The sequence below is a fragment of the Cupressus sempervirens genome, chromosome 3 (assembly GCF_028749045.1).
Source record: "Cupressus sempervirens isolate cs-2001-9-10 chromosome 3, ASM2874904v1, whole genome shotgun sequence".
Classification (NCBI taxonomy): Eukaryota; Viridiplantae; Streptophyta; class Pinopsida; order Cupressales; family Cupressaceae; genus Cupressus; species Cupressus sempervirens.
In genome coordinates, this window is record NC_143120.1 from 376498366 (window position 1) to 376570454 (window position 72089).

General features: G+C 35.6%; 2 protein-coding genes and 1 long non-coding RNA gene across 3 annotated transcripts; 1 reads left to right on the top strand and 2 right to left on the bottom strand.

Annotated features, from left to right (window-relative positions):
• The first annotated feature begins 12349 nt into the window (after positions 1 to 12349).
• Positions 12350 to 42184, top strand: LOC149566564 (uncharacterized). The gene is made up of 3 exons (XR_016362220.1): positions 12350 to 12824; positions 13059 to 13131; positions 41571 to 42184. It is a non-coding gene; the product is annotated as an uncharacterized LOC149566564 (long non-coding RNA).
• Positions 40479 to 43052, bottom strand: LOC149566565 (putative pectinesterase 15). The gene is made up of 5 exons (XM_089819870.1): positions 42576 to 43052; positions 42314 to 42485; positions 41973 to 42179; positions 41078 to 41322; positions 40479 to 40954 (listed from the first exon to the last, which is right to left on the bottom strand). The coding sequence occupies exons 1-5, from the start codon at positions 42851 to 42853 to the stop codon at positions 40804 to 40806; spliced, it is 1053 nt and encodes a 350-aa protein (XP_089675996.1). The 5' UTR covers positions 42854 to 43052; the 3' UTR covers positions 40479 to 40803.
• Positions 43053 to 44572: 1520 nt separating this feature from the next.
• Positions 44573 to 45242, bottom strand: LOC149566566 (uncharacterized). The gene has a single exon (XM_089819871.1). The coding sequence runs from the start codon at positions 45132 to 45134 to the stop codon at positions 44649 to 44651; it is 486 nt and encodes a 161-aa protein (XP_089675997.1). The 5' UTR covers positions 45135 to 45242; the 3' UTR covers positions 44573 to 44648.
• Between the last annotated feature and the right edge of the window lie 26847 nt (positions 45243 to 72089).

A 72089-nucleotide genomic window follows, 5' to 3' on the forward strand; every position in this document is an offset into this window, starting at 1 on the left:
TCCTTTGGAAAACTTCACCAAGAGAAATTTCTCTCCTAGTCTCCCTTAATTTCCCATTGCCTCCAAATGACATCCTACCCCCCTTTTTATACAAAATAATTTACTTAAATTGGCTCAAAACCAATTAATTTAATAATAGGGAATAAAACAAAACACCCCCCCTCAAAAATATCCTTTTCCATTTTTACATTTTGGCATTTATATAATTTTAGGGTTTAATGTTGTTAAAAATAACAAATGAATCTATTTTAAGGGGGCTCCGCTATTTGATACAGGTTAAATAACACATCTGCCATGCATTTAGCAAGCCACATCAGTGGTGTATTGGCATGTAGCTATTTTAGGGGCCGCCAGGTCGAGGGTTCAACTCCCACCTATGCATCTTTTCAAATGGCTTTGGCGGCATTCATAGTTTAAATAGAAAATCTGTTACAAAGTTGCTAAATGCTCCATGTGGTCTAGTGGCAAGGAGGGAAAGTAGGGAATGAGAGGTTGAGGGTTCAAACCTCCTCAACAAATTTTTAAACCATCAAATTCGAGCTTGAGGTGCCATGTGGCACTATTTTATTTGCTCATATTTTTGACATGTGTCATCACTTGAGCTGTTGATATCATGATGACGGCATCACTATTACATTTTGCCTCCAAAATTCAAACGACCATAAATTTCACATATGAAGTCTGTTTTTGACGAAACAAACGCCATTGGAAAGCTCTCATCAGGCTCTTCATTTTGAAATCCATTGTTGACCACTTTCAAGATGGTTTGGTTTTTCCCCTTATCTAGTCCTCTGGTCTACCTGTTGACCAAAACTTTGACCGAGCATAACTTGCACAAACAGACTCTTTTTTGCTCCGTTCAAGTTGCATTGGAATCAGGACACTGAGATCTTTTTGATGATGCAAAAATCTAGAGATTTGAAGACACTTCAATTTTCACTGAAATTATCCACCGGATCATCATCTTAGTTAGCATATTCATCTTAGTTACCTTAACACACATAAGATCATATAAGATCATAATGGACTAATGCATATAATTTTTTATAGGGTAACTATTGGGTTCTTGCATTGATCCATATGAACTAATTATTTGGGATTGCAATCTAGTCCACCTAAAATCATGTGTGACCATCCATTGTTTAACTAGAGAACATTAAACCATAAGGACATATGTAAAACATTAGAAATAGTTTGATCATGACAAATAAACAAATATGTTAAGATCTAATGAACACAAGTTATGTATAAGTTAAGGTAATTAATAAAGTTCACCTATAATTTTGATATATAATTATGTATCATAAGGGTCCTGGTGGAATCTAATGTGTTCTAATAGGTCTTTAGTTGTCATAATGGGTCTTAATGTGTTGTAGTAGGTCTTAAGGGGTCATATGACTACTTAGGAACAATTACGAACCAATTGTGACCCCTTAGGACACTTTTATGTATTAGGACCTATTATGTATCATAAGAGTTGTAACATGTCCTAAGGGGTCATAGGACCCATTATGACTACTTACAATGTGTTAGGACTCATTAGTGCATTGTACGATAGTAAATTTGTTCTAGGGGGTCCTAATATGTTCTAATGGGACCTAATGTATCATAATGGATCTTTTTTTTCTCGTAATGGGACCTAATGTGTCCTAATACTTCCTAATGGTCCTACAACTCATTAATGGGTCATACGACCCCTAAGGACCTCTTATGATACATAATGAGTCTTAACATGTCCTAATTTGTGCGCTAAGGGTACCTAAGACACGTTACTTGTTCTTAAGGGGTCCTAAATGCTCACATGACACATTAATGGGTCCTACAACCTCTTATGATCCCTTATGAAAAATAATGGGTCTTAATATGTACTAGGGCATCTTAAGAAAAATTGATGAGTTTTAAGGGATCCTAAATAGTCTTAAGGGGTTATAATGTGTTCTAAGGGGTCATATAAGGTACATTTAATTTTATTTGGTAAGTCATATGAAACAAATTTTTATCCACCCATATTAGTACATCCATGTTGTTTTCATTACATATACATTAATATATATAGAAATGTCAATACATTTGATCTTATCAGGAGTCATATTTTTAAGCCTTCATAAACATTATAAGCATCCATTATAAACATCCATCATAGAAATCATATGTGTAACATAACATAACTCATTAGGTGCATCATACATCATAATACAAACTCATTATAGATATCATGCATGCATACATCACATAGATATAATAACCATCAATTGTCCATATAGAAACATGATGCATAACCATCATAATCATATATTACATCACATCTATTCTCCATCCTTACACATGTTAGCATATCATATCATAATAAATAATAAGCATGTCGCACATCCTGCATACACAAGTGTTAGAATCATCATAAATATTTTGTAATCCATCACAAAACATGTGATTCCATTTCCTATGGGTGATAACTTATCTCCTCCTTATCATAGTCTCTTATTGTCTTGTCTATATGAGAAAGGACATTTTAATAGTAAATCATTCTAGTTAAATCAATTTAGTCCATCAAATTATGGTATTGCAATTCAATTGATGTCGATTATCAATATAATCACTCTTGCAACTTGTTGCAATTGTCTTGCCAATCTCTTGTGGAATTTCTCTTGGTCTTTCATTTGTTCCTCAGGGAGTTGTAGAGTCACCTAAGAATCTAACAAGAATGGTCAAAACCCAATTTTCACAAAATCTAAGTCCATAGTGGTAGACCAAATTTGTGCATAGGACTGTGACCTTTAGTTATGCAAATTGCTTGTATAGTTATCAAAGTGACCAAGCCTATCAAAAAATAAATATTATTGATTTTATGCATTTTTCCAATATATTATATTCTATATAATTATTACTACTAAGTTTGATTATTATTTGGTATTTAATTTAATCAAATCATAATTTTGGTAAATGTTAGTTTTTGGTGACTGATTAGGGAAGTAATGTACATACTTCATAAAATTGTTTTTGGGCTACTATTCGCCAATTGGTTATTGTTTATATTCGTTAATTTATGGCTGACATGTTGTAACTAATTTTAACCCTAAAGTGGCAAAAATACTTGTATAAAAGGGCTTAGGGTTAGGGATTGTTTCATAAGGTGTGATGCAAAAATTGGTTCTTATGGCGATATTGAGCTCTAAGGAATTACAAATTGTAATTAGGTTGTAATCATTGGATCGTAATAATATTGGACTTGCTGTTTGGTGGACGTAGCCCAAGGATTAGGTGAACCACATTAAATCTTGGTGTCTTGTGTTCTTTTTTGTGTGACCTATTTTTTTTTTTAATTGTATATATTTGTATGTAATTGTTATTTCTATCTGAGGTTTAATCCTAAAAAGTGGTATTAGAGTGAGGTTTTTTTTAGTTATTCTTTGCAGGAAAGTCTCACGATTGAGTGAGAGTCTCACAGTTGAGTGAGAGCGATGGCAGATGAGAGTAAGCTGAGGGTCAACAAGTTTAATGGGCAGAACTTTCAGTTATGGAATATGCAAATGGAGAACTATCTCTATCAGAAGGATTTATGGAAGCCATTGGAAGGAAAAACAAAGAATTAGGGATTTATGACAAATGAGGACTAGGAGATTTTAGATAGAAAGGCACTTGGAAGCATTTGATTATGCTTGGCACCATTAGTGGCATTTAATATTAAAAAAGTAAAGACAATAGAAGAGTTGATGGAAACCCTAACAAAATTGTATGAAAAGCCCTCCACTTCAAATAAGGTACTTCTCATGAAGTGTTTATTTAATATGAAAATGACAGAAGGTGGGTCTGTTGTGAATCATTTAAATAAGTTTAATACTATTACTAGTTAGTCATCTTCTATGGGTATTAATTTTGATGAAGAAATTAGGGCTCTCTTGATTTTGTGTTCTTTGCCTAAAAGTTGGAATGGCTGTGAGTAATTCTATTTTTGGATCTAATACCCTAAAATATGATGATGTGATCGGTGCTATTTTGAGTGAGGAAACTCGTAGGAAATCCGCAGGTGGATCTACATAAGGAAGTGCTTTGAACGCACAAAGCAGAGATAGAATGACTGAGAGAGGAAACAATTCTCGAAATTGTGAGAAATCAAGAGGAAAATCAAAGGGGAAGAGGTCTCAATTGAGAGGACCGAACAACTACTAGTACTGTAGGAATCTAGGGCATAAAAAGAAAGATTGCTGGACTCAAAAGAAAAATGAAGGAGATAAACCAGATGGAGACAAGGAAGCAAATATGGCAAGTAACAAATCCAAAGAGGATGCTTTGCTTCTTTCTTTAGAAAGTGTTGATGATTTATGGGTTTTATATTCTAGTGCTTCATTTCATACTACACCTCATAGAGGTTATTTTATTGATTATGTCCAAGGGAATTTTGGACTTGTTTATTTGGGAGATAATGAACCCTGTCAGATTGTTGGAAAGGAAAGAAGTTAAGATTAAGTTGTAGATTGGAAATCATTGGCTACTACATGAGGTAAGACATGTTAAAAGGTTGAGTAGGAATTTAATTTCTGCAGGGCAACTTAGTGATGAGGGTTGTGTAGTTACTTTTAATGATGAAAATTGGAAGGTTTCAAAAGGCTCCCTTGTAGTAGCAAAAGGTGTGAAAGTAGGCACCTTATATCTTTGTATAGGTCATATTGTTCCTTCTACTTTGATTGTTTTAGAGAAAAATGAATGTTCAAGAACAGTTGTTGCAGTTGAGCAGGGAGAACAAATAGCTATTGTAGATTCTGATACATCACTACGGCACAACAGACTTGGGCACATGAGTGAGAAAGGTATGGTTTGAAATGTGTTAATATGGATTTTTGCAAAAATTATGTGTATGGAAAACAAAAGAGAGTGAGTTTTGTGAAGATTGGGAAGGAAAATAAAAGAGAGAAATTAGAGCTTGTGCATACAGATGTATGGGGACTGGCTCAGGTATCTTCCCTTGGTGGCTCTCATTATTATGTTACATTTATTGATGATTCAACTAGAAAAGCATGAGTTTATTTCCTTAGACAAAAATTTGATGTATTTCGAACTTTTAAGAAATGAAAATGCTTGGTTGAAAATGAGACTGGTAAGAAATTAAAATGTCTTAGATCTGATAATGGTGGTGACTATTGCAGCCATGAATTTGAAAATTATATCTCCACTAATGGTATTCATAGACAAACAACTATTCCAAGGAGTCCATAGAAAAATGGAGTGGCTGAACGCATGAACAAGACTATAATAGAGCGTGTAAGGAGCATGAGGTTGCATGATGGGTTGCCCTTACATGTGTGGGCAAAGGCTGTTAATACTGCTGTATATTTGATTAATAGAGGTCCCTCTACTCCTTTGGGTTGTGGTATTCCAGAGAAAGCATGGACTAGTAAGAAGGCGAGTTATGCTTTTCTCAAAATCTTTGGTTGTGAAGCATTTGCTCATATAGATCCTGAAAATAGAACCAAGTTGGAAGCGAAGTCAAAGAGATGTGTATTTGTTGGATATGGAATTAATGAATTTGGCTATAGGCTTTGGAATTTTGAAAATCGTAAAATTGTAAGAAGCAGTGATGTCATATTCAATGAGAAAGTGTTGTACAAAGATCTATTGCAGCAACATAAGAAGAAAGAAGATGATTATGTAGCGCTGGATGATACTCCAAAAGATGATGTTCTAGCAATTCCTAATGATGTGAAACAACCACAACAACAAATACTATACACACCAATTAATGTTAGATGGTCAACAAGGCTAATTAGACCTCCAGAAAGATTTTCTCCTTTGTTGTATCTTATTTTACTTACTAATGCTGGTGAACCTAAATGTTATGATGAAGCTGTGCAAGTGGATACTAAGATTCAGTGGAAGTCTACAATGAAAGACAAAATGGACTCTTTGCTAAAAAATAAGACATGGAATTTATGCAAGTTGCTTGCATGTAAAAGGGCTTTACAAAATAAGCAGGTTTATAGGTTGAAAGAAGAGGTTGGAGGTAAGCAAAGATTTAAAGCCAGGTTAGTGGTAAAAGGATTTGTATAGAAAAAAGGCATTGATTTTGATGAGATATTCTCTTATTTTCTTAAAATGACTTCTATTCGCACTGTTTTAAGCATTGTGGCTATTGAAGATTTGCATTTGGAGTAGCTTGATGTTAAAACAACCTTCCTTCATGGTGATTTGGATGAAGAGATATATATGGCATAGCCACAAGGATTTCAGGTCAAAGGTAAGGAGAACTTAGTGTGCAGTTTGAAGAAAATTTTATATGGCTTGAAGCAAGCACCTCAGTAATGGTATCTGAAATTTGATAGGTTTATGCGTGAGCATGGATATAGGAGGTGTCATTTAGATCATTGTGTTTATTTTAAGAGGTTGGATGATGATAGATACATTATTTTATGTTTATATGTTGATGATATGCTTGTAGTTGGGTCTAACATGGATCACATTAAAGGGTTGAAATGCCAGTTAACACATGCATTTTCTATGAAGGATTTGGAGGCAGCAAAACAAATCCTCGGTATGAAGATTTGCAGAGATGGGAAGAACATGAAATTGATGCTATCTTAGGTTGATTATGTTGAGAAGGTGTTGTAACATTTCTATACGAAGAATGCTAAAGCTATGAGCACACCTTTACTTGGTCATTTGAAGTTGACTAAGGAGATGTGTCCAAAGACATAAGAAGAGGATAAGATGTCCAAGGTACCCGATGCTTTAGCTGTAGGAAGCTTGATGTATGCTATGGTATGTATTAGGCCAAATATTGCACATGCAGTAGGAGTCATTAGTAGGTGTATGAGTCATCTAGGAATTGAGAATTGGAATGCAGTAAAATGGATTCTCAGATATTTGAGAGGAACATCCAATAAGTGTTTACATTTTGGAGGCTTTGCTACTGATTTACAGGTATATGTTGACTCTAATTTGGCATGGGATATTGATACCAAGCGAAGTACTATAGGTTATATATTTACTGTCAGTGGGGTAGCTATGAGTTGGGTTTCTAGGTTATAGAAGGTTAATGCTTTATCCACTGCAGAGGTAGACTATGTTGTTGCTACAAAGGCAACCAAGGAGATGATATGGCTATAGTTCTTCTTGGAAGAATTAGGACACCCTCAGAGGGATAATTATTTGTTTACAGACAGTCAGAGTGTCATTCATCTTGCGAAGAATTCTGCTCTGCATTCAAAGACAAAACACATCTAGTTGCGGTACCATTTCATTTGGTCAATTTTGGATGATGGACAGTTAAAGCTAGACAAGATACATACAGATGACAATCCAACATATATGTTTACAAAGGTAGTGACAAGGGAGAAGTTGCATTCCTCTTCAACTTCAGTTGGTCTTCTAGACTGAATAGGAATAAAAGAACACCAACATCCAGGGTGGTTTGATCTAGTGGGAGCCCCATGTGGTAACAATATTGCTACTGGATCAGTCCCCAAGTGGGAGCTTGTTGTCTAGTGTGGAGTTTGGTCAGTCCCCAAGTGGGAGATTGTTAGTTTGTGGCGACTGATCAGGGAAGTACTGTACATACTTCATAAATTCTTTCGATTTTTTTTTGGGCTACTATTTGCCAACGATAGGCTACTATTTGCCAATGGCTAATATTCGTCAATTGGCTATTGTTTATATTCGCCGATTTATGGCCAACATGTTGTAACTAATTTTAACCCGAAAGCGACAAAAATACTTGTATAAAAAGGCTTAGGGTTAGGGATTGTTTTATAAGGTGTGATGCGAAAATTGGTTCTTGCGGCGGTATTGAGTTGTAAGGGATTACATATTGTAATCAGGTTGTAATCATTGGATTGTAATAATATTGGACTTGTTGTTTGGTGGATGTAGCATAGGGATTGGGTGAAACACACTAAATCTTGGTGTCTTGTGTTCTTTTCTGTGCAATCTATTATTTTCAGATATTGTTTATATTTGTATATAATTGTTATGTTTGTTTGAGGTTTAATCCTAACATAGGGCTTTAACCTTAACTTTATACCTTATCTCAAAATTCTAAAATTAATCTATCTTATTTTTAATATTTATTTTATGATCTTTATATTTGATTTAAGAATATCATTATGAATATACTTTTTTACTTTCATTATTTCTTATAGTAATTCCACACACAACTATTGTTTTGTTTTTGCTCCACATATAATTGGTAACCTATTGATAAAATGATAACACACATTTTCTAAATTTATTTGAGTATGCCATATGCATTTCACATGTATACATTATGAGAATTCTCTTATGTTGATGTACACTATAGGATTCATTACAAACAAAAATGAACTATAGTAGACCCGCACATGCATACGAAAGAATCCAAAATAGCACAAAAACTATGCATTAAAATACTATGATGGGTCAATGAGTTTGATTAAAAAACTACACATTTAAATCCTAATAGCAATATCACAAGATCAATATGACCTAAAAAATGTTCAACATGTAAATTCCATTTTATTTTCCATTGTCAATAATGCTTCTAATAATTTTTTTAATAATAAAAACATCATTCACATCAGAAAAGAAGAAGTTCAAAATAACTTATTCTAGATATGGAACATTTATATCTATATTACTAGGGTCCTCAAAGCAAAATGAATAAATAAAGATTAAAATTATCCTTTATATATATATATATATATATATATATATATTCATTAGATATAGTGAACTATTCTATTAATTTTTTATGCTTCTACGTCATAATTCAAATAGTGCAATTTTCAAAAGACATGTGAACTCTCAAAATTCTAAATTTTAACCATTATGTATGACATGTTTAACTGATTGAGGAATCAAAGCTCAATGCTCTACAATCACAACATTGCATTTCTAACTCTTCAAAAATAAATTTCTAGGCTCATGATTGCAATTCTACCAAAGATGGCTTAAAAAACCTTGTTCACACATCTCCACTAACTAAGAGTCCTCAAATTTACCCTACATTTAAAAAACAAAACTTTCTGCTAAACCAACTAATATTTTCTACACCTCTAAAGATATTTAGGTATCATTACTCCTACTATATAATATTAATTTTAATGAACATACAAATTCCCTGTCTTTAACGATCCTTACCTTTTCTATCTATTCTCAAAGCACTTCAATCCAACTATTCTAAAGGCATGCCATTTAAATATCAATTTTAATAGATACCATTGTACTAATAAAAAGAGTTTTTCACAATTTATTACTAGTTAATAAATTTTGTAAATTGCTCTCGTGAACAACACTTGAAACATTTATTTCAAAAGAGTATATTATAATGGATCAATGAATCACTTCTACCATAACACTTTATACAATAAATTGTCACAAACCTATCACATCAAGGGAAATTTCAAATATCACTTGTTATTCGACTATGAACAAGAAAAAAGTAAGAACTACAATAGAGAAACAAAATGATTCGATAAGAAAAAATAAATAGACTAAGAAGGATGAGAATCACAAACAACACATGCTATAATATAAAGTGAGAAAATCAATAAAAAAATTACATTTAAAATTATGCAACAACATAAAATTATTATTAGATAAATTGTAACTATTGTCTAAATATAGCGATGAAGAGCGAGAAGTCTGTAGGAGGTCGTCACTAGAATTTGGGTAAGACGAGTTTGAGGATGAAGTAGATGGTGATAAGTGTTATGTTGGCGGTTCTTGGGTTGCTTTTGGAAACCTTGAAGGATCTTGTGGTTGGAAGGGGGTTTCAAAGGATTTTATATTGGCAGAGGGTCTTTTCCTTCAGATCCTTGCCAATCTTAGAATGACGTTCCTCTTGGATCAATTTGTGGAGCACCAGTTTGTGGTGCTGTTTGATGAAGGCTTTACTTTGTGGTGGAGGCATGGGTTCCTCTCTACTCACACCCCATCTTGGGGATTCCTATGGTGATCTGGGTTCAACATGCTGGGTAGTCTTCAACTTTCTAGGGGGCTCTGCCCATTCTCCTTGGGTCACGCCTCAAGGCGGGGAGTCTTCGACTCCTAGATGGCCTTTTCTTAGGGTCCTCGTTCCTACTGGTATGTTGAGAACCCTCTTTGTGTTGGTGGGAAGTGCAGTGAGACGATGCTAGTGGGAAATTTTGGTCCCTCCTTGTGTGGTCTCTCCTCCATGCGTGGTTGGGGTGGAAATGGGTGGCCCCCCTATGGAGATTGTGGAGCTGAATGTGGGTAAGCTTTATAGTGCTTTGTTTGTGCTTTGTGGTGGGGCTGTGAGTTTTCTTTTTGTGGATTCTTGTTAGCCTAAGTGGTTTTCTAGTCAGTCTTTGATCATCTATGACATCCTTGGATGCGTGGTTCACTCCCCTCAATTTACTTACTTGGTGGCCTTACAGAACCCTTTGGTTTTGTGTAAAATGTTACTTCCCAAGAGGCTGGCTTGGAACTTACTGTCTTCTTCTCCTTACATAGACTCTATGGAGGTGGAGTAGTCTCCTATTCAGGTGGGGATGTTCGTGATTTTGGGAGTAGAAGAGACTCCTATTGAGGATGCTAGTATTTGGGTTACCTTTTGTGCCAATGCTGATAGTTAGAGGTGCAACTACTCAAATCTTGTTTTGTTGACCTTTCCTCTCCCTGCTCCTATTGAGGTGGAAAGGGAGTTTGTTGTGGGGTGGATGTTCTTTGACAATGTTGGTCATTTTTGGACCTTTGCTCTTAAAACTAAGATGTGGACAGGTTATTTTTTGCTTGATTTTGTTTCTTCGATCATAGTATGATGAAAGTTTCTCTCTTTTTGTTTCTTTTCTCCCTATGACCAAGTGATTGTTGGCAATTTTAAAGGGCTCATTCTGGTCCCTTGCTTTTGTTTTTGGTAAAAGCTTGCAACTTTTGTGAGGGCTTGTCCTAAGTTGATCTTTCACAATGTGGACCATGATTGGTGGTTCACTCACACCCAAACCACCTTTGTTTTTGACATAAGTAGATCTTGGATGTGTTCATCTCGTCTTTGGTCACTAGTTGTTATTGTGCAGTTAATGCACTTTACTGGGGTCTAGTGACAATCCTTTGGGGTTTTTCTTTGATTGTACCACGAGCCAACACCGTCTTGCTAAAATTTTATTCAAAAACTATCATATATAAATATCAACCAAACTAGCACAAAATATATGCATTCAAATATGACAGTCATCTACATGATAGCAATGCAACAACAATTTTTACAATCCAAATCTCATTTCCATTTTCCTTGAAGTATTATGGGTATTGACCCCACATTATCAAATATTTGACCACCTTATTGCAAAATTTACAATGTATTCTACCCTTAAGTTCTTTCATTAAAATATTGAACAACAATCATATTATAAAATAGATACTAGATAACCAAACTTGACGACCACAACAATCAAACCATACATTGTACAATAAATTTTATCTAATTACAAACATTTTGCTCCATTCTACGAAGCGAACATTTTTCTCTCTTCTACCACGCGTTACTTACTCTCCTTCCCTTGTAAAGTAATAATGACTCCGAAGGCAGGAACTTGAAATGAAATGAAAGGCTTCTGATACTTTTGCTTCACGTTTACCTCACAGCTCCAATTGCAACGATTTCTGCCCTGCAATCGACTGAGAAAACAACTACAATGCTGCCTTTTCTGTGTACAAATTTCAAATTGAAGCTTAATTCGCACTCCATTGAGTCGTCACGAGACCATGCAAGTAGGAGTGAGCGAACACGCTTTGCATTTTAAATTACAAGAAGAATCCGAATTCTTGCAAGTATATATATTGCTAATCCTAATGCCTTGCCACAAGCCAATCACATCATTCTCACAGGATTAATTCATCTCACGTCAGCACGCCGTGTTACATTATGTACTAAGCGGTGGAGTTTGAGTTATGTTTGCAATGTGCTTGACAAAATGTCTTAGAGAGAAAGGTCTCCTGGATTGTAATGGACAGCAGCTTATTCTATACATGACCTGTGCAGCCTCAGATCTACATGCCATCAACAGATGCAGGGAGATATGATTAAACATGGGGTTCACTGCGATGTTTTCGTAATGATACCGCAATTGACGTGTCTGCGAGGTGAGCTTATGTACTATGCAGGCCAAGTGTTTGACAAATGCCTGAGCGTAATGGATAAACCCAGAATTGGCAAATTGTTGAGATATTTAGGATTTTTGAATGAACGGTTAAATTAAATGTTCATGGGAGAGGAACAGAGTGGGTATTCTTGACAATGCTATGAAGTTCTAGGATAACAATTTTGATGAAGTTTTGAGACTATTAAATATATACTTATGTCTTGAACAAAGATGAATTCTATCGCTTTTGCTGGAGTTGAACACGTCAACTGGTAAGGCTGTCCGTGGGGACATGGTTAAAAATGGTCTCCTGGAAGATATAATCATGTGTAATGCTCTTGTGGATACTCTTGCCAACTGCAAAGGCCTAGGGAAGCATGGAGTGTTCGGAAAAATGCATAAAGGTTAATTTATCCAATGGAATGTGAAGATTGTGGGATACACAAATAATGTATGTTGATGTGGCTAGGATAATTTTTTATGAAAATGCCTGATTGGAATGCGGTGACATGTAAATTGACGACCGCAGGATATGTACCGGATGGGTGTCTATATACGGCCGCAAAATTATCTGCGACAATGCAAAAACTCTAGTCTGATAGGATATGATGGCTGCTCCATAATACCAGGTCGAGTTTTCTAATTAAGGAGCTCTTTCAGCAAATCAAATTGTTAGGCATCAAGCCAACTTGGATTACCTTTTCTACCGTTCTTCCAGACTGTGCCAACTTGGTAGCTCCGCAACAGGCGGAGGAGGTCCATTACTGTAGCCCATAAACCTGTTACTATTATATTTTTCATTTTAGAATAGCCAATGATTGGATCAATTATTAGACTTGTCATAAGTGAAGAATTGTCTGATTATGTGGATAGTCTGAAATTGCCGCCCTTTAATGCTGTCTTGAAAAATTATGATTAAGTGTATCACTAACTTGACTAGTGTGATAGATTGTTACTAATATCTTATTTCTTTTTGGGTTTGTATGTTAGGTGCACGCTGTACTTAGACTAGAGAAAGGTTTTCATGCAAGAGGACGAGGTTCAAAAAGGCATGGCGAAAGAGGTAGAAAATTTACGAAAAACCATGTACACACATTGTTGGTGTTTTAAAACGTTAGGTTTCAAAAACCCAATGATGAGCACATAATACATCTAGGGGTAGCTAATTCCCATGTTCAACATACCTATTCAGACATTGGGGCCAACTATTAAGCTATACTCCTACTTCAAACTCTGCAAAACCTAGGCTGGTGAACTTCAAAACCCAATGATGAGAACATAATACATCTAGGGGTAGCTAATTCCCATGTTCAACATACCTATTCAGACACCGGGGCCAACTATAAGGCTATACTCCTCCTTCTACTTCAGACTTTGCAAAATCTAGGCGGGTGAACCTTAGATTCTTTCATATAGTACCAGATCCTAAAACATATATATCTGAATCTGGATAAAGCAGATTGAAACTCCAATTCTTTTATGCTTATGCAAACAACATAGACATGAAATAGTTAATGACATGACCTATGAACTTGATAAGTTAAGTGAGGGTAAATCCTTTCAGCTCTTCAACATAAAAGGGAAAAGACTTTGATTAATGTGTTGATTATCAACAAAACCAAGGTATGAACAACAAACATATAGATCCTGTAGCTGATCAGTGCCTTATCTATTGGGCAATTCCACAAATCACTAGCACACATCCTTAGATATCATTGATACATCTCATATATCAAGACTCTAGATCTATCCTATCAGTTTGTGAATCAGACATCTGCATCAAGACTAATCTTCATACTTGACCTATCCTTCCGTGAAATTTACAAGCCTGTCAAATATATCAAGCATTTACTTGGCTCTTTGTTCCAACAACAAAACATATTAAGACATACAATTTAAAAGGAGTTGTAACTAGGTTTAAGCTCTTTGTTCAGAAACCACAAAACATTACAGATAACACAGATAGGAGACAAGAATCAAACTGAAGATAAAACTAAATTGCTGCATTTTATTTATTTCTTTGAAACAAATACATAAAGGATATATGAAATAACTCATAAAACAACTGAATAGATCAGAACTGTACATTATACTTCATTAATACTGTTCAAATACATAGAGAAATGTTGAAGAAAGTTGGAAACCCAGCTGAGAACTTGCTCAGAAAAAATGGGAACCAACCAGGTGGTATCACAGATATGGAAAAAATTATCCAAGAACCTAGAACCCCCCAAAGAAAGAGAAGAGAAAAGAATATAAAGAATGGAAGAAATCTCGGATATGCTATGATGCTGCTATTTGTCCACTTGAAAAACCTCCATCTGCTGATGTAAAACTTCTCTCTACTCTCTTCCTGTAACTGAAAATCATATCTTCATCGTTTTTGTTGAAGAATGCTTGAAATATCTTCAAATGATGGAATCATTGACTGCAAGAGATGCCAGATCTGATACTAAAACAAGGGCTAAAATACCCACCAAATGGCTTTGAAGGCAAAATAACACTCTTAGGAACATTTTCCCCCAAATCTGAAGCCAACAAACTCCCCTGTTTGCTCTCTAATTGAATCTGAATCTGAATGATGAAAAACATCTCTTCTGCTGAGAATGCCTCCACTTTCACAAATCTGCTTATAACTTCTGCTTGAGTGAACCTACATATTCTCACTGCAAATTTGGAAAGTTCATCTTCTGCCCTTTCCAATAGTATATTGCACTCCATATTTTGGATAAAAGTGGCCCCTCTTGTGTTGATTTGAAAAATCAGGCCCTTGGTCATGGGAAAACTTTTTTTTCCTTCTATTTTTGCTTTCGGGTCAAACCCTTTTTACCTGGCTTTGCCACGTGTCACCATGGGATTGGTTTGTCTCTGCTCTGTCATTGCCACCCATGACATGTGTCACCTCGTCGCTTTCCCACTTTAGCTAGAATTCGAGCATCTTCAAAATGCAGGGAAGTGACGATCATCGATCTACTTTTGATCAACGATCCTGAAAGATCTTGGTTATAGCTGTATTTCCTTATGAATCGGGGCCCACTAGGACACGTGTTGAATGGTTGCATTCTCACTTTGGTTATTCTTCACACATCTTTAAAAAGTGAGAATGCGACAGAGGTCGATCTTCTATGATCTGACGTTTATGATCAAGAATTCTTTTCCTTATGCTTCACATCTGTAGCAAATTAAAACTCGCCACTTGGAGCCTCGTACTGATAGCAACCTTTGGCAACTCATAGCATGGGCTGACCTTACCATATTCCATGTGTCGTTATGTCGCTTTCTCGCTTTGGCTAATCTTCGAGCATCTTTATAAAGTGAGAAAGAGACAACCATTGATCTACTTTTGATCAGCGATCTCTATAAAACCGAAATTTTGTTGTCACAGTTAGGACCTTCGACCAACCAGAACTTGCCATATGTCATCCTTTTTGCAGCTTCGAAGCCATTTTCTCACTTGATCCATGTCAGAATGCCATGTGTCTTCTTTCCGTGGCTTTTGAGAAAGCAAGACTGCTTTAGCTAAAATCAGCCTGAAATTCATTTGGATGTTGACAAGTGTCATTATTTCGAAGATTTTCTCTAAAACTTGTTGTCCTTGAACATTTAGGCCTGAAATAGGATTTATACCGTCTGATTTACAATCATCTAACGGTTATTTTACTATGTTTTCTTATTTATGGGCTCCTTCTTACACCTTGCAAACGTGGACCAATCATTAGTCAAGTCCAGCTGATTCACTAGGTCCCACTATGTCCACGTGTCGAACACTCGCATTTTCGTTTTGGCTATCCTTCATGCAACTTTATAAAGTGAGAATGCGACAAGAGTTGATTTTCTAAGATCTGACGGTTTGGAAGATGCATTATTTTATATTGCTTGGAAAACAAAGAGGGGCTTGCAGGGGTAGGTGTCATATGGTCGCTTTCGCACTTTAGTTAATTGTCACGTGTCTTTGAAAAGCGAGAAAGCGACAATCGTTGATTTGCCTTTGATCGACGATCACAAAAGTGACTCTCCTTGGGTTAAGGACTTAACAATAAAATAACGGGCAGGCTAACCATAGGCAAACCTAGGGTTGAAAAGGAGTCAAGTGCTAGGGTAAAAAGATTTTCGTGAAACATTTAAAAGACTGCGCAACAATTATACAATAAAAGGATTTTCAAAGGTTTTAGGGCTTTATTTAAAAACCTTCACGCACATGTTCGAAAACACAAACATTGTGAACCAACCTTTTAGGAACGTAGGGCACAAAAGACATTCAGGCAACATTAATTAGGGACTTTTCTAGGGCATAATCAATTAAAAGATACACAATACCTGCTTGCAACTAGATTTTTTACTACAATTTTGCAGAGTTTTAACATGTAAAAAACCAGGCCAACACACACCACCTAGATTTATCCTTACATTCCTGATTTCTGTGCTAGTTTGTCATCCTTTCTTTCTTTGGTATATGTCGACAGACATAATGTTGGTAGTGTGCCCTTGATTGTGTAATCCCCAAAACGGGTAAATTAGGAAACATACAGAATTTTTTCACGGTAGTCACTTGCTCTCCCTACATATAGGAGTATGGAGGAGTCTCACATAAGAGAACACATGTAATATATAGAATTACATGTGAGGAAGTTGTAAGATAGAAAAGAACAAAATCTAGAGTTAAGTTTTCTTTGATGTACCATAAAAAACCACAATAGCTATGACACTAAATACAAGGACATAAAAGTGAGCACATGTTGGAGTTATAAGAGGGATATAATAAAAAAAATGAAAAATAATCATAACATACATGGTGTCATGGTCTACATAATAGAACCTTGCATAGATACTACAAATTAGCAATTCCTAAATGGGAATTAAACATTATTCTAGCACCTCAAACAGTGTTTAATTCACATATCTCTTGCATAAAGGAGTCTTCTAATAGTTTCAATTTCATCTTGCATAAATCTTTAGTTTAGATCTCAGCCATTTGATCTGCAGTTGGATCAATTGCTTTTCTCTACACCTGCTCTTTGATGAAATGTTGTGCACCTTCACATGCTTGGTCCTAGCTTGGAATATAGGGTTCTTCAAAAGCTGATTGACATTCTAATTGTCACAAAACTCTGTAGTAAAAGCATCTTGTACAAGCAAAGTTACACAGACTTGGACTAAGCTAGTGTCATTGAAGACAAGACATCTGCGTCAGAGGATGCATTCATTTTATAATTCTAGTGTGGTTTATTGGTGCATTAAGAAACAGTTATTCAAGGCATGTTGGTTTTGAAATCTAATGTGGTTTATTGGTCCGAGTCTGTGTAATTTTGATGTTTCAATTCAGAACATAAGTTAAGATAGTCCAAATTTCATGGTTTTTCTTTCCTTTCAAAATCCTTTTGTGTCCTTCCAATAGAACAATGGATGAAGAATTCATAAGCTGTTATACAACACTGAAAAAACTAGTACAGGCCTAGTGGTAGTTCAAATAAATGAGACTTCCCACAAGATGTCTATATGAAATACCTTTAAAAAGTATACAAGATTTGAACCTTTGATCTTGAACCAACGCTTACAATCTGATGGAGCCTTATTTTTAGTCTCCATTTTTTATTGCGGAGAGTGAGCAAAGGTGGAAGTATCTTCAAAGTATTCAACCGTAGATTTGATTGCCATCTTGTTAATGAGCTGTTTGGAAGTACTACAATGGTTTTCAGTCGTACATATGAATCTACAAGAGGACTTTCTTTGATCCTTTGTAATCTTGGACTTGATGCCATTCCTATAAGTGGTCAAATAAGTCAGCCAAAAGGAATTGGAGCTCTAAAGAAGTTCAAGGCAGTCAGCAAATTATAGTGCAGAGATAGAGGAATGTTGTTTTGGCACATAAATAAAGAGCAGATGATGACAATTATCTTCAAACAATATGGATAGCTATAAAAACTTGATGAAGCCAATCTTCAACACAAGGATTCATTAGAGATGACAAATACATGGCTACCTTTATTAGAAACTTCATCAGATTTTAATATGTTGAAATAAGTACTTCTGTCATGAACGTATTACAATTGTTTAAGCTTCACATAACATATAATCATCAAATGAATCACTGGTACAAAGTGCAGAATTAAAAATGAAGACTCCATCACAGAAGATAAAGAAACTAAGAGGGCTTGGCGGGTTTTCACAAGTCAATCCACAAGAATATGGCTACAGGTCTATATCTGAAATAAAGAATACCATAAAAGTGACATATCTGTTCCTACACGTGCACAGGAAGATTCAGATGAATCAGCGTGAGGATGGAAGACTATGTCAGTTGTATAATATGAGCAACATCAAGCAATTTAAATGAAATAAACTCTTTCCGTGAGCAAATACGTTTGCTAAAGGATAAGCAACAATCCAATCCCTAAATCCATATCATATATCCATGAGACAAAAAACGGCAAGAGCGTAATACATGGAGGATATGATTATCAGTAACAACAGGAGTTTTCAATTGAAGTTCATGTGCTAGATTTAATTCAGATATACACTGTGCCAGTTTTCATTGAAACCCTGGTGGAGAATACAACATATCTAAGTCTGATAAATATCGATGAAGATGAAACAGTGTGTGCAGCAGCAAGAAGGAATACTGCACTCAGTAAGAAAGGTCAAGAACTATTGTTAAATCTTTGAAGGAGCTGTCGAATATGAAGATAATTTCCATGACTTAGCAGATTCAGAATGACAAGGATGATTTGTTGTCAGAAAAATGTCAGAGTTAGAGGCATATCGAAGACCATAAACAATTGCGATGTTGTTGAATGCATAAACAAAAGCTTGCTCGATGGATGAACAATGTTCGAATAGCAATGACCAAATATCTTAAAAGAATATGGTGGTATAAAAAAGGGGAAGTCACGATAATATTAAGTGTGATGTGGCATCAAAACAAATTATTGAAGTTTATTATGCTATCACAATAAGGATAGTTTATTAATGAAGCGATGCAATTAAATAATATGACTTTTGAATTAAAAGGTCACATCCTATTGTATACACAATATAAATAGCTAGAGTTTCATTTCAAAAGATATATTTGACAAAAAAGCAATAAGAAAAAGAACATTTGTATGGAGAAATAAGGAGCTTAAAATGGCTTTGTAATATAAATTCATGTATTATATTTTAATGATAAATAAAAGTCCATTTCGTGTGTTATTTATTTAAAAAAGGCGCGGAGAATTAAATTGCAGTTGATTGGTCCTTTATAATCATTTAAAAAAATTCTGTGAACAATTTATGTCAGATAAGTGGACGAAGTTATTTGTGGCATTTTAAACCGAATCATTGCAAATATTGTGAAGTATTTAATTGTTCCCAAATCTGTGTTCAGTCTATCTCCCTGACCTTAGGAGTTAAAGCACACTCTGGACTAGTTTAGAATTGTGTATATATTTGATCTCTCGTGTCTTGATTATTAAACTATTTATAGTTTATGTGCATAGAACATTATAAAGTTGTATGTTATAATCTTCATTACAGTTGATTTTGTTGTCCAAAAAGGCACTAGTCTTTTAAATCATTGAGATACTATTATTGGATTTATATTTTAAGTCAGAAAATCTATAACTTCTATCTTACAAACCTCAAATCCATTGTTCAAAACCTCATACAAAAACATTCATTTCAAACTATCACATAACTTTATATTAATCAAGTTCAAAGACTTTGCCAGTTGGAGAACTCCAAAGCTTAAATTTGCTATAGAAAAGCCTTGAACCAAGCAGTCAACATTTGAGGTGAAGGTATACCCGCTTGGGTGTATCAGAGCCTAAAGTGCAGGGGAATCAAGGTGATTCTCGTTCATTGACTAGAACCGATTTGGAATCCTATTGGAGAATTGGCAACCTCCTGGATTTCCAATCTTCGGTTTTGGGGACCAACAGATTGGTGACTCTACTGGAGAGAGTTGCTCACAATATATATTGTGAAGTTACCCAGAGTTTCAGATTTCATAGACCAGAATCAGAGAGTAGTTGTATCAGTTTGAGTGGAAGCGTACTCTGTTGGAAGTGAGAACCTAGAAAGATCAACATTTTCCTCGAAAGAGGTGGTCACTCTATTTAAAAGGATTTTAGTTGGTAGCTCTGCTAAGGGAAAAGACTCAGAAGGAAATGATTTAATCATGTAATATGGAGAATATGTATAATGATCAGGAAACGGATCTATGTTACACCATGGAGGAAGCACACATACACCCCTTAGATGCATTTTTCAATTTCGAAAGATATGAAGGCGAATCCACAACACATTTGTTTATAAGGATGGTGAATATTTTTCAGGAAGTACCTTCAGACATCATGCCTCCACACAAGGAACTTATAAGAAAATTTCGTGAGTTGGGAATCTCACTGGATGACCTGGATTTGAAGCTTCTCTTTCAAATATTAGAAGAAGATGATGAAAGTCCTAGTTATATATCTCCTTTGGATGCATTTTTGAACATAGAAAAGCAAGACGAGGAATCTACAGTACAATTCTTTATGAGGATGTTTAATGCCTATCAAGAAATACCTTCAGAATGTAGACCATCCTCTAATCTTTTGAACAAAATGCGAGAACTAGGTCTCTTGTATGATCATCAGTTTCTTATCTTTCTCAAACTTGTGGATAATGAATTGGTTGCAGAGGAGAATGAATGCAAGACTGAAATAACATGAGTCAAATGATGTTTCGGACTTGAATGGAGAAGAAATTTGTGGACAGTTTGAGGAAGAATCCGATTATGATGATACTTGCATAACAACATATATTAGTGAATGTAAAAATGAGGAAGAGGAATGTCTCAACATGGAAGAAATCTCAGCCTTTTAAGATCTGGAATATCAGAAGTATGTTGAGAAAAATGGTCCAATTTTTTTTTCAATCCACCATGGTAAGGAGGTTGACAGATCAGCACATATTCAGGATGTACAACATGAAGGAGATTCAAATTGTGGAGATGAAATTGATCTTTGTGGTAGCTTCAGTTGACTTAAGTGTGAACTCTTTCAATAGATGTCTTCCATCCTCCCTCATAAACTCGATGTCCTCCTTCAAAGGTGCCCTATTATTATGCAAAGTATGATCTCTTTATATTCATTTCAGATTATCAATGCCTTTGTAATAGTAGACATTTTGAAACATTTAAATTGTGAAGGATCTCCATGTCCCAGAGGATTCTTTCTCCTTCCTTTTGGATTCATTTGGACATCACATATTCCATGACACTTCTAATGCTAGACAAATCATTTCCCGTTACAGCCTTACTAAGCATGGACCTATCTCTTGGGTGAATGATGTATTGTCCTTTATCAACACCATGCATAATATCTTTGGTAGCAGCAAAAAAAAAAAATCTCAAGCATCATCATCAATTTGATACCCCTAGATACCATACTCGTAGATAATTTCTCATGTTAGACGATAGCTTGAATCGAAATTTGTTATCACGGTTTTGGTTCCAAATTCAATAGCATCTTCGTATATTTTACTCACAAAGCATCTTGACGTTCAATATAGAAGACAATTGTATGTTCAACCTACAACTCCAAAGGCTCAAATTGAATCCCCCATCTTAGTATTTCCTCGCAGCCACTTGGTAACTCAATAATTTCCCACGCCAAACTCTTCAAATTAGACCTAGTCAGATTTGTAGATGCCTATAAATTATAAATCTCCAATCCACAACTCTTTAGCGGTTTTGCAAACAATTCTCTTCCACAATACATTTTTGGTGTATTGGGGCTACGTCCCAATGCTTCCTTAGAATTTACATCCTCTAACCACAACCTTCTGCAAATGATCGTTTGCAACTTTTAACTTCACACTAAAAGAAAAAAATGGATTTGATACCTAAATGGTTCTATCAAACTAATGTTATAAATGTTATATCTCTTTTAATTTCATTTTTCCGCACTGCAATCTCCAGTTTGATTGGAGGTAAGATGTGATTCTTCCTTACACGGATCTACTCACGGCAATAATTTTTAAAAAAATAAAATAAAAATAAATTATGTGTATATATATATATATATATATATATATATATATATTCAAGCATCCATTCATGGAGGGTTACTGAAATCAATAGTATTAATATGAAGCAATCCACATCATGATTAAAGAACTCCATGATCCTCATTAATGTGAATATGCCCCCAGATATTCGAACCTGGCTCTGATACCATATTAGATTTTCCGGATCTGCTGCAAATGTAATAGCACTGCCATTGAATCTAGTTTGAGTTTTTCAAGTGCAACATTCTCTCATATTTATATTGAGCATAGGTCATGAATAGACATGTCCCATGTCTATTCGATAATCAGATAATTAAAGAAATAAACATCATAGTTATACATAACAATAAACTCATATATGATGAACACACATGATAAAGACATCCGAATTGACTAAAACTTTAACAGAATTGAAGTTCGCGCACTAGTTTTCATTGAAATCCTGGTGGAGAATACAACATATCTAAGTTTGATAAATATTGATGAAGATGAAACATTGTGTGCAGCGGTGAGAAGGAATATTGCACTCAGTAACGAAGGTCAAGAACAATTGTTCAAATCTTTGAAGGAGCCATCGATTATGAAGTAATTTCCATGACTTGGCAGATTTAGAACGACAAGGATGATTTGTTGCTAGAAAACTGTCAAAGTTAGAGGCATATCAAAGACCATAGACAATTGTGATGGTGTTGAACGCATAAACAAAAGCTTGCTCGACGGATGAACAATGTTCAACGACAATGACGAATTATTTTAAAAGAATATGGTGGTATAAAAAAGGGGAAGTCACAATAATATTAAGTGTGATGTGGCGTCAAAACAAATTATTGAAGTTTATTATACTATCAAAACAAGGATAGTTTATTAATGAAGCAATGCAATTAAATAATATGACTTTTGAATTAAAAGGTCACATCCTATTGTATACACAATATAAATAGCTAGAGTTTCATTTCTAAAGATATATTCGACAAAAAAGCAATAAGAAAAAGAACATTTGTACGGAGGAATAAGGAGCTTAAAATGACTGTAATATAAATTCATGTATTATATTTTAATGATAAATGGAAGTCCTTTTTTCTTTTTATTTATTTGAAAAAGGCGTGGAGAATTATATTGCAGTTGATTGGTCCTTTATAATCATTTTTTAAAATTCTGTAAACAATTTATATTAGATAAGTGGACAAGGTCATCTATGCCATTTTAAACTTGATCATCGCAAATATTGTGAAATATTTAATTGTTTCTAAATCTGTGTCTAGTCTGTCTCCCTGACCTTAGGAGTTAAAGTGCAATCTGGACTAGTTTAGAATTGCGTATATATATTTGATCCATTGTGCCTTGATTATTAAACTGTTTATAGTTTATGTGCATAGAACATTATAAAGTTGTACGTTATAATTGTCATTATAGTTGACTCTATTGCCCAAATAAGCTAAAGCACTGGTCTTTTAAAATATTGAAATATCATTATTGGATTTATGTTTGAAATCATAAAATCTATAACTTCCTTCTTACAAACCTCAAGTCCATTGTTAAAAACCTTGTACAAAAACATTCATTTCAACAATCACATATTTTCATATTAATTGAGTTCAAAGACTTTGCCAGCCGGAGAACTCCAAAGCTTAAATTTTCTATAGAAAAGCCTTGAACCAAGTAGTCAACGTTTGAGGTGAAGGTCTCCCTGCTTGGGTGTAGTGAAGCCTAAAGTGTAGGGGAATCAAGGTGATTCTTGTTTGTTGCCAGAACTAATTGTGGAATCCTGTTGGAGAATTGGCAAGCTCTTGGATTTCCAATCTGCGGTTTTGGGAACCAACACAATCCTTTGTGTGAAATTGCTGCAATACACTGTACATATTTAGATTGATATATCTTTTGTCTGCCATGCTCCCCCAGCCAAGTAATAATGGAAAGGACCTAGATTAGACATCCAAAATGGTTTATATATTTGTTTCCGAAGAGGTGAAATTTGTAGCTGTGATGGTGAGATCATCAACAAAGTTGAAAAACACAACAATTTTACCCTAAACCCTAAACCCTAAACCCTAAACCCTCCTCATTTTTCACATACAAGTTATGTTTAAATTCACATCTAGTGAATTTGCAGATAGTAAATGTCTCACCAATGAGAGTGTAACTAGTTCTTGGAGATTGCTTTAGCTGATCTAAGATTTTCTTGAGCCTATAAAGAAGATGCTGTTGGCTTATTTGAACAAAGCCTTCAAAAACACTCAAACCCCTGCATCAAAAATGCTATAAAGAAATACACATCCATTTGTAATGGCTTCCAACCAAATTGTGCTGCAAGATTCAACAATCTGATTGTAGCCATCTTTATGACTGATACAAACATTTCTATACCTTGAAATTGAGCATAACCTTTGGCTTCAATTTGAGCATTGTACCTTTGATTATAAACTATCAATGTTGGTTCTAACTCTATAAACCTAGTAGCATCCGTTCATTCTTTCGTTTTGAGGGAAGTTAACTAGATATCGAGTGATAATTTTCAGGATAGAATAAATTTCATCTTCCACTGTATCTTGCCATTGAGGTTGATTTCAAGTCTACTTATGTAGTAGGTTTATCAATGCAGACCATTCAATATTAATACTTCTTGTTTAGACAATTATTATTGATGTGTACAACTTGTTGCCTTTTTGGTTTCAAAGTAGCATTTTGGGAGATTTGTCTTCTAAAAAGTTGAAGAGATCATCTAATTCTTTCGTTTCACTCCACTTTCACTGTAAATTGTTTATCTTTTAGTCATATCAATTGATTCATTTTCATCAATACCATTTCCAATAGACATAGCCCCTTCACCATCATCCTTATTGATTACAATATTAAGCCCAAAAGGATTCTACAGTAATTTTTTTAAATTATTGCTATACCGAACAAGAATACATTGAACACTTTTAGCATCCAATTTTGTCCTTGAAGTTTGTGTATATATGCAGTAGATTTAAAATCAAAGACTGCCAAGGGTTCCTAGCAGGCAATGCTTCAGAAGTAGTATTACCAACTGCTTTACTACAACTTTTATATTTGTACACAACTGAATGAAAAAAATTTGCCTAAAAGCCATTTAGAGATTTTTCATACTGAGGCTGTTCTTTTTTTGGTCACACGAAATTGTTTCTGAACATGTGATTTTGACAATTTGCTGTTTGATGCCATTATCACAAATTTGATAAATTCAATGTATCTGTAGTATGTACCCATCATCACTGTCACTTCTCATATATTTCACTTATGTTTGAGAAGTGAGCCCAGATCTTCCCATTGAAAGTCATCAATGAATTTGATGAAATGCATTGCTCTTCAAGTGAACTTGAAAAATAGCTAGTCACGTTAGTGTGAGTTAGTTGTATTTTTTTAAAGATTTGCCATCTGATTTAGCAATTTTTCCCTATAAATTTACCATGCACACATGCTTTCCAACTTCTATCATGCTTTGTTACTCTGAAGGTATACCATGTACCTTATTCAATTTAATCAATGGCATTTAATTATACAGTATACCAATTAATTCATTAAATTAATGATTATTATGCCCCAAGTTTGCACTTAAATAAAAATAACAAACAACTGCTAAAAGCAGTCACATTAACCAAGTTACCAATTGTCCAAACCCCAATAATAAACAAGAAAGCTCCAGCAACTATGACACTAACATGTTGGAGAGTTTATCTCAACACACAGCAGAAAACAATATAATGATCATTATTAGATGCACTAGTACGATCAAAGTCTTAAGCATAGACGGTAAGATTTATGCAGGAATTAGAGATTTCCAGAATCAAGAAATGCATCATGAGGTCCACTGCCAACACCGCTGTTTTCACACTCTTTATTCTTCATGTTCTCAGTTGCCAACTGTCTCAATCTCCTACTATTGATCCACTTAAAGGTTAATATAAGATTTAACATTGTTTGTATCTGAATTTCCTGTCCCAACCAAAATTATCCTTTTTCTTTCATAATTTTCCTCTAGAGGAAACAGGCCTTACAAATGCTTAAGTACATTATTATTCTATTACTAAGTTTCTTTAGGTAATTTGTTTCATCCTAGGTAGCTAATAAGGATTTGTCATGCTTAATCAAGTGCTACCTCTACCTCATCATTCCTTGATTGATGGAAGGAAAAATGATTTTATCTTTACTAGTTTTTTCCTGATTAAATCTGTAATGTCCCCATTTGGAGCACCTTCTATTTTTACCTGCAAAGAGCTAGGGTATCATTGTCTTCTATTTTTGCCTGCAAAGATCTAGGGTATCATTGTCTTCTATTTTTGCCTGCAAAGAGCTAGGGTATCATTGTCTGTTAATTAATATGGCTTCAGATCTGGTTTGATTCCTATTATGAGAACTACTACTCTCCTCCTTTGATGTTTTCCCATCTCCTTTATTCTCTCATTCGATGGTTTCCTATCTCTTTTTTCTCCCTCCTTTTCTTATTCCATATGTCCATATCAAACTGTAGATATGACTCAGCAATCATCTGGTTTCATTATTTACTATTGGACAGACAAGCATACTCATAGCATTATATATATGTATATATACAGTGACTTTCTCATACCTGATACCCAAGTATTAATATCGATTGGTAGTTGCACAAATATGTTATTGCAGCTTTCCTTCTATTGATGCTTCTCTAGTCTCCTTATTCGATAATTGATTTTTCCTCCCCCATCCCTGTATGGAGGGACTCGGACCCAGAGATTGCAGAATTATAATAATGATTGTTATGGGTATGCCCTTCAATTCATGTCTGTTTATCCCCTCCTCATGGAAGAGTGGAATCAGTTCCCATATTTGTATGTATGTATGTCTTGGGAAGACTGGTCGGTTTCGTCCCTTAAATGTCAAGAGATGTGTCTTCTAAGATCGTACCTTTTCACAACTTGAATATGCTATTTGTTAAAGTTATATAGTCAAGTTGGATAAACTAATTGCAGGTATCAATATACACCATATGTATAGTTATATCTAAAAATTATTATATATAAAATATATATGCTCGATCAAATATATATCTTACTAAATGAACTCAAATATTATTTGATTAAAGAAATTAGTATAGTAAAGATTGTGTGTGTGTGTGTGTATACACTTATTTAACATCTTTACATATACTAAATCTCAAACCTTATATATTTGGTTGAATATATATTAAAACACATTATAATCATTCATGAATTGATTGACTGCAAAACTTTGACCGTGCGGTTGTTTTATGTTCAGGTCATCACTAGTTTAGAGGAGTCATGACACAAATTTGATCGCACCTCCTTCAGGAGTCCTGATCTACTGTAGGTCATGACTCCCACGGTTGTATAAACAAATATTGACTGCCACTCACAATAAGCCATCGAATACATACATTAATACAGTCTTCTAAAGCATATCGTCAGCATCAACATTTAATGTGACATCCACCTTATTACAGTGTAAAGAGCTTTTGCAGTTGCTACAGTCTGTGCAGTCTGAAATCAAGACAGACATATTGGTTAGTACAGCCTGAAATCAGACATAGAAATTGAGAAGCATTACAATCAATGATTCATAAATAAATCAATGTTATATATTTCTATTAAATCTCATATATCAATCTGATCTAGAAGTTTAACATGGTATCAGAGCAGTGTTGTTATCAGGACATCAGATCAGGAATCTGGTCTCAGAACAGGTTTGAGAAGTTCCAGAATCCACCAATAACATCTTACAGCTAGAAAAGCAAATATTAGTGATAGCAGGTCCATTGTGTGCCTCTATAGCTAATATCACAAACCTATAAATTGAAGATCATGGCAGGTTTAGAAGTATTTGAATTGATGAAGCACAGAAGTTCACCAGCAATGTAAAATTTGCATCACATATTGATCTCTTTAAGCTTTAAGTAGTAAAGATGTTTGGCATCATGAAAGGATATTTTTAATGAGGTTCACAAAAGCACAAAGACTTTCTCCAACAAGAAGTACCAGGTCAATATGAAGTACAAATATCAAGGGTATGAATTTCTGTCAGTGCTTGAAATTACCCTCCCTCAAATTTCAGGTACAAAGTTGCTGAAGGTGGGGCATTTAAGTCTGAAAAGTTTTTGGGATAGATTGAAGAAGGAAAAAGATCCTCACTGTCGATAAGATTCTAGAAAGTGGTTTAGCTCATGCAGGAGGATTTCCCATATCTGTGCAGTGTACAAAACTGGTCCTTGTATGCATAAAGTGCTATCATCCAGAGACTCAAGAGATAAGAACAGTTGATGATAAGTTGATTGCCGAGCTTGACAGAGTCTCTTTTAGCATCATTTTCTGATTTGATGCATATGGACCATCATTGGAGCAAATTGTATCAAGGATGTTGATGTACAAATAAGTATTTATTTTTACTTATTCACTGTAGTCTCTCTCTTATTTGTATTTCTATATGTACTATAAGGGCTATTTGCGTTGATTTTTTCCTTTGTCTCCGGGGATGTTCTTGCAAGAAAAGAAGAATGGTATATTAGTCATGCTACCAAATATTGTGCAGGACTCATTCTAATGATAGTGGCTCCAAAGAAGTTTTGATCTAGGATTCCTTAGTCATTTGATGATCATGTTTCATAAAGTGAGGCTCTTCAAGTGAATATCTTTAATTATTAAGATTATGAGTATCCTTCCATATCAAGAGGGGGCCTAAAATTTCATTAGAGGCAACCTTGGACAAAGATGTATGCTTTCATGATAGAAGGAGAAGATAGAGCATATGTTTCAGTTGATTTTGAGGATCTTGATCATATTTTTTCAGGAGTAGACAATGCTGAGATGGTTTTTCTACTGATCATAAAACTATAGAAGTTAAAGGACTATGATTCATGGGATGAAGTTCCATGTATGTAGACTGGAAGGCCTAATGCAAATATCTAGACTATAACATTCCTAGATAGATGGATATTTGTTGAACCAAAGAGCATGACACAAATTGCTGCCAGGAGGTCAGAAGGATGATACTTCATCATAGACAACCTTGTACTAAGAGGTCACAAAAGTTGATATCAGATTGAAAGGGAGTTTGACTTAATATATGCTTTTGATGTCATGTATGTGAGTGCATGATTTTAATGGGCCTGCCCCCTGTGTACATGAGGAAGTGATGACTTTCAAATGATCATCACTTGTATTTGCAGGATTTATTGAAAGGTGACGATCTTACAATAACTTAAATATTTCTATTGTGATAGATGTCATTACATTGACAGTCTATGAGTTGTTTGTATAGACATGTCATAGGTACTTGGTGAATGTCGTAACATGATATTCACAAGGCTATTACCTTATAATCATTGGAGTACTTGGTGAATATCGTATGAATTGATATTCAGGAGGCCATTACTCATGATATCAAAATGTTGGACATCTTCCAATCAAAGATATTCTTAAAATTGTAATTTCAGATATTACATTGAAGTAATATCTATTCCGTGTTTATCCTTCTTAACTAATTGTAGATATCTATGTTCACCACATATATAGTTATATCTAAATATTATTATGTAATCAAATGAGATATATATATATATATATATATATATGCTCAATCAAATATATATCTTATTAAATGAACTCAAATATTATTTGATTAAAGAAATTAGTATAGTACAGATTGTGTGTATGTATATATATACATACATATACACATAAACTTATAAAATTTCTTGACATATACTAAATCTCAAATCTTATATATTTGATTGAAGATATATTAAAACACATTATACATTCATGGATTGATTGATTGCAAAACTTTGACAGTGCAGTTGTTTTATGTTCGGGTCATCATTAGTTTAGAGGAGTCATGACCCACATTGGATTGCAACTCCTTAAGGAGTCGTGATCCACTGTGGGTCATGACCCCCACCGTATTATAAACAAATGTTGACTGCCACTGACAATAAGCCATCAAACACATACATTAATACAGTCTTCTAAAGCATATTGTCAGCATCAACATTTGATGTGACATCCACCTTATTACAGTGTAAAGAGCTTTTGTAGTTGCTACAGTCGGTGCAGTCTGAAATCAAGACATTTATATTGGTTAGTACAATCTTAAATCAGACATATAAATTGAGAAGCATTACAATCAAGGATTGATAAATAAATCAATACTATATATAATGTCATACACCAATCTGATCTAGAAGTTTAACACTGATTGTAATTGGTTAACTAATTTAATCATTGGTTCTATTATATTATATTATAGTTTTTTAATTTCTATTTACATTTATAATTTAATTGTATTATTTAATTATAATTATAATATTTTAATATTTATTAGTGTTAATTAATTTTAACCTTATTTTAGAGGGGGGATATTACAATCAACCCTTCCCCAAAACTGTTTGTCCTCAAGCAATGACAATTTTGATGCAAGTCTTTTTCATGTGTGTAGCTTCTATTGTGTCACCCTGATATCAACTCATCTTGCAGATTTGAGTCCAATAACCCAGATTCATGAATTGCAAGGTCTGTAATCTTAGTTTTCTTTCTTCACTCTAAGAGAAGGAACAAGGTTGTATCATCAAATTGATCTGGATTGAGCCGATGTACATAGTAGCTTGTCTCTGTTTATGATCTCCAATATAATTCATGTCTTTGATTCACTCTAAGCATATTCTCATATTCTAAATCAACCAAAGTAGAATTACAACTAGAGCACATACATGAAAGAATGAAATATGCATATAAATATATGAATACACAAAGCATACACAAAGTATACACATTAATGCATGAAGACACAAAACATACATAGACACATGAATGCATGAAAACATGTAGCATAAACAAAGTAGACATGTATGTATCCAAACACAAGCATACACATGAGTATATATTGAGATGTAGGTTCACTTGGCCCACAAAATGCAGGAACATCCAACCAGGGCTAGATCCATCTCTTTGAATAACCAATCCACAAGAGCCAAGAATGTCCAAGAAAGATTGGATCCATCTCTTGAAGTAATCAATCCACAAGAGGCAGGAACATCCAACTTGGACTAGGTCAATCTCTTGGAGTAACCAATCCATAAAAGGCAGGAATGTCCAAGTAGCCAATCCCAAAGAGTCAAGAAAATTCAACCAAGACTAGATCCATCTCTTGGAGCACCCAATCCACGAGAGGTAAGAACATCTAACAAGGACTAAATCAATCTCTTGGAGTAACCAATCCAAAAGAGGCAGGACCGACCAACCAGAACCAGAACCATCCCTTGGAGTAACCAGTCCATAAGAGATAGGAACGTCCAACTAGGACCCGATCCATCACTTGGAGTTTTTTCGCATAGTTTCTTTTCCTTTAGGCTTTGAACCATCCATTTCAGTTCCTAACGTTCTCAATATATTGGCAGCCAATAAATGACAGCTCCTAGAAAAACAAGTCTTTCTCTAAATTGAGGCCTTGAGCAGCAAATTAGTGCTCCTCACACCACAATTGAATTCTAACAATATAAGCTACACTAGTTACACTACTCATAATTGAATCTCAAAATAAGAATATCAACGCTACCATCAATACACTATATTGTTTTGTTCAACTCAAATAAGTTTTTCAATCTTCAATGGCTATGAGATTTGCTTGTGTTGAAAAAAGGTTGCATGACACTTAATGTAATTGAAATACTCATCAGACCAATACTCTTTTGCAAGGTCCTTACGTCACTTGATAAAGTCAGCCTGCAAATTGTCTCCAACAATAATAAATCACGGATGATAATGCAGTCTGCTCAAATATAAACATTAATAAAAAGACTCCGATGCCTTCAAACTTTAATATGCACAATCTTTAAAATATTGACACAGTTTATTTATGGGTCTAGAATTAAATGCTAGCTTAACTCCACAGTACTTAAGGGATGGAGCCCACAGTGCTAACATAAACCCTCAGTCAGCTATGGTCCATGATAACATCTTTATTATTTCCGATAAACATTAAATCTGCGGTACTTCAATGCTTGCCAATCTTATTTGACATCGCTGATAATAATCAGCCAAACAATATATTAGTCTCCATAATATTCCTTATCTAACTCCACCAAAAAAGTTGTACTCTTCCTCATATACATTTGGTCAAACAATTGGCATGGTCGCTGAATTATTATGACACTATTTCAAACCGTTGAGACTAATAGATTTCAAGTTTGCTATAGTTGATGACAGTGGCCGTACTACTAAAACTTTTGATCCTAAGCCTTAATTTCGGCCTGTCCTCATCCCCTCAGTTAAATACAGCACCATACACTTCATGAGGATGTTTATGCTTTTCCCAACATATATATTGGCTTGCCTAAGATATATATTATTGCTCGGTAATGTGTTGACTCCATACACAAAAATATTTGAGTGTTTAATATTGTTGAATGCCAAACATTTTCAATTGCATCTTCGTTTCATACTTTATTCAGATTAGTAAACTGTGCATTGTGTAGGTGATGCAGAGCATAACGAGCCCAATCACAAGTCCTATTCATTTAAGGACAAATCTCCCTTCTTAAAGCGATACAACTTCTGATTTCAGTTCCCACCATACTTTACACCTATTCAACATCTCCTTAGGATCAACACATTTATCCCTTAACTTGCCTAGAACTCCTTACTCCTCCCGAAGACCTATTAATGATCAGACCAAGCATTGGTCCACTCCCCAATCCACTACCACTCTTCAAACATCACTCTGATCAATCCATTCGCTGATCATACTTCCCAATCTAACTGCACCTTTAACCATCACTGTTTGCATCACAAGACTCGAAGTCTCTGATTGCATACATGTTCCCATGTACCCTATGACAGCATTCATGCCCCTTCAACACAAATTAGGATCATACTTCGTTCCTACTGATCATTCAAGACATTTGTTCATTCCTTCATGAGACCCTTACCACACTCAAACTCGTCTAACATGCCACGGTCCTATTCACTATAACCCTTGCGAGTAAGACTCTTTCTTTTATGACCACCCCCTTGGCCTTATAATCAGAGGACTTTGCCTGTACCATACTCAATGCCTATCAATCCATCTAATTTCAGATTTCCCAACGTATAGCAGTGTTCAAATCTCTTTACTGTTGAAACAAAATTTATTGGGTTTTACATAGACCAGTACTCAGAAAACAATATTTTTTACACCGATAATATTTATTCAATCATTCCGGTGAATTCTTAGGAAAATTACCTCCCAACAACATATCCAAACTGCAGAAAAATCCAACGGTCACTTTGTGAGATATTGGCCCCACACTGAGGCTATATTTTCTGACAGTCAATCCCTTCAGCAACTATTAGTTTTCTATATCCAAAACACATGAAATGCTGTGCATGGCCTTGTGCCACATTAAGGACAGGTAGAATACATGCATCCCCATCTCCCAAACATAGGGGTCAGAGCTATGTAAGTTTAAAAGATATCACATTTTTAAGGTCTCTATTTTTCCTAAATGAGGGTTTGGACAATTAATCTTCAATCACAGATATCTTTATCTATTCCAAATGAAATCAAACACTATCAAATCTAAAAGAACAGTGTTTTAAACCTTTAACATCTTCATCAAAAAGTTCCTTGCAAATAATGTCAAATAGACCATGGACAATGCAAATAACTATCAAAACATGAAGTAATGCAGGAAACTCAATACTATTGTTAATCAGAATGTACTACATCCACTCCACTCTATGCCACTGGGCACTAAATGCTTTTATATGCTTTTATAGATGCATGCTAACTCCTAAAACTGACAACCAACCATAACCACTCCTGAACTGACCACGGACTACTTGTTTAGTTCATCTATTACATTGATTTTTGTGTTGTCCTATGTTACTCGGGGACATGTTTCCAGCCCTAAGCCTTGAGTTTCGGAAACCGTTCCTGTTTCGGGGACTTGGGGACGGCCGGAAACATTTTCAAGCCGTCCCCACCCAAGCAAGAAAATTGGAAACCCGTCCTTGAAACTTCGGAAACGGTCAACGCGTTTCCAGATGGTGTTGACCGTCCCGGGGACTCCGTAACCGTTTCCCATCCGTCTTGGGGACTGCTTGAAGTTTTCGATTTTATAATAAAATTCAACTTTAAAAAAAACATTAATAAATGGTGATTTTCTGCCCATTCGCTGGCCCCACATTAAAATAATAAAATATCTTAATATAACCCATGTTGAAAGATTTTTTTTTTTGGAAGCCATTACAAACTTAGTATCCAAATATGACTGAAAATTAAAACTTCAACTTTTGTTCAACAAACCAGACTTGAAAATGATTGTAAATCAGACTTCTATTTGATATTCATATTGCAGACTTGAAAATGATTGCTGCTAGGTTGACGAATACTCAGATTGTTTTCAGCTTTGATAATGCTCTGATAGCAGCAATAATTGCCCAAAAATTAATTGTTGTAGCCGATTACTACCCAAATAAGATGGTTGCTACCTGTCTAGGAAGATTTGGCACAAAAATTCGCTGTTCCTCCAAAACCCACAAGAAAGGGCTCTAAAGTCTAATCTATGGTAGATTGATTCTCTCATTTGATGTCATCCTATGTTCCAATTCTTAGATGATGATTCGATTTGATGCTATGTTCTATGCTCATTTGATGAATTAAATTGATAATTTTAAACTATTTTGCTATGATGAATGTGACAATGTTATGGTAAAAAAAAAAACTGTCTCGGAAACCCGTTTCCTTGTCCCCCCCTCCCCCTGTCCCGGAAACTCGGGGTAACATAGGTGTTGTCAAGTTGACAACTTGGCAACTTACATATTCCCCTTACATTTCATACTTATATTTTGTCCTTTTACATTTAAATGATCACCAAAGGACTCCCATAATCATTTCTAATATCAAACCCTTATGCTACCCCTTAAACCCTTACATGATCCCTCATTAGGCCACATATGCCTGTATGGTCACTTTTGATTACATTGACATATTTTGACACAAATTGTATTAAAATGGCACTAATGGCCACAATGACATCAGAATCACCTTATAAGTCTTATTAGCCTTCAAATGATCTTGTTTTCTCCAGATCCCATTATGACCCTAGTAGTGTTCCTTGAGTCTTTAGCGCTCCTGCACCATACTTCCCACCTTTGAAATGTTTCCAAGTCCCTTGGAAGTTGGAAGTACCTGCAATAAAAACATTAGGAAAAAAATCTTTATTTTGACACTTGGCTTGAATAGGTCATCCTTGATCCACCTCATCCATGCTTGGATCTGCCCTTGCTGCTTCATCTTTATTTTTGGCTTCCCATTCCTTGGCAATGCATAACCTTCTTTCTGCTCACTGCTTTTCATCATGTCCTGATCTTCATTTTCATCATCTCTATGGCATACACATGCAAACTCACCAAACATACCACCCAAAGACACTCTTATGTCTTGTTAACAGAAACAAACTCAATCTCCATTCTTGGAGAATAAACCATCTCTTGAGCGTCCTCATGGCCCACCAACTCAACTAATTCATTTTTAGTTTCCTCCCTAAAAAGAACCAAATCAGACTTCTCCATTGAACCACTTCCTTATGCCATCACTCTTGGCATTCCAAACTATCATTTATCTTCAAGGCTGTCCCATTAGCCTTCCATTTGCTGTCATAGGAGTACTTTGAATAGTACTCTTCCTCTCCTCGTTATCAACTTCTTTCTTCCTGCTATCCTTTGCACAGGCCACATCAACTTCTTGACATTCAAATGCCAGCTTGATTGTTGCTCTTCAATCATCTGTTCCAAAGCCTCTAACCTCTCTCTTATCTCGTCTCTTCCTCTTTCTTCTCTTTTCCTCTTCTTGCTTCCTTCTCTCTTCTTCCTTCCTTTTCTTCTTTCCATTCTTCCAGTAGGTTGCCATCACCTTTACCAACTACGTCTCAGTTCATGTCAAAGTCATCTTGTGCCTATCCTAGGCCTCCTTTTTTAACATCCAACTTGTAGGTCTTATTAGCCTTCAAATGATCATGTTTTCTCCAGATCCCATTGTGACCCTAGTAGTGTTCCTTGAGTCTCTAGTGCTCCTGCACCAGTAGGTCGCTAGTCATCATACTGGTGTCTGTCCAGCGTGTTGTCCTCCAAGGGCGGTCTATGCATCCCTTGGATTCATTTTTGTAATGTCCTGTTCAGGGATTTGGGCAGGTTAACAAGCATTGTTTTTTCCTTCTCAAACTTTGCCAAACAACTTGCTGGTCTGATCTGGTTGTTGTTCATATGCACAGGACTGGTCTTTCTATTGCAGCCATAGTCTACTGAATTTCTTCAACAGGTCTGCACGTAGAACTCGATATCTGATTAAGATGCAACTTCACTTGTTGCAGTCTCAGTGATAATGTTTGTTGGAAGTCACCAATAAACCTCTATAGATGCTTAGCTATTACCTCCACAGCTTGCATGAATGATATCAACCTCTAATGCTGTTACTCATCCCCCTTTAGGAATCGATCTCTATCTCTGGAGAGACCATCACATTGATATAATTGTAGTCAGACCTGTGTACTTGCAATCACAAAACCGAGCTCCCCTAATTGATAGTCAAGGCCTGTTCGATATCCACAATAGCTGTAAATCTTAGATTTATTTGGATGGAGTGTTGCCAATGACATTATTGTCTTGTGCGTTTGTCTTTTGCACCAAACAGAATTGGATTGAGTTGTAGTTTGGTAATAATCTTTTATTAAATCCCACCCTACACACAGCACCTGAAAATATCTCTGCTAACTTATAATGTATATCGCCAAGTATTAATAGGATGCACTAAATATATGGAAACGTCTATTGCTGCACACAATGAGTCTTATTACTGCCAAATGATTTACTGGAACTGTCTTACTAATTCCCTTCATTTGCTGAATGTTTCTAATGCCATTGACAATCAGTTATATATATATGTTCCCCCGAGTTTCCTGGATGAGGATGGTAGGGGACAGCGGAACGGGTTTCCAGGACAACAATTTTTTTTCGGCGAATTTGGGGATGGGGGGGCAAATGAGGATGGCTATATATCTATGTAGGAAAATTTGCAAATATACACCGAAATTTGCAAATATACATGTCATTCATATGAAACTACACACAAAGCATGTCACTTAAACATTATAAAACCTTAACATACACCATTTAAGTGCCGTCTAGGAAATAATAACCGATTTCAGTAGTCAATTGTCAATATGCATATCAATATGTGAACAAAAATATTTAAAATATAATTTTAGCAGTTAATAATATCATAAAAATCACCTCCTCTTCTTGCAAAATGAAAACCCCAGCCAGCTAGAACACACTCTTAACTTCACAGGCAAAACCAAGCAAATGGCATTTGGAGGGGTGGGGCCCACCGGGCGACCAAGTTAGGATTAAATTATGTTTTTTGTTTTTGCTTTGCAACAAAAGGGGACAGCTGGTTGTCTTTGATACGGTCAGGAGACCTCTTTCCACCCTTTTATTTCCTAGATGTCCCCAAGTAACGGGGATGTTTCCTGTGGATTTTGGCTAGTTGGGGATGGCAGGGGGACGTCCCATACCCGTCCTCCCATATCAGGGATGGCCCTGTCTCGAAAACCTGGGCTTTTCAGGCGGGGATGCGTCCCTGGGGTACGTAGATATATATTAATCACAAGTGTATTGTGTCACTCCAGCTGAGGAGATAAGACTACCAGTTGATGTTTGCCATGAATGCATATCCAAAAATACTGATCACTAATTAATTTTAATCAAAGCACTATCTCCATGTTCCCTCAGGCTGGCAGGAGCGTTGCTTTAATTCCACTATAATGTCTCTATTTGGAGCACCTTCTATTTTGCCCACAAAGAACTAGGGTATCATTCTGTTGATTAATATGGGTTCAGATCTGGTTTGGTTCCAATTATGAGAACTGCTTCTCTCCTTCTTTGATGCTTTCCTATCTTCTTAATTCTCCGATCCAATGCTTTCCTATCTCTTTTTCCCCCCTCCTTTTCCTATTCCATATGTTCACATCAAACCATAGATATGACTCAGCCATTATCTGGTTACAGAACTTAGCAGACAAGGATACTCATAGTGTTTTATAAATATAGTGAATTGCTCATAACCAATACCCCTGAGTACTGATATAGATTGCTAGTTGAACAAATATGCTATCGCATGCTTTCCTTCTATTGATGCTTGTGTAATCTCCTTATTCGATGATCTCCCCCCCTCATTCCCTATGCAATGTACACTTATGGAGATACTAAGACCACAGGTTGCAGGATTGTAATAATGATTGTTATGGGTCTGCCCTTCGATTCATTTCTGTTTATTCCCTCCTCACGTATTCTTGGGAAGACTGATCGGTTGCATTACTTAAATGTCAAGAGACGTGTCTTCAAAGACCATACTTTTCACAACTTGAATATGTTAAATTTTAATTGGTTAACTAATTTAGTCATCGGTTGTATTATATTATATTATAGTTTATTTATTTATATTGTTAATTTTAATTGGTTAACTAATTTAGTCATCAGTTGTATTATATTATATTATAGTTTATTTATTTATATTGTTAATTTAATTTGATTAACTATAATTATAAGTATTTTTATATTTGATTAATATATTAATTAAATTTTATTACTGTTATTTATTTTTACCTTATTTCAGAGAGAGGATATTACAAAATCCCGAGTAATTGAATTCTATTTATCCCTTGACCAAGTAAATCTTGATTTCAAGTGATGCTCTACAATTTTAGTAACCATTTATGTTGAATTACCAAATTTCAGCCGCTCTCTCAATTTTGTATTTATTTGTGGGCAGTTTGTGCAAATCATGGTTACACATGCATCACATTTTCCAAGCAGCAGTTCTGAATGCTTCTAGGATAGGGGCCGAAACGTTTTTCTGTAGATTTTGGGGATGGGTGATAATCATGCAGGTCTTTTCTGAGCATACAGGGAGTACATTTCTTCTTAGATATTATATAATAGGCATCCCCATAATCGAAAATAATATTTGCCATTCCTGTTCTGGAAACTTAAGTACTGCTTAGAACATAATGTGTCCTCATATTTTGGCCTATAGCAATACTCTTAAATAATTATGAAGCACTAAATACTCACGTATTCTTTAATTTAATTTTCTTTACTACAGAAATCATCATCATAGAATTGCTGATAGCATGATCTATATTTTTGCAACAATGCTGGTATTGTTGTGAAAAGAAAAGAGGAAAAGACAATTAGACCCACTTTTTCTCCGAGCTCTAATGCTGTACTATCTGATGATTAGTGGATTTATCCTCCTTTTACCTTTTAGATTAATACAATCTTCTCCTTTACCTTCTCTATTCATACAATATTTAGATTTTTATTTTATTAAAAGAACATGCAAATTTGTTATTGTTGCTTCTGCAGACATGGATGTGGAAAGGCAAAATGGTTTTGTCCTTCCCATTATTTATTTTACAAATCTTGGATGACAGTGTGTGTTTCAAGCCTGTTTTTCTGTTTAATCTACTTGACTAAGTTTTTTGTTGGATCTCAGTTTTCTGATATTAATAGCTTGGACAATAATAATGACCCCGTTTTGGGTTTAATTTATGAAAAAAAAAACATTTTTTATATAAAACTACAAAATTTGTAGATGTTGTTTTGTTTCTTGAATCTTCCATATTTTCCCACTGAAATATTTGTAGATCACTTACGGTTTCAATTGTAGCAAGCGTGGCATTAACAACAACCCATTTGTAGGTACTGTTTAGGAATTTTGTAAACTATTTTGTGAAAATGAGAGCAAAAGTTTGGTTCAATGAATGAATGAAATTTAATAAATAAGAATTTCATCAAGGGAAGGAGATATTGACTTGTGAACCTCAGAAACAGAAACTTATCGAAATAATTGCCACCTATAAAAGATATAATAGATTGTCAAGAAATAATGGGACCCAAGAGAGCTCCCATTTGTGAGTACCACGTTTCAATGATGTATTAATCAGAATCATCTGAGGACGAGAATAGTTAATAAACATCAAGAATTCTGAGGTGTTTTGATTGCAGATGCTGTGAATTTCCAATTGAACTCCTAAAATATTGTTTTATTTTATATTTAAGGATGCTAAGATTATTTTCAAAATTTAAAAGGATTCATATGGTATATGTATCCTCAAATTTGGTAAATTTGTATTAGAAAAGGGTCTGATGGGCATTTTTACTGTTGCAAGAGACTAATCTGCATATCTGTAACTCATGCTGACTGTCTATGGCATGCTAATTGTATTACCCCATGCATTTCTCAAGAAATAACCATCCAAGATATAAATCAGTTCATTGCATTGTAATGTTAGTGCTGGGATTGTTTATGGATGTAGCTGTTGATTTTCCAAAATTAAACAAGCAACGAGAAGAAGTTTTATGAATTGAGAGGGCTAAAACCTTTACAGATTTGCTTCATTAGCCAATTCCCTTCTGCAAATCAAGAAAGATTACTTTGTACTCCTTTTGATGATCGCACAGACTTGCAAGTATAACAGCCACCGTGCATTATCATTAGAAAATGCGGTGATGATCATGACATTGCATTAATATACAATCTAAGTGCAGAGAGAGGCAAGAGTCACCAAGAGCTGTAGCAAGAGTAAGACCATTGTTATTGAATGAATCGAACATCGTGTTGCTACTTAAAAAAGTTTTCTGTTGAACAGTCTAGACATTTAAAATTCATGAAGCCATTCAACTCCATCAATGAAACTTAAATCTATAAATGGTTCGACTTGTTGATCTGTAAGTTCTTGAGACCATTTCACTCTATCTGTAGTGTTGGCACCTGGCCCGTAGCACTTGTATTGACCATACTCAACAGTCCTGTCATTATTAGCAAATAAAGAAGGAAAATGAGAAAAAATTAAAAATGTCAGTCAAGACCTATACAACATTAAAATGAGCATAAGCATTATTAAATTTGTGAATTAGTAAGCAAAACCAAACCTGTGCCTTTCAACCGAACCCCAATCATCCCATCCTTGGGGAATAATTATATTTTCCATGTAAGTATACGCATATATCACTCGAGAATAAGCACCCCATGCTCTTCCCAAAAAAACTTGGCCACTACCACTGATCTTACAGGCAATGAAAATGAAACCACTATTTTCCGTGTTACTGGCTCGATTTTGTGCGCTAATGGCTCCAGGTAAATTTTCTCCTTGTGCAATGGCATAGAGTTCACATTGCTGCCCAAGAACCAACCAAAGGTCCATGTCATAAAAAGAGGATGCTTGATGACTTTCAGTGAACTTGTAAGTTAAGCTGACAAGATAGTAAATTTAGGATTGAGAAACGCTTCTTTCACTTTTAAAATTGATAAACAGCAAAGAACATCTTTGAATGAATTGGCAATCAACAGCCAATATTAACATTGTTGCACTTTTTTGTGTTTGGATTTTATTTAGTTTACTTACTTTTTCAGTTACTGAAACAGGTGCAGCCGGGGCATTAGTTTCAAAATGAAGGCAGTCAAGGTTAGAAATGAAGGCAATCAGGGAGGTGGTACGGTCACTGGATTTGTCAGGAGGTCACAGTTTTTAAGCGGGTGGAGTTAGTATGACAGGCAGTCCATGGATGCCTACAGAACAGATCAAGAGCTCTGATGCTGCTAGTATGGATTTACATAACACAACAAAATCCTGGACAAAATGTGGGCCACGTCGATTCTTTTATTCTTATAAATATGCAATTAAGAAGTTATCACATAGACAACAACTACATTACTTTAACTTTCGAAATTAATGACGTGGTGATAGTCCATATTTAATGAAAGATAAAAGTAATAAAACCAACACAACTAAATGGCTTTTGTTACTTGGTAAATATGCCTCCTGACCTTATATGTAGATTGGCCATGGCCAAAGATAAAATCAATCGATCCTTCAATATAACAGTTCTTGAAGTAATGTCTCCCCTGATAGTCAAATAGTGTATCCTGTGCTCCATAAAACCCACATTGATAAAACGCTGTCATGTCACCTGCCACCAATGCAGCCACTGCTTGTTTACCATTGGCACCTGGGGGTGCGGGAGGAGCTGAATTCTGTACTTTCAAGACCATTATCAACACAAATTGATCAATCCTCTAAAACAATGGAAACTATTTAAGTACTGTTTGTTCTTGTCGAACCTTTTCATACATTATGTATTTTTATGGGTTCCTGAATAACTAAATACCTTGAAACCTATACCCTCTGCTATAAAATTAGGTGCAAAAGATGAGAAAGTAGCACTGTCAGCAGTACTACCGTCTGCATCAGCAGCTTCACCCCATGCTATTACAGTAGTTTCGCTTCCAGCTCCCTGAAAGATGATATATGGCTTATTGTATGGTATCACGACCTTTTCTCTGTCAATAAACATTCAGTATACAACTTTCAGTTCAAAAATAAAACATGCCACTTATATTGAGATTGTAGGTGAAGTTAAATGCATATACCGATAAAGTCCTGCATTAATTTGAATGTAAACCCATTCAAGATTATTAATGGGGACAACATCCACAGCAGACTGCACTGTCTTGAAGTCCCCATTACCTACACTATCCACTAAAATATGTTTGGACACTGGTATATCGGACTCTAATACCCATTGACTAGAATGGATTCTCTCTGTCCATTTTACTAACTTGTCTACCCCTACAACAATATCAGAACAGAAGCTACATTGTAGCACATATAGCAATAACATTATAAGACAGGAATGACAGAAACTCATTGCAGTCTACAATGTGTTAAGAAAGACAAGAAGAATGAATGGGCAGCTAACTACTGGGAACTCTTCTGGTAAAGAGTGTAATATATTAATTGATCAGGATAAATTCTTCCAACAGAAACATGAATCAAAAGTTGCTAGAATATCTTTAAAGCCTTTGGCATAGCTTCTACCATACACTTATTTCTTTTCCATCCATAGACTGATATGATTTGATTGCTCAACTTATTTTAACATTGTGGATAATGGAACTCTATGCATTCAAAGAGATATAATTTCAAGCTGAAATGCGGTTACATTCTCAATTGCATGTTACACTGAGTTACTCTTTGCTAAGGTGTTGGTGAGATGTACAAATTACCTTAAATGTTAGTTGCACTTAAATCATATTGACTAGCTGCTGTAAATATATGAATGCTATGCATGTGCTCTCTCTTACGGTCATATAAAACAAAATCTATTATCAGTTGATTTAACATTTAAACTAAGCTACAAAGTGGTGGGCCACTACAAAAGCATCATTTAAAGTAACTTTTGACCTTGAGACCCACGGTGAAGGACTAAATAACATTTAAGATATATAATATTTTGATGATAGCACTGCTATATTACTTTTATTCTAAGTATGCACCCTTGCGTCTATAATACTCAAAGTGGTTCCTTGATGATAGCAACCACTATGGTATTAGAACTTTATTCTTGCTAGTGTTATAATTATCTCTCATTGCTGATGTGAACGTACAAAAGGGTACGCGAGTGCTCATAATTGTTTTCAGGACTATTCAATATCCCAAATAGAAAATTCAAAGATCCTTTATTTTAAATCAGGCGTCACGTTTAGATTTTCCTTAATGATAAAGTCTACATGAGTAAATAGGTTTAATACATAATAAATTCTCACAAGCAATAGCACATATTTGAGAATTACGTCGAATCTAAGACAATGGAAAATTTAAGGAATTCTGAGATAGAGAGCAAACGAATCCTTCTTTTAGAGGAGTAGCTTTAACATGAAGTATCAAAAAAAGCTCCGACTCTGAACAAAAGAGGAAGATGTTGTCAGAATGTGTAGACTTCCTAGGATCTACCTTTAGTCTCTTTACTCATGGGTGGTTTCAAAATAGAAGACGTAAGGCTATACACGATTCAAGAATCAAGCTCTTTGCTGCTCATTTTTTTAGGTGCTAACGGTTCTACTAGAAGGAAATGGTTAATTTAGAATGTACCAATATATTAATTACTTTCCGACTCCAAAATTATGTAATGGCGCATTTTGGACGCTGGATAGTCAGTTACCTATCAATACACATCTTTATTGCCCCATACTAAATGAAGTATTTCCCTTACTTCCGTATGGATAAAAGTACACAGTTTTTAACAAATATATAGACTATACTATATATTGTTTTTGGTAAAAATTTGGGTTAAAGTCATTGCGATATAATTTAACATCTATTTGGCTAACTAAATCTACAATTCTAATGTCAGGCTGCTTCCAACGGGAAGTTGTCTCGCCTCTGAAAACAAGCTACCGCTAAATGGTTTACTGGTCATGGTTTGAGAGATATGAATTCAGCTCTGCCGCTTTATCTTCAACGTATCTTTCTCTAGAATAAGCTTGAATGCTACCTATTTTGCTCTGCTCTCTCCTGGAAATTGCAGTCTCTGTGGAATGAAACTTCATCATTACCAGAGACAGCTTGCCACTGCAAAAGGTAAAAGTTTAAGACAATCACATGCTTCAGTGTTTCGTACATTGATCCATCAAAGAACAGACTTAAAGCTCGCAATTGCCTTTTCATTCCATCGTTAACAGCAAAAGCAGGGTGTGGCCTGGGAGAAAACCCGCAAGACGAAAATTAAAGTTTGTAGTTAAATGCAATCTAAAATCCAATCCATGAGAAGCGCGACAATTTAAGTATATTGGCGGCGCCACAGAGCGCCGCTTCCACAAATAAATTTCAGCCTTTGGCTTTTTTTTTTTCCGACTTTCCATTATCGGACCTGAGTAAAACATGAAAGGGAAAATCTTTGCATTGTATGTTTCATCACTACAGATTTCTTCCAATTTAAGTTGATCTCCGCAGACATTGGCCACCGCGTCACACTTGTGATCGGAGGCGGACCGTTTGATCTGCCTAATTGAAGAAAAATCCTTTACAGCCGACTTTGTAAACTCTAAACTATCGTATCTGAAACTTTCTTGCCGGAGAAGAAGCTTTTCAGATTGAAAATCTGTGCACTGCAAGAGAGGCGCTAAATCTAGGGTTTTCATTTGTGACATGTTAACTATGTCTCATACGTGCAAGATCCAACCCAATAGTGCATACATGTTTTTTATTTGTCACATGGTCAAACTTGGTGGAAGCCTCCCACCCAATAGTGCATGCATATTTTTAATGGTCAATTTTGGAAACCTCCAATTCAATAGTGTATTAATGATTTATTATTGTGGCATGTCAAATTTTGTTAGGTTGTAATTTTTATGATGGATTGGTCATATGGCGATAGGTGAACTTGATTTATCACATGGCTTTGTAAACCATAAATGGTTGTGAGCAGCCTATATGGTGAGGGCTTGGAGAGGAGATGATATTGAGTTTTGTTTGCAAGATTGGGTGCTAGAACGAGACTCTCCAAGCTCAAGTTGTGGTGATGCTCCTCTAAGAACTTGCATTGCAAGTGTATTATAATCTTCTTGATTTGATAATACACTATGCAGGTTTTGGAGGTTGGGATTTTTCTCCCGAAACGGTTTCACTATAGTATTTACTATGTTATGTGATTCATTGTTATTTTGATTATTCTTGTGTGTACTTCTTGACATCTTTTTGATACTTAAGTTGAAATTTCAATAGTGTCCTCTCAAGATTAGGGTAGGAAGTGTTTCCACTTACCTCTACTTCCTTTCAAGTGGTATCAAAACCTGACCAATTTTGGTTCTAATTGTTGGGTAAACGTTTTTTTGAGCTAATCAAGGTTTGAGTGGGAGCTTGTGTAGAACATTTCATTCATGTAGTGTATTTGGGTGATAATTCAATTCTTGATATAGTTGTGAAAATATTCGTATGAAATTTTCTGATGGTAGAATTAGAAGATTTGATGGTGTCTTGCATATTCTGAGTCTAACAAGAAATTTGTTGTCTGTTAGCAAACTAATAGATGTAGGTGTACATGTATAGTTTTTTGAAGCAGGCGTGAAAATGGTGAGAGGTGCTATGGTGATAGTCAGACGAAGCAGATTGGGTACATTGTACCAGCTTGATGCATGCACTATTGAGTGCAATAGCACTTCTAATAAGTTTGTAACAAGGACCACTTTATTGGAAAAGGAGAGAGTTTCTCCTTCAACAGATGGTCATGGTTTTTGGGTACCAAAGGGTGCTCTATCTACTTAATCAAAATTGCATGTAGAGAAGACCATGCTATGGCACTAGAGACTCAACCACAGGTGAGAAGAGTCTATGGACCTTGAAAAAATAAAGCTTATTGATGGTTTGAATGACTGCAATCTTGAGTTTGATTTTTTTGAGCATTGTATATATGACAAACAAAACTGTATTCTGTTTTACTCAAGTTCTCATAAGTCCTCATGTATTTTGGATCTAATCCATGCAGATGTATTTGGTCCAGTTGATGTTACTTCTACTAGTAGATCAATTTATTATGTTTCTTTTATTGATGATTTTAGTAGAAGAACATGGGTTTATTTGCTTAAGAGTAAAGTTGAAGTTTTTAGTCATTTCAAAGAATTTAAGCAATGGTTGAGCTGCAAAGTGGAAAGAAGATAAAATGTTCGAGAACTGATAATGGTGGTGAATATTGCTCCAATGACTTCGACACATTTTGTAAAGATTGTGGTATTAAACGAAAGAAGACAACTTTGTATTCTCCACACCAGAATGGAGTTGCAGAAAGAATGAATAGGATCTTGATGGAGAAAGCTAGGAGTATGCTGAGTGGAGTTGGATTGGAACAAAAGTTCTGGGCTAAAGCTGTAGCCACTGCTTGTTACCTAATAAATAGGTCTCCTACATAAGCGCTTGCTGGTAAGACACCATTGGAAACATGGTTGGCCTACAAGCTTTCACTTAGACATCTAAGAGTGTTTGGTTACCAGGCATATGCTCATGTGCTAAAGGAGATGTGAACAAAATAGGATAACAAAGCTATCAAATGTATTTTCATCGGATATAGTTATAGTGTGAAGGGATGCAAGCTTTGGGATCCTATCGAACAATAAGTATTTTATTCTAGAAGCGTTTTACAACCTAATAAAGTTTGACACTTCTAGAATAAAATACATTTTGTTCCATAGGATCCCAAAGCTTGTATCCCTTCACACCATAACTATATCCGATGAAAATACATTTGACAACTTTGTTATCCAATTTTGTCTGCTTCTCCTTTGGCACACAAGCATATGCCTTGCAACCAAACACTCTTAGATGTCTAAGTGAAGGCTTGTGGCCTGACCATGCTTCCGTTGGTGTCTTAGCAACAAGAGCTGATGTAGGAAACCTATTTATCAGGTAATAGGCAATGGCTACAACTTCAACCCAAAACTTTTGTTCCAATCCAACTTCACTCAACATACTCTTAGCTTTCTCCATCAAGGTCATGTTCATTCTTTCTACAACTCCATTCTGGTGTGGAGAATATAGAGTTGTCTTCTCTCATTTAATGCCACAATCTTTTCGAAATGTGTCAAAATCAATGGAGCAATATTCACTACCATTATCAATTATCAAACAATTCATCTTCTTTCTAGCTTGCAACTCAACCATTGTTTTAAATTCTTTGAAATGATTGAAAACTTCAGCTTTACTTTTAAGCAAATAAATCCATGTTCTTCTACTGAAATCATCAATAAAAGAAACCTAATAAATTGATCTCCCAATAGAAGGAACATGAACTGGACCAAATATATTTGAATGGATTAGATCCAAAATATGCGAGGACGTATGAGAACTTCAGTAAAACTGAATGTGGTTTTGTTTTTTTATAGATGCAATGCTCACAAAAATCAAACTCAAGATTACAGTCACTCAAACCATCAACAAGATTTTTATTTTTCAAGGTTCGTGGACCCTTCTCACCTATGTGGTCGAGTCTTTGGTGCCATAATATGGCCTTCTCTGTAGGCAGTTTTGATTCAGTAGATAGAGCACCCTTGGGTACCCAAAAACCACGACTATCTGTTGAAGGAGAAACTCTCTCCTTTTCCAATAAAGTGGTCCTTGTTACAAACTTATCATAAGTGGTATTACACTCAACAGTGCATGCATCAAGCTAGTATAATGTACCCAATCTGCTTCCTCTGGCTATCACCATAACACCTCTCACCTTTTTCACACCTGCTTCAGAAAACTGTACATGCACACCTACATCTATTAGTTTGCTAACATATAATAAATTTTTTGCTAGTCCTGGGATACACAAGACACCATTAAATCTTCTGATTCTACCATCATAAAATTTCACATGAATACTCCCACGACCAACTATATTAAGAATTGAATCATTACCCAAATACACTGCCATCAAAATTCTCATACTTACTAAACCAATTTCTGTTAGAAGTCATGTGAAAATATGCACATGAGTCTATCAACCATCTATTGTCACCTACACGAGTGGCCAAGGATGCAATAAAAACATCTTCATCTTCCTTCTCATACTCAATCAAAATCTTGCTTCTTCTTTTTCTTTTTCTCTTTACTATCCTTTCAGAAGTGATCAAACTTTCCACAATTCCAACAGATTATCTTGGACTTACCAGGAGATTTTGATATCCCCTTATTGTTGGACTTAGAATGACCATGCTACTTTTCATTCTTGCCTCTTTCTTTTGGTCTTCCTCAAACACTCAAAGCCTCTTTCATTCAGAGAGACCTTCCTTGTCATCTCTTTAGAAAGTATAGAATCGATGACATCCTCCATCTTCAGGACAACTGAAGTGCTCCCTATGGCCATCACAAGGTTGTCCCATGAGTTTGAAATGAACCTAGCAATATTTGGCACCTTTCTTCTTCATCCATTGGCACCCCTACTGAGGTCAATTGAGTCACCAACATATTAAAGCTTTCAAGATGCTCAAAAATTCGTCCACCTTCTTCCATTCTCAAGGAATATAATCTCTTCCTTAAGAAAATCTTGTTCACAAGTGATTTCGCCTGATATATATCACTTAGCTTCTTCCAAAGCTTCTTTACAATAGGTTTTTCATGGACATTTATTTGAATTGAGTCTGCAAGACACAATCTGATGAGACCTTTAGGCTTTCCATTTGTCACATCATACTATGTTGCTAAATATCGATCTGCAGGCCTCAACTTGTTCTCATCCACTGTATCCCATAGATCTTGATCAATCAACATATCTTTCATCTTCAACTTCGACATCTCAAAGTTTGTTCCAGAAAACTTCTCTACGTCAATTCTCCTCGATATGCTTGCCATTTTTACAATCTTGCAATACACGAATGAAATGTTCTGCACAAGCTCCCACTCAAACCTTGATTAGCTCAAAAAACCTTGTACCCAACAATTAGAACCAGAACTGGCCAAACTTTGATACCAATTGTAAGGAAGCAAAAGTATGCAAAAACACTTCCTACTCTAATCTTTGAGAGGATGACTATGCAAATTTCAACTTAAGTATTACAAAGATGTCCATAAGTATACAAAAGAATAATTGAAAAAATAATGAATCACATAACATAGTAATTACTGTGGGGAAACCCTTTCGGGAGATCAACACCACCCTCTAAAACCTGCATAATGTATTATCAATTCAAGAATATTACAATACACTTGCAATGCAAGTTCTTACAAGAGCATCACCACAACTTGAGCTTCAAGAGTCTCCTTCTAGCACCCAGTCTTGCAAACAAAACTCAATATATCATCTCCTCTCCAAGCCCTCATTATATAGGCTTCACACAACCATTTATGATTTACAAAGCCATGTGATAAATAAGTTCACCTATCCTTATTTGACCAACCCATTTGAACATGTGCTACCAAACTTGGGCACCTAACTTTGGTAGGTGACATAAAAATTACAACCTAAAAAAGTTTGACTATGTCACAATAATAAATCATTAGTACACTATTGAGTTCGAGGCTTCCAAGTTTGACCATTAAAAACATGCATGCACTATTAGGTTGGAGGCATGCACTATTGGGTTGGAGGCTTGCAAGTATGAGACATATTTCTCTACAGTCAGCGAGTGTTGATACTAGACTTTCTGTGTCTGTGCTTCTCCTTGCATGTTTGTTTCTTCTTCTCACTTGTCTGATACATGCCACCTTGGGAAACATAGGCTCTTGATATTTGAACCTGTGGTCATTCTTCTTTTCCATGGCTTCCCTGGGAATCAAAGAAATTTTAGATTTGATGTTTGGGTTGAGTGGAACTATCTGATACAATGGAAATCGTATTTGGCATACAAGCATGGGATTAGAACCTATGTGTTGTACCGCCTCCATGACTGATCTCAAATATAACTTATTGAAATCTTTGAAATTTTTCTTCTCTTTCTGGAATATTTTCAAGAATTTGAAAACACTTCAATTAAAATTCTCTGCCTCACTGCCGTTTGCTTGTACCTTGGATCAAGTCGGAGCACATTTGAAGCAAAGACCTTTGTTTTAGGGCTTGCTGAAGAAAGAAATTTTCCCGTGGTCAATAATTACTCTTAGAACGCTCGCACTGAAAGACAATATTTCGAAGAGCATTTGGTCAAATTGCAAACTGAGCCAATATAAAATTTGAACAAATAAAGAAGGTGGTTGCACGTATTTAAATAATAGGCAGTCATTTTGTTTTTTAAATTCTTTCCAATTGTGGTTTCATCATCACCGAGACATGTTAACTGTTTCAGGGTTTGTGTGAATAAGGATTTCAAGTTTTATTAAGCTAGAGGGAATAAAATTTTCCCTCTTTTAAGTTTTTTTTCCCATGTAAAAAGTTTTGTTAAAAAAGATAATGTTTTGGCAGCTTTTTAAATTTTAAACTTGTATAGATCGGTAAAGCTAAATTTATATAAAAGGGTTAATATAACACTTAAATTTATCAACAAATTATCAAAAATTAAATGGAGGTATAGTATATTGTATGTAATAAGAGGAATTTTTGGCAAATATGAAATCTACTTGTTAAGGAAAGATACTAATTGTTCCATTTGCTCATTTTTTAAAATCAATTTTATTTTTAATCCATTCTCATGTGTCTCTAAGATTTTGCTCAGTAGAAAAGTGGATTCCTTAACATCTGACTAGATGTTTAGGTCCTCCCAATGCCAAAGAGAACTTATTACACCTTTGAGGTCGAGTGTCTTCCCAACCTAGAGTAATGGATTTAAAGAGGGAGACTTTAGTGCCTAAGGAAATACAAAATATGCCCTATTTTATCATGAGGTGTCCAAAGTTTTCTTCTTTCAACATTATGATGATGGTAGAATCATCAACGGTACTCTTCCCTTAAAGTTATTGTTCCACTTCTGAAAAGTAAAGGCAAATGTTGTGGGATCCATTATGCATGCAAGGGTAAAAAAGTGGTCATTTCAAAGTGTCATCCAAGACATGTCTCCTATTATCCCATTTCTTATTAAAATTTACACAATTGATATAATGTGTATGCTCTAATTCCCTAGTAATTATGCACTATTAGTACAATAAAGATGCACAATTGGTCTCACTTTATTTTTGAGAAAATGGGTGGTGATTTGTCCTCAAAATATTTTTTTTAATAGGTTTTTAATAAGTAAAATCTAATGAAAATTGAAACATAGGCTCTTCAATACATGAGATTTCCACAATCCATTATATTATTATTATTGCATGTTGTTTCTAGTTTTATTAGTACAATTAAAGATCTAACTACTAACATGTTTTTGAGAAAATAGGTGCAAATTAACTTAATAGATATACCTTTAGTAAACTTGTAATTTAAAAAATCCAAAAAAGCTGAAACATAAGATATATAACTATAATATTTCCACACTCCATATTATTATTATTATACTAGCAATTGCACCTTTGGGTACGTCATATAATTGTGGAAGGGGATCAAGGCAATCTTTTATTTATATTTCATACATATGTGAAGTGAGCACTAGAGAAGTAGACTTTAGTTTAGATTTTCAAAAAAGTTCTTGCAAGCTTCAAATAAAAGCAACTATGAATATCTGTCAATGTAGAAATAATGTGAGATGAAGAGTTTTTGATCACGTGGAAACTCTTACATTCATGTGGTGCATTTGAAGGCTTTCTTGGCCAAATATTGTTAAAAATCCTGCAAGAAAATGATACATGTTAACTCATTTTTTCCTTCTACAACAAAGAAACTAATTCATTAATATCAACTAATGTAAAATAATTTTGACACTTAATATGAAAATTCATAAAATCGAATCAAATGATGCTTTTTTTACATTTCTTGATGGTTTCAGTTTATGGGATGTGGATTCCAATAGTAATTTAAGTGCACTAATGATTAGTCCTCATAATGGTTCATTGATGGAGGTGCCCCACAGAAGAGGGGAAACATGCAAAATAATTAGAGATACATTTCTAATTTTTTTTTGTTGAATCTACATTGCTAATGTTTGGTACACCTATATTATTTCTTCTTTTGATTTTGCCTCCCCTGCGGTTGTCTCCTTTCACTATGTTACTTTTTATTGTCAAACTAATTGTGCTAATGGTATTGGATGAAAATGAATAAATATAATAAAAGAGTGTTCTTGTACAAGAAACAATACAACAAGAACACACAACATAATTGAAGAAACTATGGTCAAATGTAAACCCAAAATCTTACAAAATATGTAGCTAAACACAAATTAAATATCAGACTTATAGCAATTCAATCATAAGATCTAAGTGAGATTTCTATATGCAACATTTTGGTCCTAAAACATAGATTCTAGACCAAATAACCACATTTATTATACCAAACTCTAAAATAGCTACAACCCTAAAGTAGATCTTGAAATGACCATCGACATAGAAAATTAGACAAAAATAAGTCCAACACTAGCCTCACATACACTTGGGACCACCCTTAGAGTTCTTTCTTACTTTTCAATGCGGGTACTCTTCCTTGTTCCCAAATTATCCGTTTGGAGTATATTTGCATAACATACAACAATAATTCAAACACCAATCCATATAAAAGAATAAGGGAAATTTAGCCCATGGCTAAGCGCAATTAAACCAAATAAATTTTGTAGAAGTAATCTTCTAAGTTTTCCAAATGGAGTTGAAGGGTGCAAATCCTTGCATTTGAAAAAATGGAGCTAAGAAAATCTTGTATTTCCAACTAATAGTCCTCCAAGGACTACCAACATGTAATACCCCTCCTTTGCTATCATTGTAGACTTAATTGTTAAAGTTCTATATGACTCTTCTATAGATGTGTTAGCCCTTATTTGATATTTCAAATGCATTACTTTGATATGTTGAGTAATTGATTATGCCAGGTTGTAACAAGTTCTTACTGGTAGTGATGATGCTTTAATTTCTCTTGTTTAGTTAATGAAATTACTTTAATTGTGATGACATATGGTGTGTCTTAGAAAGTTGTTTAGTATGTCCTCATCATGATGATATATTCATGTTAGAATATGATGTTATTTATATTTAGGATTTACTATTATACTTACCCCACACTTGCTTGTGTATGGTGTCTGTGTTTGTTTTACATTTATGTTTGACATGCCTAATATGATTGATGGATGGAGTCATAGTCACCTACTAGTCAGGATCTACATGATGTACCACTTCGCTCCATTGTTTGTTTAGCTTAGATATATATGTACATGTACATGCTCGTATTTTATACAGATTTGCAGGTACTGGGCATTGACTTCCCTAAATTACTAGGATGAGCGCACCCTAGCGCAATAACTCAATGATACGAATGGGGAGATAATGTTCAGTACCAATCCCAGCCATAACCTAATTACTTGTCCCTAGAAGGAGGACATGCATATGACTTTCCACCCTTTTAAAACCCATGAGTTTATCTTTTTTTGTATTGTTTACTTTTGAGTTTTGGTTAGTTTTGGTAATGTTGCTTTTATGTGGATTTGACCATGTGATTTATTTGGTAAATGATTTAATTATAATATTTGAGTTAATCATATAATATTGAGAATTATTAAATATTATTTGATTTAAAATAAAATATTAAAACATGGGAATATTTAATTAATTAAAAACTAATTAAATATATGCTTTGATTTAAAAGATTTAATTTAGAAGTCTAATTTAGAAACTTGTTTAAAGAGAAATTAGAATATGATGATATTTAATTAATTAGAAATTAATTAAATATGTGCTTTAGTTTAAAATATTTAATTTAAAAGTCTAATTTTATGAAGTTGGATAAAAAGATAATTAAAATATTAAAAGATTAAAGATTTAATATTGCTTTAATACGAATTAACGACTTTGCTAGGGAAGGTGGTCGTTGTTGCAGGATGGAAAATGCCCCAATTGGGTGTGCAAATTTGTCGATGGGAGTATGAGGTAACTACTCGGTCTCCTATTGATTTGGGCTTAGATAGCAGGTCAAGGTGGGAGGCATCTCCCCACATCCAATCATCTGTTGGTTGGGAGTGCATGTCAAGTGATTTGATGGCTGCACATGGGGAGGAATGTGTAGAGATGGAGGAATAATAATGGTTACGCAAATGTTTTTGATATTTTGAATTATGATTAAATATTGTTAAAATTTGAAAAAAATGTATTTATTTGCTCAAATTTTTGTAAATATGGGGGGAAGGATAATCTCAGAGTTGTAAGGTTGAGTAATTAATTGTCGATATAAATAGTTGTAAATATCGATGATATTTTTATATGAGTGATGATGCCGAGTTTTCTTACCGATTCTTTCTTGGTTGAGCTTTTTTGAATTAGTTTTTTTTTATAAAATAATTATATATACAATGGTTCACCCACTTCTGTAAAAAAAATATTGCTTTATTACAAATGTTTAATTATTAATAATTAAATTAGAGTTGCATTTAAATAATGAGCTTTAATTATTACTATTAATTTAAATTAAAGTACTCTTTAAATAGTGCTTGCACTGATTAATAAAGTGAAGAAAAAGAAAAGAAAATAATATTTTAATTAAAAAGTTCTTTAAGTGCGCATGAAAGGATTAAATAATAAAAGTCTATTTTAAGGAGAGACCTTTGGATGTTCAAAAATCAGAAACCCTAGGTAGAGTTAAACTCTTATTAAGAGATTCATGGTCATTTTTACACACACAAGGTTTGGGGAGTAAAATTCAGAATTGGATCAAAAGAATTGCTGAAAGTTTCGGAGGGTTTAGATTTGCATGCATTCACAGATTGTCTCAAATTTTAGCTGTGGTTTTGAGGTAGGGTTTGAAAATCTATTATAGAATTTTATTGAAAAATATGTTTGCTTCATGTCTTCCTGGGTGCTTGCCTAATGCTTATTAATTTATTGTATTGATTTTTGGATAAAGAATTATGTTGTAGATTTTGAAAAAATTAAAACTTATTAATCAAGAAAACTTGATTGAGGAAAATTGTAGAAAATTCTAGAAAATTATTGTGACTGTATTATTTTTAAATCCTTTCTAATATAAGGAAAATTTGATTATAGAAAATTGGAAGAACACAACAAATTGAACAACTAAGGTTTCAACTTTAAATTTGTCATCAGAACCATGTAATTATCATGAATTTTCTAAATAAAGATAAATATTCTTCTTATATCTAAAATAATTTGGTTGCAAAATTTATTGGAAAAGTAAAAGATTAATTGATTTTAGAAAAAGATAATAAATTACTCATGCAACCTTTCTTGAAGGAGGAAATTAGGGAGGTTGTTTTCTCCATGGGTTCAAAAAAAGCTCTAGGTCCAGATGGGTGGGCTTACCCCTCTCTTCTTTTAGAAATGTTGGGGCTTTATGGGTTGTGACATTCATAAAGTGGTGGAAGAGTCTCATATTCATGTTGTCATGCTCAACCAATTTAACAATACCTTTATCACTCTTATTCCTAAATATGACTATTAGCCATTCTTGCCCCCCTGCGAAAATTTGAATTTTTAGGGTGACAGACATGGCCAACGGTCAAATTTGAATTTTTAAATGATTTTACCATTTATTCATAATAGGGATACATAAAAACTTTGGTTTTCCTTTTATCCCTAAGTCTTGACCTTCTTTATATTCGCATGTTATATAAGCTTATGCAAACTTAAGTTGCAATCTTGTGATGGTTCCTTATCCACATGATCACAAGCTATCTTGTCTTAATTGTCAAAGGGTGTGTGAGGTTGCAAACCATTCATCTCGAATAGTTAGTGCAGCTTCACGATTTAAAATGTCAATGTCTAGTTAACAGTTGCGACGGAGCAAAAGACCTTGTTCACACGGTCGTGGGAGGTTAGGATTTAATTAGAGTTCAAGTTGTGAAGTAGCGATCCATATTATCTGCACGTTCGTATGGAGTCAAGGAAAAACCATGGTTAAACCTGTGAAGCGACGATACATATGGAATGCATCATTACATACTTAATAGTAAGGTTAAGAATTTGAGCTGCAAGGGTGCGATGACGGTTAGTCTGATGGTTTCACTCATTTGCAACATTTAATGGAAAGAATCAGGTGGCGGTTCTGATGGAGTGATCAATGTTAAAGGGTGGTTGTGCAACTTTGCCGGGTCTAAGCTGAGGTTAAGGGAATATATTGCAATGTTGCGGTGGAGCATTAGGCATTCACAAAGGTAATCTTTGCAAGATCACTGATGTTTGATGTTAGCGAAGAAACCTGCTACGAAGGGGCAACAAAGAAGAGGTAGTGGCTTTCGCATCATCGTGTGATTAGTAAATCGTTAAGCCCAAACCACAACAATGGTGTGAATCATTAAGTTCACGTTGCTCACAGGGTTGCAATGGTTAAGGGAATACAATGAAGGTAAGTTGCAATTTGACGATCTAGCATGAAATAAAGTTGTTCGTGGTTTCGTAGGGTCATATAGTTAATGAAGGAAATAATTCATGAAGCCATGAAACAAGGTGATGAGCATGGGTCAAAAGACAATTGAATGTCTAAACATGGTAGAAAAATCCTTTAGTATTATTGGGCCATGTGACAGATTTGACGGTCAACTGATGACATATCCAATCTGGCGCATAAAAAAACACTCTTAGAGGCAGCTCTTTAATGGCAAACCAATCCCCTAATCATATGCAACTACTTTTTGATGATGTCCATGCCTACTTGATACAAAGGACACTCCATCGTCGCTCTGAGTTAGCTTTCTAGCTAATTCTGTAGTTATGATCGTTGTTTTTGTCTCTTCAAGGTTAGCTTTAGTATGAAAGATATGGTTTCTGCATATGGACATACACTCAATCAAATCTCTTTTGGATCGACAATGATTGTTCTTTGTGCCTTTAATGGCAGTGGTTGGCTTTGGCTTCCAATTCAAGTTATCTCAATTATGCTTGAACTATAAAAGCAAGTTCTGTAACCCTTCCAAGGGTCAATCTTTTCTTTGATTCTATAACATTGTATTCTATGCTTTCCTACTATAATTTCCTTTTGCCTATGAATGAATATATCCCTCTGTTGTACCTCATTCTTCCATTAATATTAGTGCAAAACCTTCTTGTCTTTGTTGGTGTATTGCTTCCATTCCTCAATTTCCATGATTGTATCTATTTGGCCTTGGATGATATAAAGTGAAGTTCCTTCCTTATAACATCCATTGGGTTCCTGATCCGCATGTGATTGTTGAATTAAAATAAAGGTTGAATCAGTATATTTTGAGATTGTATTGATGAATAGTGCATTGTTAGGTAGAGATAAGGCTGAACAAACTATTTTGGTGTATCACCCTCTAGATTAGAATAGGTAGTTTGTTTTCATGCATTCTTTCTCCCTTTTCCTTTCAAGAAGTAGTTAGGTGCACCCTTATAGTAAGGAAGCTGACCTTCTCCAGAGACTCGATCTCACTGTTCAAGTCCCACAGCTTGGAGATTGTTTCCATGTTACAAGATATTGCCTTTAGGTAAGGGTGCAAACTTTCGTGTCAACATTTTTTGGCATGCCTAATGGGATAGATATTGAATCATTCTTAAGTCTACTGGTTCATTGGTGTCAAAGAAAAGAACTTCAAATTGATACTAAGGAGATAATGTTGCTCTCAGTATTCCAAGCCTTTAAGAGGCTCACATTCAAGTACTTGGTGACTTCAACTCTACATCTTGGTTTCCAAACCAAAGTTGTTGTGATTCATGCCCAAAGCTCATGCAAGGATATCTTATAGAGGTAAATTTCAATATGTTGAGCTCTCATTTTCAAATCCTTGAACAAAAAGAAATATGCTCTCTCTATCACCAGTTAGGAGCGCAACAATAGCACATACACTTGCAAGATCTCTTTCTACTTATCCTATTGATAGGTCACAACCTAGGGTACTATCCGTCCATTTGAATAGACCACTTTTCCACATGGCACTCATGCTTTTACCATCTTCAATGGTGGAAGTCCCCTCATTCTAGCCCAAAGACATGATACCCTAGTTGCCACACTTAAAATCCTACTTGACTTTAATGGTGAAACTTCCATCTCTCCCTTAGAGCACATTGAAGAGATTTCAAATATTTGCAATATACATGGTATTACAAAGGATGATGTTGCTGTTAGACTTCTAGCTTCATCTTAAAAGGAAAAGATTTACAATGGTACAGAGGATTGCCTCATAACTCTATCACTAAATGGGATGAATTAGGTGAAAGGATTTGTAACCATTTTGAGGACAAAAGTGATCACCTATCACTTTTAGAGCAGCTAACCACCATTAAAAGAGCACCCCATGAATATATGATAGAATTCAATTATAGATTTCAAAAGACATGGGATAAAATACTTGTTGCAGTGAAGCCTACCCCTAGTAATGCCTTTTTGTATTTCCTTAGAGTGTTTAATAGTGATATTGCTACCACTTTACTATTCATGGGTGCAGACACCTTGCCTACTACCTATGAAATTTCCATAAGGGCAGAGAATATCTTGATTCAAGGAGGGAAGTTAGCTCCAAGACCTCCAATGCCTTTCTTCCTAGACATGCCTAATCATCAACCTATAGTAGCCCCTATCCCTACCACCTCTGTAAGCCAATATCTTGTTGTAGCCACAATAACTTACACATCTTCTAATGGAGTAGATAAGATTGAAGCCATGATGCAAATGATGATGCAGAATATAGACAAGAAGTTGCAAGATCAAGAAAACAAGATGGAGGATAACAATGTAGTGATGCAAAAGATGAGCAATGAGTTGGTGACCATTAAGAGACAACAAGCTCAAAGCAATAAGCCTCCCCAATGAAATGTCCCCTTTTCTGATTTGATATGGTATTTCAATCTTTAATCAGATCTTTAAGATCAAACAACTAATATCACAAAGATCCTCCAAATTTCTCAAGAAACCCCAAATCGGGTATGCCAGAAATTGTGCCAAAAGCTTCACAGCTTCACCAATTATTAATAAATCTGAAAGTGGACATTTTTACAGAAATTTCAGCAGCATAACAGCCTACAAAATGACATTTCCAGATCCGTATAACCTTTACACAATAGTTCTCAAATGTAGGACAAAAACTATGCTCATCGGGCTCCCGAAATTAACACAAAAATGCCCGGAAACACCACATAACACTAATAAACTATCTCAGAAGTTTAATCATGTCCCAATACATTTATTCAGCTCTATTTTAACAGCTTAGAGTCTGAAATACAGCAGCAACCAAAACTGATATGAAATGCTCAACTGAAAACACCAAACTCATGCAAAAAACACAACCGAAAACCCACAAATCTACACTGTTCAGCACAAAGGCAAACTTTGTATGAGCATGCACATGGAATGGCTTCAAACTCCCGTCCTTAGCCTTCCTGAAAACCTACAAACTCCTGTTCTTGGGTCTCCCTGAAAACCTGCAAACTCCCGTTCTTGGGTCTCCTTCTCCACAGGTTTGGCAGCCTCCGAAGAATAACAAAGAAATCAGCAAAATCAAGTTCTGGAATGAGCCCAAAATGCCTCCAAACCCCTTAAAAGAGGGCATAACTGTAACTCACGTCCAAGAGAGGTTAATGAAACTTATTTTAATAATAATTTTCATTTATTAGTCCAACGGTTTCCAAAGATTAACCCCCTTTTTCTGAAACTTCACTTTCTTGGGCCTGCCTGCCTTAGCAAAGATTTTCTTTTTTAATTATTTGAAAAGGGGACATGACAAGTCCTCCCCTCCCAAACATTTCTTGTCCTCAAGCAATGGTTGAACAATAAACCAATCAATCCACCTGGATCCCAAATGTAGTCATGAACTATACTACTACCAATTAACACAGGCTCCTGCAATATCCTCTGCAATATGACCAAGATGAATCCATAATCAAACTGACAATTATAGCTCAACCAAACTCCAAAATCACCACTACCACAGTAAAAAACCCATGAGACACAAACTCTAAGAACATTAGAACCCAAGTAAAGTGGACAAATCAAACTGCCAACACCATAAATACCATCAATGCATCCCACTGGCCTATACGGAATGTACAATCCAACTCTGCAACAATGGTGAATGCTCTCAAATGAAACTATACCAAGTATGGAGAATCCACACACTTTACAACTCCTGTAGTCAACACAACTCTGTAGATCATCGACCACTGTCTCATAACCATAACTCCCATGCACCCCTAATGGTGAAAAGCCATCACAAGATAAACAACAAGAAATGGAACCCAAACCAATTTTTCCTGCCATCAACTCCTCAACACAAGGATCATTTGCTAACTGATGTACATGACCTGCAATATAATGTTGATTAAAAAAACCAACCTCAGTCAACAACTCACCATGAACAAGTGATATAACCCACTGTGACTGATCACTAGCTAAGTCAGGAGATGTCATAGCCAAAGGAGTAGAATCAATAACAACACCTGCTGAAGCATCACTCCAAAACTCCTGCTCTAAGTCATGTATTATCAAGCTATCAACTGCAGGACCTATCACCATGTCGTGCCCATCACAACTCTCATCCCGAGGCATCAAACTATTCCATAACTGATGATAAGCACTAGTAACCAAAGTACATCTCTGTATCATAATCTCATCAACATGGTCATCAAAGGTAAATTGATGAGCGTACCTCATAGTGAAATGCCGATAGAATGCGCCAATCTCAGTCAGTGGCTCAGACTGTAATCTAGATGAAACTAACTGCAATTGATCATTAACCATGTTGGAACTGACTACTACCTCCAAAGATATCACCAAGGGAGTAGTATTACTAGCAAGAACCATGCCAACTGTCGACTCACCAACATCACACACGATCTTTGATGCATCTCTAGTCTCTGTGCCATCAATACCAGAGGCCACCACCATGTCAGGCATACAACAATCTGCTATAACACCCAAATCAACTGAACCTGACTCTAGTGGGAATGAACCTGATATGCCAATGTTAGTATCAAGGATGGATGCATCCCCATCTCCACTGTCTCTGACAATCTCAGCCATGGACATCCTCGGATCACCAAACACCATAGCTTGTGACTGTATAGAATCAGGTAAAGCCTGTAGTTGCTCTAACTCCATGGTCACCTTAGCCAAATGACGCTGTGACTCTTTGAAAACCAACTGTGTACTCTCAAGAATCTCAGAAGTCACCTCAAGCTGCTCAGTAAGCTCACTCACCTCATCTTCCTTGGCCAACAATGCATCATATGCTGTACTACCCCACTCCATAAGATAATCTCTGTCGGCTAGCAACTGCATATAATTCTGTCTCAAAATCCAAATAGCCTCCCATAAAGAGTGGATCTCTGTCAAGGAAAGATAACTGCCTTCCTGCTCATCACTAGTAGGAGAACCCCATCCATAAACTGCTAACAACTGACGAACAGCATCGAAATGCTGGCAAGTGATAGCAATGTCTCAGTCACTAACTCTCAATTGATTAGACACATGATGGCGCTGGCTTGACTGTCTCCTACAAACCTCCTCTGATGCATTGTCTAAAAGAGTATCCTCAAAGTTACTAGTCTCTAGAGTATTACCATCCATATCGTGTGAATCAAATCTAAAGCTCATATCAACATACGGAGTATCAAAAACATTAGCATTGCTGTCCAAATCCTCTATACCCAAGGAAACTAAGTCTTCAAAACTGTCCACTGCATCCTCCTGGATGTCATCAATGCCAATATGATCCTGAGACTCATCTATACACACTGCCAAATATGAAATATCATCAACACATTCTAGCAAGTATGGTCGACTAGATATATGAACAAAGCCCAACATCGGTGTATAAAAACTAATACCAACATCAGACAAGATATTGGCACAAGAAAAGACAACACCGTGTAATTTGCTAATCAACCCCATGATAGCACCCAAACAAACACTGCTACCAAAAAGTGTTAAAGATCTCCAGTCAACTGAATCCCAAACACCAATATAACAATCTCGAGTCCATATCCGTAAACTAGAATCAACTGGTAACTCAAGCAAACTCCTCACCTGAGTAATATGACCAATACCAACTAACTCCACATACTTGTCATGATGAGATAATGAAGTCACAATACTATCTTTGTTCACCTTCAGCTGGCTGGACAAATCATGTGAAGTACTACCAGCCTCAACCTCATGTGATGAAGCATCTAACTGTGCCTGGTATTCATCTCTACTAGGTATCTCACCATCCTGCACAACAACATCCTCATAATCATCATCTAAACCCACTACATTGTAGTCACTGCCTGTTGTAACTATACCATCCTGAATACTTGTGGCATCACCCTTTGACGACCTGTAGACAATTGTCTCAATCTGAGTATCAAGTTGACCGTTACTATCAATCTGTGTAATATCCTTTCCCACCACCTCCTGTGGTAGAGTAGAATCTGAGACCTCTACCTGGCTATCAGCTAGTTTCTCAAACTCCTCATGCAACTTCTTGGGAATTGTGTCATCTGTCATGTGAGAAAATATGCCAAATATAAATCCAGTCAACTTATCCACCTTAGCTGGGTCAGATAACATGTCATTCATTATACGGTGGTGCTCAACCAACTGTTTAGACATGTCATGGCTTATTTTCATAAGTTTATCTCGAATGTCTAGATAACCATCCTTTCTACTATTTTGACTCTGGCTATCAATTGTCCAAGATTGTTCCCTCTGAGACTCTGTACTATACCTGTCCATTCTGGATAAAGTAGAGTGTAACCCCAATAGGATATAACTTCTTCAAACACCAAGAACTAACATGCAAATGATTAGAAGTAGCATGCAACCATAGATTTGGACATGCAACTGATTAGAAGCAACATGCAACCACCAAATTATGACATGCAAGATCTGGGTAGTTGTCAAAACTGACATGCAAACTTCTACAACCACCAAATTCACCAAAAACTAACATGAAAATGATTAGAAGTAGCATGAAACCATAGATTTGGACATGCAACTGATTAGAATCAACATGCAACCACCAAATTATGACATGCAAGATCTGGGTAGTTGTCAAAACTAACATGCAAGATCTGGGTACTTGTCAAAACTGAAATGCAAACTTCTGCAAACTTCTACAAACCCTCAGGCTGGCAAGATCATGGCTCTGATACCACTGAAATGTCCCCTTTTTTGATTTGATATGGTATTTCAATCTTTAATCAGATCTTTAAGATCAAACAACTAATATCACAAAGATCCTCCAAATTTCTCAAGAAACCCCAAATCGGGTATGCCAGAAATTGTGCCAAAAGCTTCACAGCTTCACCAATTATTAATAAATCTGAAAGTGGACATTTTTATAGAAATTTCAGCAGCATAACAGCCTACAAAATGACATTTCCAGATCCGTATAACCTTTACACAACAGTTCTCAAATGTAGGACAAAAACTATGCTCATCGGGCTCTCGAAATTAACACAAAAATGCTCGGAAACACCACATAACACTAATAAACTATCTCAGAAGTTTAATCACATCTCAATACATATATTCAGCTCTATTTTAACAGCTTAGAGTCTGAAATACAGTAGCAACCAATACTGATATGAAATGCTCAATTGAAAACACCAAACTCATGCAAAAAACACAACCGAAAACCCACAAATCTACACTGTTCAGCACAAAGGCAAACTCTGTATGAGCATGCACATGGAATGGCTTCAAACTCCCATCCTTAGCCTTCCTAGAAACTTGCAAACTCCCGTTCTTGGGTCTCCCTGGAAACCTGCAAACTCCCGTTCTTGGGTCTCCTTCTCCACAGGTTTGGCAGCCTCCGAAGAATAACAAAGAAATCAGCAAAATCAAGTTCTGGAATGAGCCCAAAATGCCTCCAAACCCCTTAAAAGAGGGCATAACTGTAACTCACGTCCAAGAGAGGTTAATGAAACTTATTTTAATAATAATTTTCATTTATTAGTCCAACGGTTTCCAAAGATTAACCCCCTTTTTTCGAAACTTCACTTTCTTGGGCCTGCCTGCCTTAGCAAAGATTTTCTTTTTTAATTATTTGAAAAGGGGACATGACACCCAACCTCACTATCAGGGCCCCATGTATAATAGGCCTCCAAATCAAGGGCAGGGTTATGCTCCATACAATCAAGATAGATGCATAGGTAATACCTTTGCTACAAATACAAACACAAATCCAAATAAGGAACGATTTCCTCAAAACAACCTTGCTCAAGTGCAAGACTTTTGTCCCTCTTGAAACTATTCCTATGGGTATTGTATGTGTCAAAGGACAGAGGCATCTCAGGTATTGGTCACATAGGATCAAGCAGTAGAACAACAATGTAGTGCTCACCAATCTATTGATGCTTCTCATGTATAACAGTAAGGTGATTATTCTTTTATGCCATCACCTAGAGGAGCATTGTCATACCAATCATGATGCCATAACTCACAATACTAGAAGAAAAAGAAGAACTGTCAAGGATGCCACACCTCCTTCTCCAAATCAAGCTTTAACTTTAGGTACTATCTCCCACATACCAGTGATGAATGCACAACCAAATGTTGCTTCTTAATGGAGGTAAGATATGGGCAATAAGAAGTCTACTAAACCTTAGACTACTCACTTCCAGTCATCAGTCCCTACAGCTCCCAAGGTTTTAACCAAAGCAATAAGGACATATTGTGTCTAAGGAAGGTTTAACCATTGATCCAAAGAGAACAAAGGAAATCCTTTCTCTCCCACTTCCCACTCATAAGAAAGTGTTGCAAAGCTTCCTTGGTAGACTTAATTTTGTAAGAACATTTATCCCTAATCTAGCTACCATGGTCAATCCTCTTACAACTATGCTAAAGAAAAATATGGTTTACACTTGGACAAAGGAGGGGAGAGCTAGTTTTGAAGAAATCAAGTCAACAATAGCATACTGTGGTAAGGATTTCATTCTCTATACCCTTGGAGGTGAGTCAAGTATATTAGCTATCTTGACATAGTTGAATGATCCAAATAAAAAATAACCTATAGCCCTTTTTAGTGAAGGGCTAAAGGATTATGAGGACTAGTACAATTATGTGGAAAAGCAAGTCCTCTCTATCATGAGGGCTTTAAAGAAATTTAGACATCTGATATCACATAATAAGGTCCAGCTCCTAGTTTCACATGCAAGTGTGAAGGACTTCCTCTTGAATAAATATATCAATGAGAAAAGAGCTGGATGAATCATTAAGGTCATGGAGTACGACAGAGATATCAAGATCACCAAACTTGTAAGAGGTAAAGGACTATGTGAATAGATGATTTCATCCTAGGAGACAATTGAGGAGGTTGCTCTAGTGATAGAGGATGTAGAACCATCAGGGGATGAAAATCTGAACAATTGGATACATGACATGACAATCTTCTTGTTGGGAGGAGGATATCCACAAGGATTAGATAGAGCTAAAAGAAGGCAATTTAGATTGTAGTCTATTCCTTTTTACATAGTGGATGGGATTATTTTTAGAAGAGATCTCAATGGAGCCTTGTTGAGATGCATAAACCCTTATCAAACTAATAGAATGATCAAAGAGTTTCATGATGGCCCTGATGGTGCCCACTTCTCAGCCAAAACAACAATTACGAAGATCATGAGAGCTAGTTATTATTGGCCAACTTTGTTCCATGACTGTCATAAACATGTGAGGAAATGTGAGAAATATGCCTTCTTTACAGGAAAACAAAGGTTAACAAATCTTCCTCTTCATCCTATTCAGGTTGATCAACCATTTGCCTGGTGGGGGCTAGATTTCATTCATCCAATCAATCCACCTTCCAAATCTGGTCACAAGTGGATCCTAGCTGCAACAGACTACTTTACAAGGTGGACAGAGGTAGTAGCTCTGAAGGATGCCACAAAGGCCTTAGTGGTTGAATTCATTGATGGAATTGTAACCATATTTGGTGTTCCATCAACTATCATATCAGATAATGCCAAATCTTTTGTTGGAGATCATATATGTTCTTGGGCTCTGGAACATGGGATATTTTTGAGCACTTCCTCAAACTCTAAATCCTCCAACAAGAACCTCATTAGAATCACGAAGAGGACAATTGAAGATAACCAGAGGAGTTGGCATGCCAAGTTAAAGACTGCCCTTTAGGCTGACAAGATTACACCCAAGAGAGCAGTAGGGAATTCAACTTTTATGCTGGTATATGGAAGGGAGGACATGCTCTCCATTTCACTTGAGTTCCCCTCTCTTGAGCTGGCTCATCAATTGGAGCTAGATGAGAATGATTTCATGATAATTAGGTGATGCAGGAGCATCCAGTGGTGTAAGGGCAATCTTGTATCACCCCCAAAAATGCTTAGAGATAGTTTCTGTTTAATGTGTTTTCATTTCTAGATACCCATTTGGGTCAAATAAAGGTTCCAACTCTCACAGTTCCACTATTAGTTTTATGGGTTAGAGTTTTTGAGCACCTTGGGATATGTGTAAATGCAAAAAAATGAATTATTTTATAATTGATCCAAAATTATGATGAGTTAGAGGGTGTAAGTTGGAGGGATGATTATACTTGTAATTTAAAACACTCCTAAAAAAGAACCAGGTCAAAAGGCTTTACAGTTAGAAAATTATTGTAGTTTTAATTTTCCTAGAGACCTCCTAAGAGTGCTTCAAAGTCAGATTTGAGGCACTAAACGGCCTTGTATAGGCCTGAAAAATGGGGGACAAGAAAAGTTGTCCATAAGGCTATAGAGCACTTTGAGAGCTTTTCAAAAATGTAAATGGTTCATCAATCGGAGTCTCGGTTCAAAAGTTATGCCTCTTGGAAGTTGGACTACTGTTTCTAGATTCTTCTAATTTTACGCTGACTTCTAACGTGACTTCTGGAACCTTCTGTTTTGGTAGTGGATTCCAACTAGCATATTCTATAATTTATTCCTAACCCTAAACCATTTGGGGCTTATTTAAGAACACTTTTGGCATTGTAAAGGCAGTTCTCAGTGGAGTTAGAGAGAAGGTACTATGCGAAGGATTTCTTTCTCCAAAATCATACTATTGTAAGCCCATGGGGCATTTTTCATTGATAATAATATTTCCTTTTTCCTATGTGTTCATTCTAGTCTTTGGTTGTGTCTCCATCATTAGGTTAGTAGAACTAATTGAATTAGAAGAAAGAAAACAATAGGCTATGCATACACTTGAGACTAGACAACAACACGTCAAAAGAAGAAGTTTTGACAAGAAGGCTACAACCCAAATTTTTAGAGAGGGAGACCTTGTTCTCAAGTGGGATGCAGATAGAGCTAAACTTGGTAGGCACTCCAAATTTTATGCTATTTGGAGTGGCCCTTATGTTATCACCAGTTGTAAAGAGGTCAATGCTTTTCAACTATCTAGGCCTAAAGATGATGTTCTGCTAATTCAAGTCAATGGAATTCACCTTAAACCTTTCTTTTAGAGAAGGTTAGGGTTTTTTGTATATAATATATTAGTTTCCCTTTTTCCAAGAAGTGTACAAGCACAAGCTTTTCTTTGGGAGATAGAGAAGTTTTAAAGTTTTGTAGTTGCAGAGATTGTAGTTTTTTGGTTGTTTGTAGAGCCAGTTTCATTTTTTGTGACTCCATAGCCCAACAGATTGCTCAAAGGCCACTGATCCATGCTTAACAAGAAAGCACCCCCTCTGAGTTTCCAAAATTTTTAGCCATTCTTCCTCACCAAAATTTTAATTTTTAGAGTGATAGACATGGCTGATGGTCAAATTTGATTTTTCAAATGTTTTTACCATGCATGCATAATAGGGATACATAAAAACTTTGGTTTTTCTTTATCCCTAAGTCTTGACCTTCCTTATATTCGCATGTTATATAAGCTTATGCAAATTTAAGTTGCGATCTTGTGATGGTTCCTTGCCCGCATGATCACAAGCTATCATGTCTTAACTATCAAAGGGTGTGCGAGGTTGCAAAGCAATCATCTCCACTAGTTAGTGCAACTTCACAATTTAGAATGTCAATGTCCAGTTAACAGTTGCAATGGAGCAAAATATCTTGTTCGCACAATTGTGGGAGGTTAGGAGTTAATTAGAGTTCAAGCTGTGAAGTGGTGATCCCTGTTGTTTGCATGTTCGCATGGAGTCATGGGAATACCCTGGTTAAGGCTGTGAAGTGGAAATACATATGGAACACATCATTATAGAGTTAATAGTAAGGTTAAGAATTTGAGTTGCGAGGGTGTGATGATGGTTATTTTGATGGTTTCACTCATTCACAATAGTTAATGAAAAGAATCAACTGGTAGTTCTGATGGAGCGATGAATGTTAAAGGGTGGTTGCACAACCTTGCATGGTCTAAGCTATGGTTAAGGGAATATGTTGCAATATTGCGGTGGAGCATCAGGCAGTCACAAAGGTAATCTTCGCAAGATCGTTGACATTTGATGTTAGTCAAGAAAATTGCTATGAAGGGGCGACAAAGAAGAGGTAGTGGCTTTCGCATCATCACATAGTTAGTAAATGGTTAAGCCCAAACTTAGACGATGGTGTGAATCATCAAGTTCACATTGCTTGCAGGGTCACAACCATTAAGGGAATACAGTGAAGGTAAGTTGCAATCCGATGATCTAGCATGAAATGAAGTTATTTACAATTTCACAGGGCCATACAGTAATGAAGGAAATAAGTCTCGAAGTTGCAAAACAAGGTGATGAGCACAAGTCAACAGATAGTTGAATGTCTAAATAGGGTGGCAAAATGCTTTAGTATTATTGGGCCACATGGCAGGGTTGATAGTCAATTAATGACATATCCAATTTGGCACATCAAAAAAAACTCTCAAAGGTAGCTCTTTAATGGAAAACCAATCCCCTAATCATCTGCAAGTACATTTTGATGATCTCCATGCCTATTTGATACAAAGGACACTCCATCACCACTCTGAGTTAGCTTTCTAGCTAGCTATGCAGTTATGACCACTGTTTCTGTCTCTTTGAGGTCAGATTTAGTATGAAAGATATGATTTTTGCATATGGGCACACACTCAATCAAATATTAGACTTTGGATCGATAGTGGTTGGCTTTGGCTTCCAATTCAAGTTATCTCAGTTATGCTTGAACTATAAACAAAAGTTTTGTAACCCTTCCAAGGGTCAGTCTTTTCTTTGATTCTATAGCATTGTATTATATTCTTTGCTATTGTAATTTCCTTTTGCCTATGGATGAATATATCCCTCGATTGTACCTCATTCTCCCATTAATATAAGTGCAAAACCTTCTTGAATTTGTTGGTGTATTCTTTCCATTCCTCAATTTGCATGACTATATCTATTTAGCCTTGAATGATATAGAGTGAAGCTTATTCCTTATAACATCCATTAGGTTCTTGATTTGCATGTGATTGTTATATTAAATTAAAGGTTGAATCAATGTATTTTGAGATTGTATTGATGAATAGTGCATTGTTAGGTAGAGATAAGGGTGAACAGACTATTTTGGTGTATCGCCCCCTCTAGATTAGAATAGGTAGCTTGATTTCATGTATTCCTTTTCCCTTTTCCTTTTAAGAACTAGTTAGGTGCACCTTGATAGTAAGGAAGCCAACCTTCTCCAAAGACTCAATCTCATTGTTCAAGTCCCACAACTTGGAGATTGTTTCCATGTTACATGAAGTTGCCTTTAGGTAAAAAAATTAGGCAAGGGTGTAAACTTTCATGTCAAAAGTGACCAACCAACATATTTCTCCAATTTTAGACCTATTTCTCTGTGTAACAAAATCTACAAGATTATTACTAAGTCAATTTCACTTCACTTGGCAAGAATTATTCCTAAAATTATCTCAAAGCAATAGGGGGTTTTGTTCTAGGAAAATATATAATGGAGGGGGCTCTTATTGCTCATGAAGTACTACACTCTATCAAAATAGAAGGGCTTCAAGCTATGATTCTTAAGTTGGATATGTCTAAGGTATGTGACAGGCTTAATTGGGCTTTCTTGTCATAGGTCATGGAGAAGATGGGATTTGATAAAAAATGGGTTAAGTGGATTTTATCTTGTGCCAATGGGGCTAATTTCTCGGTTCTTATTAATGGTTCCCCATGTGGCTTTTTTTCCTCTTCTATGGGAGTCAAACAACGTGATTCTCTTTCTCCCTTCTTGTTCATTATTATGGCAGAGGGCCTTAATAGATTGATTGCCTATAAGAACTTACAAAAAATTTGGGTAGGTATCTCTATTAGATCTCAACTTACAGTTAGTCACACTTTACTTGTAGACGATTCTCTATTATTTGGGAAGGCAATTCTCTCAAAAGCTTTAGTCATTAAGGAGATTCTAGATGAATATTTTAATGCCTTGGGCTAGAAGCTTAATGTTACTAAATCAAATATTTTCTTCTTCAATACACCCGCTCTCGTCCAAAAGGCCATCCATAGATACCTTGGTTTTCAGATTGTTGAGGTATCCTGTAAATATTTGGGAATCCCCTTTTTTCATGGACTAGGAAAGGTTGTATTATGGGAGAACATTCTTAAGAGTATTAGGAGTAGAATTGCCTCTTGGAAGGCTAGGTGGTTGTCTTTGGCAGGAAGAATCCTATTGGAAAAATCGGTCCTTAGTTCAATTCCTAACTATGTCATGTCAATTCTCTGAACTCCTAGGGGAGTTATGAAGGTCATCAGGAAGTTTATCAAAGATTTCATTTGGAAGGGTAATCTAGATAATAAGAAAAAAAAATCCCTCTTATTTCTTGGGACAATATATGCACTCCAAAAGACCTTGGTGGGGCAGGGTTACATAATCTCTATGAAAGAAATATTAGTTTGGGGGCTAAATTGCCTTAATAGTATTATGAGAATCATCAGACTTTGTGGGAAAGAATATTGAAATGCAACTACTTGGATTCAGATGATCCTTCCAGAATCTTCACGGTAAGAAATCCTCCTCAAGATTCAGTAATGTGGAATTGTTTGGTCAAATGTAGAAGAATCATTCTTCCTCATTTATCTTGGGTAGTCAACTCAGGTAATAAAGCTTTATTTTGGACAGACTCTTGGAATGGTCAACCTTTGTTAAATTCCAATCCTCATTTATCATAGGCTAGGATGGTTATGGAACAGAGGTGGGGGTTACTTTTTAGAGAGTATATGTCTATCCCAAATCTTGAGGGGGTTATGTAGGCAATCTGGAAGGATTTGAGTTCACTTCCCTTTTCTTGACAAGAAAGAAACCATCCTTGCTGAAATTCTTCGCCAAATACTCCTATTTTATAATGAGGAGGATGAGTATCTGATATGGACAAAGGCACCGAGCGGTAGGTACTCAATTAAACAAGGCTATCTATCTCTTTCAAGGAATATAATCTTAGACAACAACATTTTGTTTAGATTTTTCTAGCACAACTTGGTTCTGCCTAAGGTTGGCTCATTCTTATGGTTGGTTCTTCACAACATAATCTTATCAAGTACTAGATTGCAAAGGTTAGGCATTTCTAATAGTTTTTCTTGTGTTCTTTGTGGAAAAATTATTGAGGATACCGATCATTTGTTAGTTAACTACGAATTCTCCAATGAAGTGTGGTGTTGGGCTCTTCAAAAACTAGGTTGGCAAGATCCTCTTTTTAATCAACTTCATCTATTTCTCTTCCAATGGCCACTTCTCAATAAGGATTCTTTTTTTTTCCCTACATGTGGAGGGTCATTCTAGCAATAATT

Bases quoted from the DNA above. Each gene is read 5' to 3' on its own strand.
- LOC149566566 (XM_089819871.1), bottom strand. From the start codon at position 45,134: ATGTCACAAATGAAAACCCTAGATTTAGCGCCTCTCTTGCAGTGCACA.
- LOC149566565 (XM_089819870.1), bottom strand. From the start codon at position 42,853: ATGAGTTTCTGTCATTCCTGTCTTATAATGTTATTGCTATATGTGCTA. The intron at 42,486-42,575 runs GTATATGCATTT...GTTTATTGACAG, and splicing joins ATTAATGCAGGACTTTATCG to AGAAAAGGTCGTGATACCAT. The intron at 41,323-41,972 runs GTCAGGAGGCAT...GTTCTTGGGCAG, and splicing joins ATGGCCAATCTACATATAAG to CAATGTGAACTCTATGCCAT.